The sequence below is a fragment of the Mytilus californianus genome, unplaced genomic scaffold (genome assembly GCF_021869535.1).
Source record: "Mytilus californianus isolate M0D057914Y unplaced genomic scaffold, xbMytCali1.0.p SCAF_3, whole genome shotgun sequence".
Taxonomy (NCBI): Eukaryota; Metazoa; Mollusca; class Bivalvia; order Mytilida; family Mytilidae; genus Mytilus; species Mytilus californianus.
This window is the reverse complement of record NW_026262679.1, coordinates 92,482,835-92,538,890: the sequence shown is the minus strand read 5'-3', so window position 1 is coordinate 92,538,890 and position 56,056 is coordinate 92,482,835. Positions and strand designations below refer to the sequence as shown.

At 31.8% G+C, this 56,056-nt stretch overlaps 1 protein-coding gene across 1 annotated transcript; it reads left to right on the top strand.

Annotated features, from left to right (window-relative positions):
• Positions 1-15,203: 15,203 nt before the first annotated feature.
• Positions 15,204-49,116, top strand: LOC127735450 (limbic system-associated membrane protein-like). The gene is made up of 8 exons (XM_052245617.1): positions 15,204-16,237; positions 36,159-36,289; positions 39,265-39,469; positions 40,868-41,026; positions 42,703-42,831; positions 44,541-44,834; positions 47,115-47,255; positions 48,341-49,116. Exons 1-8 carry the CDS (start codon positions 16,192-16,194, stop codon positions 48,433-48,435), a joined length of 1,200 nt encoding a protein of 399 aa, XP_052101577.1. The 5' UTR covers positions 15,204-16,191; the 3' UTR covers positions 48,436-49,116.
• Positions 49,117-56,056: the final 6,940 nt, after the last annotated feature.

The window sequence follows — 56,056 nt, the reverse complement described above, 5'->3', positions numbered from 1 at the left end:
TGCCCTAAGCACACGGACTGTTCGCGGTAAAATAACAGCCTGGTATAACAGAAGGCCATAATCAAGTGGGTGATAAACATGTCGGTTTCTTTATATTTTAATAATTTTCCTCTGATCGAATTGCTATCCTGGGGATGTTAAGTTTATACCAAGCAGAGTGTTCACTCTCCTTCTCATATTAACATATTTTGGTATTTTTTCACAAGGAACACCAATTTAAAAGATGTATACCCAAAAAATCAAAGTGGGTGATCCTGTATATATATATAATTGCTTTATATCATTCAAACGAACATTTATCTGGCAACAACATATCGATTTTTTGAGAAAAATATGTTGACTAGGTGCTGATTAACGTCTTTTAAAGGTAATCTGGACAAAGTTTTCATAGAATTTACGTACATCTATACATATGTTGACCCATTGTAATGATCTTCATTCAATAATATTCTAGCAAGTTTTACAGTAAAATGAATTATTTTTTTCTCGAGTTTCAGTTCAAGTTCAACGTGTCGAAAGCTAATTACTACTCCTTGACCAAAGCATTGTCGTATATTCATACTATCCGTATAATGATTTCCTGGAAATGACCTGTGTATTTCGACCTAACTGTATAATTTCCATCTCAAACTTGAAACTGGAACTCCAATCCTGATTCAGGACACACCCTCGGAGGTTTAGAACAAAGATATCAAATATCATAAATTACCTTCAAAGGGTTCAAAAGTTGATTGCGACTTTGATGTTGGAAATCTTTAACTTAGCCATTATTGTGTTAACAAGATAACGAGAGATTATTCATAAATGCATCACATGGTGTTGCTAATTTCTATAGTTTGCAAACTGGTGGAAATTTATCTTTTGGCTTGGAGAAAGTCATATTACACCTTCCCTGAATTGTTTTAAATAGAAATATAAGATATGTGTTATATAACAGCATGTTGTAAATTTAAACAAAGTAAAGTACTTATTCCACACTAACGACTCATCCCATTGGCTATTAATACAAGTTACACAATATCATGGTATCGGTTCACTAATTAAAATAAGGCACTATGCATTATTTTTCGAAGAAACACGACGATAGCCACATGTGGAGAAGGATCTGCATACTCTTCTGGAGCACCTTAGAACACTCCTTTTTTAAGAAGTCAAACCTGTATCATGGGAAATAAAAAAAAAACACTTTACAAATGTTAACTTGAACTGTCGGACCCATTTTGTGACAAAGTGATCCTGTCCACCTCGTAGAGGTCGTTTAACAGCAGGTGGTATGGGGAGCGATCAAGGCCCCAAGAAGCTCCTAGATAATTAATTTCAGTCATTGTGCTAGAATAGTATTAAAATTCTCCGAAAATGAATTCTCGCCTTTTTGTGATAACGTGGCGTTAATCTGCCTTCAACTAATCAACAAATGTAGACATTCAACCTTTCAAAAGGAATATATGATCAACGGGGATTTAAATGAAATAATGAATTTGTCAATATAAAGAAGATAACATGAGTAAAAATAAGCCGAAAAACCCTCAAAAACAGAGAAGCGCTTCATTTTCATTAGTTTATTAAGATGACAGTCAGTGTTTAGTTATGAGAAACCCTAAATATTATTCAGATAAATTGCTGAATTAGGAAATGCACAATACCCTCTACACTGGAATTAAACTGTACACTGAAATTCAGTCTCTGGTTTCGAAGAAGTTGAGGATATAAGATGTCTTCCCTTTTGTCGACAAAAAAATCCCTGTTTTGCTAAAGGAAATCAAGTAATAAAAAAAGGTGCTTATTGATTTCAATAAAGTCTGAATAACCTCACAAAAGTTTAGGAAGACTTGCAAACAACAGATGCCTATCCCCTTTTTGATAGATATGGAAAGTCCCAAAAACATTTGTTTACACTTTTTATTGAAATTCTTTGACTGGTTTGGAGGTGAATTGCGGATACACGTATTCTCCTATTTGCAGATATGGCAATTCTTTTTTTATAATCTCAAAATTTTTCGTTACTTCAACGTGAATGGATTATGATATGTTTTCACAATAATTATTTTTGGTATAGAAGTTCAGTTGTTGATAATTTGTCATTACTTTTCATCGCTTACCAACCATCTGTCAATTAACTTGACCAAGTTGCTAGACAAAACTCGTTTCCATCGGCATTTTTGGACGCCATTTAGAATCATATATGTCCGCATTCAGTTTTGATTTCCATCATTTTGGTCTAATTTGTATTGATTATTTCATAATTATTTTAAAAAGTGATTAATACTAGCTATCACTTCTCTAAGTTTGCTTCATTAGGAAAAATATCAATTTTCAACAATTCTGACAATAATATAGCCTATTTAAATATTCATAACTTCACAACTCTAAACGGATTCTACATCGGCAGAAACTAACGTGCAAAACACAAAATTGAATATAACAGCTAATCAAATGTGAATGAAAAAAATCATGTTTTGGTAAACCCATTCAAACGCAAGTGCATATCGATATTTCACATTAATGCCGTTTAATTATATGATGATATACGAACCGAAATCGTCCGATTGATCATTTGATGTGAATTCCTACTTTAAGTGCAGTATGAAACCACATTTGAAAAAATAAATTTTGCCACAAGATTTGATAATGTAGACATTATTTTGAAAAAAAAAGATGAAAACCGATATAACAAGTACATGTGGAATGCAATACTGACTGAATGAAATGTCATCTTCGATGAATCATGTTAGTAGATAAGGAGAAAAACAAGTCAAATGCGGTATTTGTTTGTATAAATCACACATTGTTTTCGTTTTATTTTAGGAAGGTAAAATTCAGGCGACAGTAGTTTACTGATGTTCAAAACTTAGTAACTTAGAATGTCAGCCATTATGCAACCGCAATTCTAATATGACGGATCTAGAGTTAAAATTTGCAATTGTTATGCCCCACCTACGGGCATTATGTTTTTCGGTCTGTGCGTCCGTCCGTTCGTTCGTCCGTCCGTCCGTTTGTCCCGCTTCAGGTTAAAGTTTTTGGTTAAGGTTTTTGGTCAAGGTAGTTTTTGATGAAGTTGAAGTCCAATCAACTTGAAACTGAGTACACTTGTTTCCTATGATATTTTCTTTCTAATATTAATGCCAAATTAGAGTTTTGACCCCAATTTCACGGTCCACTGAACATAGAAAATGATAGTGCGAGTGGGGCATTCGTGTACTATGGACACATTCTTGTTTTAATATACATTTATTCACTTGTTATTACATGCTTTATGGTAACACTACAGTATAAAGATAAAATGTGGTTAAGATTGCTAATGAGACAATTATTCACCGAAAGACTAAAGGGAAGAAGATGTAAGCACATACAAGCTTTCAACAATATACAAAACACACCGTAGAGTAAGCTATAAAAAGGCATCCTTGACAACGAAATGTGAAACAATACAACAAGGAAAATTAACGACCTGGTGAAGCTTTTACCATAAACGATTTTTTTGTTTGTTTATGTCAGACGATAACCAACCAAATACAGGCAGACTCCTGCGACTCATTTCACAAAAAAAAACTTACGAGAAAAAATACTCGCAAGTCATGGGCATTTCAATATAACTTTCGAAAATTGTTGTCATAAAAAAAAAAAATCAATTCAATACACGATCCTATATTTTAAGATCTGTAAATTTTGCTTTCAGGTTTAATGTTCGGTTCTTTTAATTCCTTATTTGCCACTGGACGTAAAACAGACAATAATCAATCAATCAATCTTATGTCCACGTTAGTGTGATCCTCTTTTCACACACATCTCGAATAGATAAAAGGTTAAAGCATTTAAAATGTTTTCACATATTTTGAGATTTAAATTGAAATACTACTATCTTAAAAGGTTTATCAGTAGTCGGTTTACAATTTTTTCTTCTGTGCATATATTCTGATTAAAAGTCTTTCCCAAATCAATAAATTATTTCTTCTTAGATGAATTGCAATTTTTACGCAAAGTTGACAGAATATGATGATAATGTAAGATAATTTGTATTAGTTAAAACATGTTGTAACTATTATAAAAATCAAAAGGGATTGCATACAAGAATTAACATAATTTCTTTCCAGTTATAAGTACTAGTTTATAAACAGAAAATATAACCCGTAATGGTGACAATGATACGACGAATTTACAAAGAAGAGAATTTAATATGCAAACATAATCACCATTCAAAGAATGTATTTAACGATTCCATCGCCAAAGGAGTGTACTGAGGAACAAAGTAGAATTTAATTCAATACACGTTTCATACACAGTAAAGGACCCTTATAACACGATCTACCGTAAGTACCGTCTTAAAAACATTATTCAAAAATATACTCTGACAGTCAAAGCTTTGTCAAGTCCAATTCCTATAAGGGCTATTACTTGAATCTTTTCTATAGCATAATTTGTTCATATATTACGATCGACATAAATGTATATGTGGGAATCTTCTGCACATCTTTTTCTCATGCGTTATAGTATGTACACAATAGAAATGTAATAGTTTGAAAAAGAAGTTTTATGTCAGTATTTCCTTAATGAAGATGTACATTAAATCAACCGTCTTGTCCTTCAATCTAAAAGAAAATCTTATTGTACATTAAAAGTTAACAGAAAATCTGAATGTTTACATTAAGACCCGTCATCATTTAAAATGTCCTTTCAAATTCACTATATTGTATTGTTATTAGATATAAGAAGATGTGGTATGAGTGCCAATGAGACAACTCTCCATCCAAGTCAAAATTAATAAAAGTAAACCATTATAGGTCACAGTACGGTCTTCAACACGGAGCCTTGGCTCACACCGAACAGTAAGCTATAAAGGGCCCCAAAAATTACTAGTGTAAAACCATTCAAACGGGAAAACCAACGGTCTAATCTATAAAAAAAACCCGAGAAACGAGAAACACTTATGAACCACATCAACAAACGACAACTACTGAACATCAGATTCCTGACTTAGGACAGGTGCAAACAAATGCAGCGGGTTTAAACGTTTTAATGGTACCAAACCTTCACCCTTTTTCTGAAACAATAGTGTAACATCACAACATAGAAAGACACACTATAAAATATCAACTGAAATAGCTTAACTCAATCAAAGGACATTATTAGCTTATTAATATCACGCTTCGTTATTTTAGCTTTCACAGTGAATGATGGTTTATTTCTTTTCCCTATATATGTTATTGTATTGTATACATCTCACCGATTACACAGTTTCTGAATACTTCTTACACAGCTACTTTTGCACATGTAGCTTTGTAGTACTCTAACTTTAAAGTACTGAAAATGTAGTTTATTGAACTATTTCGCTACCGTTATTTTACAGTACAAGATTTGCACTACATTTTTTGAGTATCAGTTTTGTTCTTTTATCGCGTGATAGCATTTATGTACAAAACTATTTTGTATTACCGGTTCAGGACAAAGTATTATAATAAAAATTGCACTTTCAGGAATATTTCCTATCAAATTATAGTACTAAAAAGTACATATATTTATTTTACCTTTATAGTACTACACAATTGTTCTACAAACATGGTGCTTCAAATTTGTAGCATACATCTAACCGTGTAGTTATGGAACTAAAACAGAACAATAATGTGTACGTATTATATCAGTGATACATTATTTAGGTACATTTTCAGTCATTTGAAGTTAGGAAAAAGTAATGGTGTAAGGATAAACTTTACCATTTTTTTCAATATTAAAAAAAAAGAGCAGGTCAAATACACTTGTGACATTATGTTTTTGAGTTCTTGATATTTCCACTATATTTTCATGTAGATAGAATATTACAAAAATTTTTGTTCTCTTACAATGCAAGAAATATTGAAAAATGTTATCGCTGAAAATTACGTTTTCACATGCATGTATATCAAGCACACTTTATTTTCAAATAGTTTTGATGTAGATGTTTTTATAAATTTTCTATTGAAAACAACTTCGTTAAATAAAATGTTATTTTAAATTTCAGTTACAAACATGGCATTCCATGATATACTGAAGTATTATGATTAAGACTTAATAAATGATAAAACAAAAATTGCAAATGCAAAAATAAACACTTAAATTTACAATATTATTAATCCTTGTCATCTGACAATAGACCTAAACCCATCATAAATGACTATAAACTCAATTCTACGGGTAATACAAAGTGTTAGTGTACTCATTTGATAAAGAGGGTGATGGGAAGTTGTAGAACCTAAAATCTGATATTACGAACATATGAAGACATGCTCACCATTTCAATATAGCTTGAGTGCAACAAAAATTATTAAAGAGATAGATAACATCACATGAAAAAAATTAAATCGTATTAATCAAAGGCCATAAATCACACAACTTTACTGCAAAATCACATCCAACATATCATATATGTATATGTAACGTTCCGCCCTCAAATAGATACACAGGGTATTGAACGGTCTATGTGTTTTGTCCATTTACAATTTCAAGGGGAAACTGTAAACTCCAGTGAATATACTACAGAAAGATGATAATCAAGCTTCTTTAATCGCAGTAGTTTTGGGCTAACTTTGTAAGAAATTACTGAAACATTGGAAGCTATCACTTCCCAAAATACTTTATATTGGATTTATTCACAAATATCAAAGTTTAACTATGTACTAGTATCTACTTTAAAGCAATCCAATACAATACATTAAAAATCTAAACATCTGGCATCTCAATACCCCCGTAGGACCTAGCACGCATTAAGTTCTATCAACTACATTTAATTCACTATGCTCATGCATTTGATACTTTAACTCTCTCCACTACATTTGAAATACTAGAAAGATGTCATAAATGTAGCTGTATGCTAGAAATTGATATATAATCATCAGAGACTTTTTACTCTTAATAATGTTCAGTGAAAACATTTCATTAGCTACATGTCATAACAAAGAATATAGGATTACTTCTCCCTCCTAATCATGGCTAATATCTCATAATTCAAACTTAAAGATAAAATATAGAAAAAGCCAAAAAATGACAATATAATTGTAGCTTTTATTTACTACTATCACCTCAAAGCATCTGACCGTCCGCTATCAAGTCATGTCCATAGCTTCAAAGAAAAACAAATTGATATTTAACTTCATTCGATAAACACATATACTGAAAAGGGTTAAAAACAGATTTGGACAAAATTGACTTCATATCATAAATAAAACATCATGATGTATACAAATTTGAGTTCGTGATTGTCCTTGTAAACTAAGTCAACAGTAGTTTACCGCTGTTCAAATCTCACAAATCGAATAACAAGACGAATCAAGGAAACACAACACTGATATTCTAGTTTGAAGACAGTTACTTCGGTATTGACATGAAAGTACGGTAATTGTTATGTTTAAAGATGCTGTTTCGAAATCATTAAAATTAAGAAATGGATCCCCCTAATGCATAGCTCTGATTCCTTGTCTGGGTTTAGCTTTTCTTTTGGTCTTTTTTTGTTTTATCAGTTTTTCAACGTTTGTATCGGGTTTTGGACTTCAACTATTTTGGACTTCAAATATTTTGGCTTCGAGCATCACTGAAGAGACATCAATTGAACGCCTTCATGATGTGGTATGTCGTTATGGAAAATATTCGTCACATATGAACACGGATATGTTCCACTTGTCCTACCCACCATTCCATCCTCATTTCTTGGTTAATGACATCATCGAATATGAAATATTCCCCTCAACAAAATACTGGCTGCACAAAGTGGAGTACGAACTGCTTATATTTTTGTTGCACCTCACTTCGCCTTGATTCTTTGTGGGGTTCGTGTTTCTCAATCATTTCTGTGTAGTCATTCGTAGACTACTGTTTGTCTGAACGTCTATTTCCTTTTGTCCCAGGTGCTGTTTGACTTTCAACGACTTACGGTTTTTGATTGGGTTTCTTCTCCCCTACAAACATCCTCATTCAAAATGTGTTTATTTGTTTGCACCTGACCTAAGTCAGGAGGAACCTGTTGTTTAGTGGTTGTTGTTTGTTGGTGTGGTACATAAGTGTTTCTCGATTCTCGTTTTTTATATAGATTAGACCGTTGGTTTTCCTGTTTGAATTGTTTTACACTAGTCATATTATGGCCCTTTATAGCTTGTTGTTCGGTGTGAGCCAAGGCTCCGTGTTGAAGGCCGTACTTTAACCTATAATTGTTTACTTTTTACACATTGTGACTTGGATGCAGAGTTGTCTCATTGGCACTAATACCACATCTTCTTATTTCTATTATGATATTTATACTTATAAAGTGAAAATCAATTTTTATACTTTTCATAGTTTGTTGTTCCATAGTCACAATGATAATTATGTTATGTTGATGGTTGATTTATTTGCGATTTTATTTATAGGATTTATAAATGTGAAACCCACATTAAAAAAAAATTTTAGCTGTTGAACTTTTTTCTTTGCCTTTTAATAATAACTGAATTTAATCTATGGTTTTGACGTTTTACCGTTGTTGCTTGGTTCGTAATATCATAATTCATCCACGGAAACCATAATGGTTTTACGAAGACAAAAATCTTACCTTTGTCAGGAACTGTAATAATTTAAAAGAAAATCTCATAAGAAAACTGATACACTTATAATATCTTTATTGAATTGAGTTGACTGTTCATCTTTACAATTTTTCAATCGTCATCTAGTTTGTCCCAGTCAACCGTAATTTGTATAGTTCTTCACGTCCTTTTTTCACTATTACTTTATTTGAATTGTAATAAGATTTGACCGTTGAAAAAAATATAATACTAATAGTTTGAACACAGTAAAAGATTTTTGAAAAGATTATTTATTCTAAAATTTACTAATATTTTGATAGAATTTGATTTGAACCAGTCTGGGTTTAGACACTGCCATTCCTATCATTCAGCTCTAACGAAATTTGTTGATGAACTGTTAATTAAGGTTCATCAGAAGGAATTGAAAAATATGGCCGTGTTTACACAACAAAATTTACTCTGAGTACAGACACACTTGTGCATCTGGTAAAGTTTTGAGGCATGGCAGGAACTGTTTATTTTGCCTTAAAACTTTACCAGATGCACAGGTTTGTCTGTACTCTGTAAATTTTGTGATTGAAAAATTGTAAAGATGAACAATTTATGTTGTTTCCGTTTGATTTCTACTTCTTCTGGACAGATAACAATTCGATTCACATTATTTTAAAATTTGTTATTTATAGATTATTACATGGCATTTTCCATATTGGCCCTGGTATCAGCCCTAGACTCCCATATCAAGCCAGAGGGCTTTAGCCCGAGGGCTTGATATGGGTCGTGGGCTGATACCACGGACCATATGGAAAATGACATGTAATAATCTATTTATCACATATTTTCAAGCAAGAGAAAAAAGATAGCATATACCAAATTATGTTTGATATTTTCAACAAAAATTCAAAAAAACATTTAACGAAAAAAATTTAAAAAATGTATCACAGTGAGTTAACAAAGTTCGAATCCCAGTGAGTAAACAAAGTTTTGTGAAAAGTTTAACAAATAATTAACAATAAATATATTAATTCCCAGAATTGTAAATATTAAACGACTTTAAAAAGTGTTACATTTCCAATTAATGCTGACGAAGAATACACCATATCGCTACTATGATTTGGTAATATGTTCCGCTTGAACTTTCGATGTCATACAACAATCGCTTTTTCATTGTGACGTCATATATTTTCTAAATTCTTTATGACGTCCAAATTTTACGGGAACTTTTGTGATTTCCACTGTTGATTTTTTACATTTTTTCTACTACAGCAGATTCGTAAATTTCTAAATTTCTTTTCATTGTGTTCTCATTTTTCATTTCTTGTATGAATTTACATACATCGTCATTTGATCTGTGAGAAACCTCTCCTGATCGTCTAACTGCTTCGGATGACAACTTGTTTACAAATAGTTTTTGATTGACAGGTTACCGGAAGTTAAACTCGGGGGCTCGATATGGATTTCAAGGGCTGATATCGATATTGGCCCCGAGGGCTGATAACCAACCTTGACTTCCGGCTATTATTGGCCATGCAAAAACGTACATATCAGTACAAAATATGTGATAATTAAAATTATATACAAATTGTAAGACCAATGAAATAATTATCACAGAAATGTATCAATAGTCTTAAAATCTATTTATTTGTCTTGTACATCATTAAGAAAATATTTCATGAAATGTAACACTAATCTGTATGTTTTTCACCATTTGTTTGCATAGTAAGTTGTATTTATGTATATGTATATGTTTATATTATATTATTATATTTTGAGTCATTTGGACGGCATCAGGTTAGATTAGTATTGTACTAACTGATTTTACCCTCTTTGAATAAAGTATTTATTATAATATATTATTAGTATTATAGTTAACTTGTGCCTTTTCGAAATAAGGTATAAAGTATAACAAAAATACCGAACTCAAAAAGGGGGAAGTCCCTTAAACTCAAAAAAATCAACCGTGAGACTTTATCAACGAACGGAACGAATTGAAAACAACCGTCATATTCCTAATTTGGTGCAGGTACATCACTCTCAATTTAGAAGGATATTACAGCCGAAAGCTTGAATTTATGTTGTTTTCTGGAAAAAAAGTTGTTTTCATAGTTGACTACACCTTTATTGCTACTTTCGGTTTGTCTCGTTTTTGTATTGTCATGTCAACTTCGTTTCCCTCTTTAACATATGTGTTTTGGTACTCTTAGATTCGCCGTTTCAGAATCTGAAGGATTATAAGTAAATTTTATTATTCCTACCTCAAAAATTAAATTTTCGTCACTTCATTTGTTGAATTTTCATTGATTATGACGTTTGTAACCAATCACAACGTTTTGGTATACTCTTTTGATAATATCACACAGAATGGATTAGATTCTGAAATGGTGAATTGTAAATATTGAAAGAAACAATCTATTTAACCTGAGTTATTTTGATGCTTAAAATCAAACCATTGCTTCCGTTAGGGGACGACCATTTGATATTCTGGGGGGGGCCAGGAGGATTTGTTTTGGATCGGTTATTTATTTTTGTAAACTAAGAGGACAGATTATCTATTTTCTGCACTATTGAAGCAAGATTTTTCATTTTCATTAAAGCAAGGGACTGATTATTTATTTTCACAACTATATTTATAATATTCGAAAACATACAATTTTTAAATTATTTGTTTATTATAAATAATTCATGTATAGTCAAGTCATTATGTACCATTTAATCAGAATTAATTATCATCCTCTGCAGAAATGAATCTTCTATATTCCCCAATGCATATACATGTATTGCATACATACACAGTATTAAAGTTAGGTTGTAACTAAGGCTCTTTTAAAAGTATTGGCAAACATGTTTCGCCGAGCAGAGCGAGGCAAAATTTTTTTTGAAGGGTTTTTGATCCGCTGAAGGCCCAAGAAGCTATAGAACAAATGATGCAAAATCATGCCTTCTGGGTGTTCCCCAGACCCTTTCTTAAACTGAAAATGCAAGTTCTGTTTTAATAATTTTATGACAATATTTTGGTCTCAAAGCAAAATCACGTTATAGATTCAGTGTAAGACTTAAGTTTCTAGGGACAACATCAAAAGACAAATATGCATGATAAAGCAAAAATGTAATTCACATAGTTAAGTCTGTGGCTGCTGTGTTTTTTTAAACTCATGATCAAGTTAATAATAAAATTACTAAATTACAAAATGAATGCAACACTAACAGAATACAGAAGGGCAATCAATGAACAAAAGACAAATAAATAAGAAACATTGATCCCAAAAAATCAGGGGCTACGTCTGAGGGAGAACAGAACTTGCTTCTTGCAAACACTCACGGTGAACACAATTTGATATGGAGACAAGCGTTTGGTTTTGAAATTTCCTTCATGAGGCATTTGTCTCAATGTAGTTACGGCCCTGATTTAATAAAAGTGAGGTAAGTGTTCCTGAGACAATTAACCTCAAGTTAAATGAAACCAATTTTCTGACATTTCAAGTATATTTAAATAATATTTATACTTTAATAATTAAAAGATATGGGAAGTGTTTCCCGATTTTTTTTTGGAAAAAAGATGAATTTATGAAGAATCTGGTGCCATCTCATACTTTCGATTAGACCTGCTGAGTTATTTATTTTCAATACATTGCAAGTCAGGTAATTTATTTTCAAACTACCACAGAACAAACCATTTATTTTTGTGATTATCAAGGCTGAGTTATTTATTTTCAAAATCCTCCTGCCCCCCCCCAGAATATCAAATGGTCGTCCCCTTACATACAATGGTGGCTTGACGGAAGTAATGAATGATGATTTACGAACAACATATTTCTGTTTCATTCAAATGTTACTTATCAAACAATAGCATTGACTGCTCAGTACACCTATTAATTTATATATCGAGCAGTTATTATTATATACATGATAGCTTGTGTGACAAAATCATATTTGTTTAAAAGAATTCGATAATCTATACACGTTGTCGATAACCTTTCGTGTATGTGTGATTATATGAGTTTAAGAGGCCATTGAGATAATGTTATATCTAAAGTAATGTTTCGAAGATTATAACAACTGATGTGCTTTAATGATAGTCACATTGAGTTTATCTTGAGTTTATTTTGATGGAAAGGAACAAAGCCTTTATCGCACAATTGGTCATTTTGAAAAGTTCTTCAATGTTTCAAAAAAAAAGTTTAAAACTGATATATGATTAATTTAGCATATTTCCGGTCTCTTATTAATGTAGAAAAGCATCTCCTGCTCCCCAATTGCTACATTTCGTGTCGCTCGTGGCAAGTTGAAATCCAGCGATTATGAGATTTGAACATCGGCAAACTTCTGCTGCCTATATTTCCCCCTAACTAATCAAAATACATAACAGGAAAATTTTCGGGGCAATTTCTTTTTCGTAGTAGGAGTTAATATGCGGATAATTAAAACTACCACAAATATTTCATAGGAACTCGAGTCATAGGACTAAGACCGTACATAAATAAACCCCCCATGAAATCGCGAACATGAAGCGGTCGTGAATTTAAGACGGAAAGAAATTTTCCAGTTTACAGTAGAACAACAAAGACACGTCTTTTGTTAACTATACATCTAAATTTACTATTTAACGTTCAAAGTTTATAAAATGTAATTGCCTCATGGAAGCATATGTTATATTTTTCAGTGCGTAATATATGTGATTAGGGATTAACCGTCACCAGGTTCTCTCGAGATTATATTTTTAAGATACAAATTACGAGTATATAAACCATTTAGGATAATCATACCAAAAGGACTAAATCAGAACAGACTAAGATAAACGATCTGTGTTTCTGAAATTCGCACAGTTAAGCACAAAATTTAATCTATCGTACAAGTGCTTGTTAAAAGATATATTCTGCCATGTGTTCTTTGACTTGTTCGTATTGCCATTTTTTTAGCAAGCAACCAATTAGAATGTTCGTTGATATGAATAAAATGATGGGGTTGTATTTCAATTAGACAACCTATATATACAAAAGACAACTAACTGTGGCATCTTGTTTATTATTTGTCCCTTTATCTGGCATAACAATTGCTTAAAACGCAAACGATAAAAACATTTGTATCTTATACTTATATCTCCCTTATTTATTTGTATTAGGGGAGGGGATTCTTTTGCTTGTTTCGCATTTTTATTCAAGTGTCTGTTGTTTTTCCATTGTCGTCAAATATGTGTCAGTCATAAGAGATCAACTTTGACAATCTCGTATGGTGTAATGTATTATTAGTGTTGTTTGTGTAGATTGGACTTTCAAATTGTTTCCTTGTCGCTTAGGTGCAGTTCATATATTTCTTAAACATTCAATTTATTATACATACTTTCCTCTACGTTAAAAGATTGTAGTTTGATACATAATAAATGTAAAAAGTACAAGGACGCTTTTCTCGTAAGTTGAAATAAATGAATACTATATGCAGTAAAACGTAGGAAGTCTACCTAAAACTTGTCAAATATTCATCTTCGTTCTTCACAACACAAAGGGTAAATCGTTATTTTTTTCTGTTTTGATGCTTACTCTGCAAAATAAAAGCCGACTTCGCTGTTGAACTAAACTTAATTATAATAGTGTCAAAATGTATGCGGAAAAATTGTGCTGTTTAACGTTAAAGCAATTTGTCATTAAATGACAGCAATCTTTACCAAGTAATCTAATTAGAATTGATACACCAGCTTAGAATTATAATAAGCCTATAATAGAATTTTATGAAGATAATCCATTTTGTAACAGCGAGAGCAATTACTTTTCATAACTGTATAATTAGAAGATTTGAAAGCTACTTCGCAGTATATCTAAATTCTAAGTTTAAAAGCGATGATCAGGTTTTCTAAAAATGCTGACACTACCAAAGATAAAAGGAATAGAAACAATGAATGTTATGTGTTTTATAGTTTCATCAGTTATCATTCTGATAATAAGTCATACTCAAGCCACAAGTATGTTAAACGGCTAGTGACAAAGTAATGTGGATAAATCAAACCAAACATTTTATCCAAAACAACTTAATGCAGTGGCAATTATTTCATCTAACACACAGTCGTGTCTATAGACTTGAACACTCAAACAATCCATAATGTATTTTATCATGAACGATCATTATGGGCAGCTTTAACATATCATAATACCCAACACTTTTGGAGGATAATAGCAATCCCTAGTAGTCGACAACTAGTAAAAACAGCCAAAGTAACGCGACAATCTGACAATCAATACTTCTGTTATTTTATGTCAAACAAGAAAATTTGATTATCAATTAGACTCGTACTTCATATTCTAACTGTAACCTACAATTACACGGGATCGACGACAAATTGAGAGTGGCACTCAGCTGTGATTTGATTGGTCGGTTATTGAGAAGAATACACCATATTCATTATCACTTGTATTTATTATAGTCCATGGTAATGTATCAGAATCTGCAATTAGTTACTAGACAGGAAACTGTAAACACTTAATGAAGTATTCTTCGGAAGCTGAAAAAGTTATGATGTGATTTAAACTTAATTCATACCGATGGTTTTATATTTTTCAACAGGGACAGCGTGATATTTGTAAATGTTTAAAGATATGCAAGTAAATGAAAACCTTGAAAAGCATTTTTTTTAAATTTGGAGAGAAAAAAAGCAATGTTTGAAAACAAATGCATTATTGGAATCTAGTTAATTTTATATTATAAAGTTAAATTAATTGAAAGCCTTCAAGATATCAAAGACGCAAATTCACATTCAAGATACATTGTGACATTTGAATATGAGCTACTTTGTACGGAGAACTCTCGGTTAAATGTTGGTGAATTTAATTCGATTATAACTACTACTTTTACTAAAAGTTTTTTTTTCATGAGTCAGGTATTTGTGAGGAAAGGTAACAAACAAACTATGATAATTACAGAAATTGATTTCATCTATTTATGAATGAATTTGTAACCGAGTTCCAGAGTATAAAATCAAGTTAACAATGCAAGAGATAGCTGTACCTGTAGGGATCCAGGATAACATGCGAAGAAAACATAGTCTGTATATTATCTTACTCGATTAAGCTTTTTGTGGAAGAGCTGCACAAAAGAGATTTAATTACCAAGCTGAGACCAGAGTTTGTCGCGTCATCAGTCACACGATTGCTTTTTTAGTCAATCTTTAAATTAAGAATAGTTTATTAAACCTTATAATGTGAGGACGTTGTTAATTGGTTTAATATCTTCGATCGAGTGGATATACGCTCAAGTTATTTTTACATTGTCAAGGATTCAGACTACATTATATCATCTATACGAAGTACGAAATATACGATTAATTAACAAGGTTAAGTAATATTCTACTTTTAAAACTGAAAAGGTGGATCAGAAGAAACAAGTTTTACATTACAGGTTTCAGCTCGGTAAACGTATTTTGTATCTAAACCAGAAAAAAAATCATTATCTTCCAAACTGCAGTGAAGACATCACTCAGAACTATCAGTCTGGGATTTACCTTTATCAAATTTAAAATTAAAAGACAACTTTTTTGGAGTGTTCTCAGACTGCGTTGTTAGCCAAAGTGAGTGTTAGTTGAGTTAAGAAAATCTTTCTAATTCATCAATGTGCCAAGAGTGCTAATCCTAACAGTCTCAAAGGCATAAAAGACAGCGCAATTGACTTTCTAGAGATCCGAGATTTAATAATGTACACAGATTTGATATTAGTATATCTACATGCATTAATTTTAGGTAAGTTTTTATTTAATTTATAATCAATATGAAGCTATATATATCTGTTTACAAACGATTAATATTAATTATTTTATCAAAGTTTGCTGAGTTTATACAAGACTAAGGAATTTACAGATTAATTATTATCAAATTACAGCAAATAATCTAATTTCTCAGAAGTAACAATTGTAAGTCAGAAATATATATATATGTATGTATTCTTTGTACGTTTAACGGAACAATGAAATATTTCAAAGTAGGTTTTATCTTACATAGTCTACCACTGTGTTGACACAAATGAGATTAATTCTTCAACTCGCAGTATAAAGAATTTTGACACAGAAAATAGAATGACACTTCTTGTGCAATAAAAGTCCAGTAAAATCGCTAGAACATAATCTAACTTCACCAGGCGAGAGACAATTTAATATTTTCAGTACATTTGGGAATATTTCATATTAATGGCCAGCAGTTGATTTACAATTGTTTGCTAATTATACGAATACATAGGCGGAATGTATATATAGCCATATACAATGATGGTAAAATAAGGTGTTTGCACCGACTTCTTCCTTGACTTTTAAAATTTAGTAAGTATCATAAGGTAACAATGTAAAAATTTCTGTAATTTTTTAATCCAACATATAATTCTCGCCTTTTCAATTTCAAATCGTGTTTCTATTACGAATGTTTTCACAAAAATTATTTTAAACTATCATTGGCATTTAAACACAAAGCTTGTCGTTAATGTATTGGTCCAAGTTTATTTCAGTATATTTACAGAATGATAAATACCTAACAAAGATGAGGGAAACAAAGATAATATTCTGATAAAGGCAATTAACATGTTTGACCATTAACGAATGTTTCCGTTTAATGTGCGATTTTAAATGAAGTTTTACTATTAAAGAGATATAAACATGAAATGATTGAAGACCCATCTAGAGAATGTATATCTCTCAATATCAGATCGGTTAGCATGAATAAAAACAATAAAAAAAAATACTCCACAAACCTATTTAAGCAACAGAATGAACCTTATCATCTGATCGGAAACAATATTTAGTGGAGTGCAATATTAGAAATGAAATGCTCTTTATTTGGTAAACCACATTGATAACTAAAATTATCCTTAAGTTAAACAGACGGAAACCCATATTTGCCCTCCTGTAAAGTCATAACGTTGTCGTATATTTTCATAGAATCACTTTATCAAATTTTTCAAAATTGATACTCTGAACAGTAATAATCAATCTTTGAAGTTCATTTCCAGCTGTCAAAACTTCAAAATAAGAGGTTGCAGAGGAGGTATTAAAATTCTATTCCACTGTTTTTAATTCTGTTTGATGTCAAGATTCGTCAGTGGTTGTCGTAAGATATCGTCATGATTTTTGTCTTCTAAAAGTTTAATGGTGATGATCAACTTGTCTATGTTCAATTTATTTACAATTTGACTAGATTCTAGATAGTTTACAGCTAATCACACAGTACGGGGGTCTTGAAGGTCACATGCTGACCTCTGATGTTTGATTTGGTAAACCTGTGTTGTTGCATTATTGCCATTCAGCCAAATTGTTCTTTAATGTATAAAAGTGATTTTCTTTGTTTCAATTTTTTAACTCTTAAATTTTGACCTCTCTGGCTTCTACCTAGTCTATCTTTTAACAATTTCTCAAAGGGTGGCATAGGTGTAGCAGGATGATATGCTTACCCTTCCGGAGTAACTAATACCACCCCGGTTTTTGTTGAGCTTCGTGTGGCTCATCCTTTATAGAATGTTTTGTAGACTACTGTCTGTCTTTAGTCGTTTTTCGGGGTTTTTTGCCAAGATTTTGTCGGTCGCTCTTTGATTTGTGATTTTTGAATCTCCCTTTGATACCTTCCACCACTTCTCCTTCGGAACCCCTATATTTCTCCATATGTTTTAATTCACACATGTTAATTGCACTTTTGGTAAAAAAATACATATTGAAATTCACGTTATTGATATAGTATATTGTTTAAACAGGTAAAACAACATTTTCCTTACTTTTCAGGCGAAAAAATTTAGAGGCATCATAGTTTGGCAAAATATTCGAATTTTGCAAATGGGTATATATATATATTCATCCACGTAGACTTTTATTTTTTATCCCTTAGTTTGATGTATCATACATTATTAATCGATAAAGACGTTACTTAAGAAATATAAACGGCGGAAGGACATTTTTCATAACGTCGGATTAGGCCTTTATTTTTGCGGGAATTCGAGATTGGTCCTTTATTTTCGTGGGAATTCGCGATTTACCCTTAATGGGACTCGGGAATGAGTGACTATTTTTTTCGGGATCCGGGAAAGAATGCTCTTTTTTTCGAGCATTCGGAATGACACCCCTCATACCGCCCCTCAAATATGATGTCATTTTGAATATCAGTAGCAAACACCTTTTATTACTTCTTACATTTGTGTCTTTAAACCATAAAAAGTGATGCTTTCAATGATGCAACTTTTACCATAACAGATGACGCTGAACTTATTTGTTCAAAAGACTTATAATCATTTAGCTATCAATTTATTTCTTCTTACACTAAACCGAAAGGACTTTATAAGAGGATTTAGCACTGGTAATGATCTCTCATTTGTTTGTAGTAGTCTTACAGCGTTTTAAAGACTTTGATGTACGACAATTTATTAATTTACTGCAAAACCTCTAACATTGTTGCAATTATTATATTAACAACAAAAGAATTGTTTTGATAAAGTAGACTTGTTAAAAGCTAGTTTTTTTTATAAGACACACTTTTACACACATCATCTCAATAAATAAAACTCTATACTTTACATTTTAATTGCTTTTTAGTAACTCACATGCATTGCATTGGTTGATAAAATTCCCTTTACATTCATTAAGTACAACTGTAGTTCACTTTTTTTGTTCGGTTTTTCTCTATCATTTCACTCTTTCATACTGAACAATGTTGTAGTATATCAAAACAATTATTTTGTTTTTTAATTTAATGATTGCAACAATGCTAGAGGATTTGTAGTAAATTGTTGAATTGTTGATGGCATCACACAGTCTTTAAAACGCTGTAAGACTACTACAAACAAGTGAGTGATTAAGATTTTTCCGAGAATTCACCAAAAACACACTTTAAATGTGGTGCTGTGTTTATTTAATTCTAACTTAGATCTAACATTGACATCGGCTTTTAAATAAAAAAAAAAAATAAAGAAAAATTCTAAAACGTTTAAAGCTTATTCCATAAATCAGAGTTCAAAGACTTTTAGCTGTTGTATTCGAGTTTGATAACATTTTGTGATATTTAGGTGCTACATAACAAAATGCATGTGGTTACCAACGAGTTAGTTAGTTAGGCTTTTTTGTTGTTTTAACAGTTTCTTTCAAATACTTTATCTAAAAGACTAATAATCGCCAGAGAGAAACATAACTGTAATGTGAAAACTATGATTTTTTTATGTGGTTTTATCACAAACTTAAGAAAATACAACATGTTATTCTGGGTTTATGATTTAGGGGTATAAATTATATTTCTGTTTACTTACAAACTAAAAATCATTGATTAACTAATAATGTGAACTAACCTAAAAACACAACATTTATGAGAGATATTTACTATGAGGTATTTTTATTATTAGCTCACCTTACCAAAGGAAATGTGAGCTTTTGCCATCACTTGGCGTCCGTCTTCGTCCGTCGTCGTCGTCCGTCCGGTGTAAACTATTTCAAACATCTTCTTCTCTGAAACTACTGAACCAATTCCAACCAAACTTAAGCTGAATGATCCTTAGGGTATCTTAAATAAAGTTTGTGTTTTATTTTCTGTTTCGTCGAAAAACATGGCCTCCATGGCTAAAAATAGAACATAGGGGTAAAATGCAGTTTTTGGCTTATATCTCAAAAACTAACGCATTTAGAGCAAATCTGACATGGAGTACAAATGTTCATTAGGTCAAGTTCTATCAGCCCTGAAATTTTCAGATGAATCTAACAACCCATTTTTGGATTGCTGCCACCAAATTGGTAATTTTAAGGAAATTTTGCAGTTTTTGGTTATTATCTTGAATGTTATTATAGATAAAGATAAACTGTAAACAGCAAAAATGTTCAGCAAAGTAAGATCTACAAATAAGTTTTTATATGACCAAAATTGTCAATTGACCCCTTAAGAAGTTATTGCCCTCTAAGGACAATTTTACACAATTTGTTTACCATGTTTTCTATCTTTAAAACATCTTCTCCTCTGAAACTACTGAACCAAATTAAACCAAACTTAAGCTGAATGATTCTGAGGTTATCTAAAATAAAGTTTGTGTTTTATTTTCTGTTTCCTCAGAAACCAAGGCTGCCATGATTAAAATAGAACATAGGGTAAAATGCAGTTTTTAATATATCTCAAAAACTAAAGCATTTAGAGCAAATCAGAAAAGAAGTTAAAGTATTCATTAGGTCAAGGTCTACCTGCCCTGAACTTATCAGCAAAATCGGATATCTTATTTTTAGATTATTGCCCTAAATTGATGATTTTAAGGAAATTTTGCAGTTTTCGGTTATAATCTTGAATACTATTATAGATAAAGATAAACTGTAAACAGCAAAAATGTTCAGCAAAGTAAGATCTACAAATAAGTTTTTATATGACCAAAATTGTCAATTAACCCCTTCAGAAGTTATTGCCCTCTAAGGACAATTTTACACAATTTATTTATCATGTTTTCTATCTTTAAAACATCTTCTCCTCTGAAACTACTGAACCAAATTAAACCAAACTTAAGCTGAATGATTCTGAGGTTATCTAAAATAAAGTTTGTGTTTTATTTTCTGTTTCCTCAGAAACCATGGCCGCCATGATTAAAATAGAACATAGGGTAAAATGCAGTTTTTAACTCATATCTCAAAAACTAAAGCATTTAGAGCAAATCAGAAAAGAAGTTAAAGTATTCATTAGGTCAAGGTCTACCTGCCCTGAAATTATCAGCCAAATTGGATACCTTATTTTTAGGTTATTGCCCTGAATTGATGATTTCAAGGAAATTTTGCAGTTTTCGGTTATTATCTTGATTATTATTAAAGATAAAGATAAACTGTAAACAGCAAAAACGTTCAGCAAAGTAAGATATGAAAAAATTGTCAATTGACCCCTTAAGGAGCTATTGTCCTTTAAAGACAATTTTTCACATTTTTTTCATCTAGTTTGCTTACTTTAAAAAATCTTCTCCTTTTAAACTGCTGAATTAATTTCAGCCAAACTTAGGCTGAATGAGTTTCAGAGTATCTAGTATAAATTTTGTATTTTTTTTCCTTGTACGTCAAGAAACATAGCCACTATGGCTATAATTGAACATAGGGGTAAAATGAATTTTTTTGTTTTTGAAGAACATATGACAGATAAAACGAACATTTAAATGGCATTTTTAAGCCACTCAACAACATTTCACAAAACACAATACAAAACTAAAGATTGAACAACTCAAACAGGAAAAATTATACAAGTCTAAAAATTTATGCTACGATACAAGTCAAAGATACACGAATTAGATAAAATAATAACTCGTTGAAACAAACAAACAATATATATGGCCTTCGTCAGTGTCGATCTTTTTTTTCAAAATGAAATCATACAATATGAACATCTTTGTTTTGTCCTGTCAAATGTTCTATTGCCTATATCCATATAAGATCATTTTGAATCCTGAACTTGATAGGCCATACTGAACGCGCGTGTAAGTACTCTTACTTCATTAATTGTTACAATATAGTTAAACATGCAAATATTTAAAATGCAATTTGTTGTGCCGAAAGATTCGTCTTTTAAAACGACATTTTTCATCTTATTCGTATACATCTTTTATCACTACTTTGCACAAATTTTGAGAGTTGTATACAAATGTATGTATAGCCTTTCCATGTTAAATCGTCCATTGAATCAAACATCTTCAGGTTTAACATCCAATTACGTAACAGTTTATCATCTAAACGCTCTGCTCGCGTTACACCATTTCTAAATAAAAAAATTTGGGACGTCACCTTTTTAAGTCATCATATATAGAGTTCTCAATCATTTTTCAACTTAGATGTTACTTCACTTTTGAATAAGGTAATTAAAATGGGATGTTTTGCACCAAAACATTTTTGAACCTATCAACTACTTTGAAAAATATTTCAACCAAGGAACATATTTAAAAAAAGGGGAGGAGATAGCAATAAGGCAACCAAAAAGGATAAGTTGAAGAAAAACAGACAACATCATGATCATAGGAAAAACAATGAAACGTCAAACAAAAGTACACAAAACACTACACAGAAAACTAAATATTGAGCCACGAAATCCACTGAAAATAATTGGTGATCTCAGACGCTCAGCAATTCCTGTTCCACATTTGATATGCATTGTGTGAACTTTGTTAAATACATTGATGAATCATATCAGGTTACGAAATGTATAATAGCGGATTAGCGAATGACTTTGCATCACACCAAGACATCACCACATTCATATACCTATTTGGTTTGAAATAAAAATACGAATTGAAAACTAATATGACAAAATACAACACTGAAAACTTAAGCAAACCGATCCTTTAAAAAGTATAGCGTGGACTCATGTGACTTTTCTTAAATCATCAGATTAGTTTGTTTTTTAGTTATTAGTTCTGTAAGCTATGTTTTTATAATTGAATTCTATATTTCACTGACCACATTGTATGTTATGTCGTTTGCAATCGTTCTCGTTAAAAAAATGTTTGTGAATATGTTTATCTATCTCTCTAATATTAAACAGACTTTATGATAAATAACTTCATTGATTGTTTGATGACGTTGTTTGGTTTCAAGCTTATTTTTAAAGAAGCCTTTTCGCATAATAATACTTCAAAGTAAACTCATCATAATGAAGTGTACAGAGTTTAGAATATTTTTTTTTTACATATAACTAAATTTAAAACCTTTTCCATTGTAATATACATTAACAAACTGCTACTGAAATCCTACGATTTTTTTTAAACATCGTTAATCTAATTGTGGTCTCAGATACACATGTTGATTAAATAGAAGAAACCTTTCATTTATATGCAAAGCCTTTAGAAGGTTTAGAATAAACCTCTCAATTAATTAGGATAAAGTACGATTTTAAAGACTTTCTTTTACATTTCTCGTTTTCTTTGCAATGGAAAAGCTTGCTAGAATAGAGAGAAAATTCGTATAGTATAGATTTAAGAAAAACTTGATCACAAGAACTTATGAACCATAAAAGGAAATGATAACTCAAAGAAAGACCAATGAGAAGAAATTTATGTCGACGAAATCAATAACAAAATACATGTCAAAATAAAAAAAAATGTCAAAAGCTTGGGTTGTACCGTCTCGGGAATCATGAAGTCACCTATACAATTAAAATATAGAATTAAGAACTATTGGTCAGATGGAAAGTTTGACAGAAAAAATAGGTATTATCCTTTTGGAAATTTTGTACATGCAAGTATTATTGCTAAGCTAGCCTGAATATAATATTACTAATTATTGTCACACTTGGCGCCCATCACTATAAAAGTTCCAAAACATCATTTGGAGATGGTATAAAACAATTACTGATATCAACAATTGAGCAAAACTCATCAAAGATACCAGGCTTATAATTAAGTACGTGCGTTTCGTCTAGATGAGACTCATCAGTGGCGCTCGAATCTAAACAATTGGAAGGACAAATCAAATACGAAAATGAAAGCATGGAAAACCGACAATTCCGAACAGTTGTGCCAAATACGGTTATGACAATTTATGCCTGGGGTAAAATAAACTTACTATTTCGAGTAATTTTACCATTATATAAAGTAAATTTATAGAAGAGGAACTTATCAATGATGTTTCATGTCAACACAAAAGTTCTGACTACTGGGCTAATACCGTACGGGACGAAACATTCACCAACAGTGGCGTCGACCCACTAATTATAAAAACTCCATAAAAGATACAAGGCTTATAATCTGGTAAGTCAGACGCGCATTTTGTTTACATAAGACCCATCAGTGGATCTCGAATAAAAAAAAATGGAAGGGCACAACAGACACAGTTATGATCTTTTTTGGAATTGTCTTTGTCTCAAACTGATACACTTGTTTTTGTTTGTATTCATAACTGATACTACTGCTATCAAACATGGATACAACCTTAACTAGAAATTAAAGATTGTTAAAAGAATCAACATCTTAAGAGACCTGTAAAGAGCCAATTTCCGTTTTTCTGAAAGAAACTGTAGAAAATAGGCAACCGTATGAAAAAGGATAACTCGTTAATGGAAAATTATTTGCGAATAAAACAATGAAGTCGATCATAGGTCGAATCCATATATTCCATAGTGATTAAACGCTAAGAGAACAATAAAATGATTTGAAACTCGATGTTTTTTTTCTCTTATGAAAAATGTTGAATATATTACTGCGCGTAGTAACTACTACACAGCATGACAATCAATTATAAATTTAAAAAAAAAAACAAAGTGTATCAGTTTCAGACAAAGACAATTCCAAAAGAACTTTTTATTGAATATCCCATTGACAGTTCGCCTGGTCTTTATTAAATCTTTTGAATAAAAAAAAAATGTAAATAATTTATAAAACATTTTAATAGACAGTACCCTATAGTTGTGTATGCCTGTTATTCAGTTGTTGACTTTGATTGGTGACTGCCATATATGTTTTTTGTTTAATGTTTTTTTTTTGTTGAAACCAGGTCTTTGGTTTTATTCTTTTAAACTATTTCCCATTTTGACATGACCTTTAAATCTTACTAAACGATAAGATATTTGCTCATTGTTGTGGTCTTATGGGACCTTTGGTTGTTTATATCCTCGTTCTTTGGTTTGTTGTTGAAAATTATCGCATTTGCATTCATACCAGATACCGAATATGAGAATCCACCAAAATGCTCGATTTTGTGCTGCTTTTGTATTTGATGGTTGTCTTCTTGGCTAAGGACGAATTTATAATTTTGATATGGTTTATCAAACCATTTTTTCGATTCTGAAAATCAATTTGAAACTAGTCCAAACTGCAACCAATTTGGAGAATCAGTCAACCACATCACATCGAGCACATTGTAATAGCCGACTTGTCTGCATAATATTGTATGTGTTGGTTATAATATTTTCACGTGTAAATTTGACAAATTAGATAAAGAAAAAAGTAAAATAACAAAAATACCAAACTCCAGTGGGAATTCAAAACGAAAAGTCCTTTATTAAATGGCAAAATGAAAAGCTCAAACACATCAAACGAATGGAAAACAACTGTCATATTCCTGACTTGGTACAAGCATTTCCTTATGTAGAAAATGGTGGATTAAATCTGGTTTTATAGCTAGCTAATTCTCTCACTTGTATGACAGTCGTATAGAATTCAATTATATTGACAACAATGTGTGAGAAAAACAAAAAGACATAATAGGTAAAAAGGTCAAAGAAATTATTTCAAAGTCAAAAAATGAAAACAAACAATTTGATGAATTTAATGCTTCCTAACCGCTTTTCTGGATTTGCCAACATCAGACAAAGACAATTGTTTGAAAGCCAAATGTGCACAAGTACCAAAACAGTTCAAGAGCAAAGGATAAAAAAAGTCATATCCATCTAAGGTCAACTTGGCCTGAGGGAGTTGAAACCTAAGTTTCTTAATAAATTACAAATTTATAAAATGACAATTTAGGAAAGGTGCCTTTGAGTTTCTAATTTCAAGACTTTTCTGAGATTATTGTTTTAAGAATGATTACCAAAATCAGTTTGGTTTTTTTTTCTTACTTTATTTTCTTATCATTCATATTTCTAAATTGATTTAGATTAAGATTTTGTGTCATTGTTATAATTATATCTACTAATAGGATTAACAAATCATTTTCAATTTAATTTGGATAAACTATATATTTCTATCGATTGAACGTGAACATTTTTGATAAATACTAAAATAAAATCATAAATAATCACGTTTATCGGACGGGCTTGGCACAATGTTCAGCATTATATGACGCGACGTCACTGTAGACATGAAAAACGTCGCCGAAAATTTTCAAATAAAATCGACTTTTTGGAGTATATATCTTGAGAACGTACAGTCGTTAAGGGCCTTCTTTGCACCAATATACATTTGTCATTTATTTTTAATTATATATAGATATTTAGTACAGGTTGTTCCAGCCCTGGCCGGAAGGAATAAAGAATCAAATCTACTCTAACATTGTTGATTTTTTAGGCACTTTATGTATATATATATATAAAATTCAAGAGTCTATCCTAAATTGAGGCAAATGTAATACAAGCCCAAATAAAAAAAATGTAAACAAGTCTAAATTGAATACAACGTTCAAACTTATGATAGCGTTGGATAAAAACCGCAATTTTTATACGTGTGCATGCAAAACAAATTTCTTGGTAGAGGGGTCTAAATACAGCACAAACATTTTCAAAAAGACCAAAAAAGTGAAAAAAAATATATTTTAACAAAACGCATTTGACTAGCAGGTCGAACAACGGATGTTCTTAAATCTTAATAATTAATTTGATACCAAACAGAAAAAAATAAAAGAAAAGATGGTTTACCGCAAACATGAGGTGCAAAAATGTGTACACCATATCCGGATTTCGACAATTAATGTCTCTTCAGTTGTTAGGAATCGAAACGGTATTTGGAAGGCCATATAATTTACCTCAATTTAGGATTGATATATATAACAGCACAACAATGTTAAATCTGCAAATTTGCGGAAGCAAATTGTGTTCTTCCATCGCCGGTATTATATTCTTTATATCTTAAAGCTGTAAATTTGAACAACTCGTATCTGAAAAACTAAATGGCTACCCGAATTCCTTTGATATTTTCTGGTGTAAATTCGCAAGCACTTTTCATATGTAAAAAAATCTGTGATATAGTTTATGTACGTAACACTTAGACTTGATTTAAGACGATGGATTTACGATATGTTCGATAATATCAGTGACATTTATGATTAGTAGGATAATGTTTGATTCCTTATCATCCAGTGACATGTATAACATGTGTATTAAGGGCAAATTAAAAAAAAAAAAGCACAATGTAAGTTCTAACACTAAATTTTATTAAAGCCAATAAAAATGTGTACAAATTATTTTGCTTCATAACTGGACGTTAGTTATACTGATAGAAACAAAAACGTAGAAGTAAGCGTCGAAAAAGGTTATGCTGAATAAGCTCGGAGTTACATGAATTAAATGAGCATTTTAGTGTTTACTTAGTTTTAAGACTGGATTATCCAATGTAACCACATTTCAGAATGGCGATCTGTTTTAAAGAGCCTTTCATATCCCTTTAAAGCTATACGACCGATGTTAGGTTGAATGACAACACGCAATACCTATACTGACATTAGATAGTACGTCATTGCGATAACTTTGATTGTGTCTTCTTTATTACTTATTTAATTGGAGGAATAAGTGGATTTTAGCAATTGTGACTTAGTTTTATTTGCCTTTAGTCAATAATTAATAATTAAAGTTGTAGTTTAGATTGGTACATTCTTAGAAAAGTAATTTGATATTTTTTATGTACACTTCTATAACGGTATTTTCAGCCTTTTAGATAATATTTTGTCCAAAGTCTGACCATTATAACACGTGATACACAACAGGATTTTTGATATTGCAACGATAAAGATTAGATAAGCAATTGAATAATTAGTGTCCTTTTTTTAGTTCTGTTTGAATTATGAAAGTCTTGTCATGAAAAGGAAATTATATGGTTGCATTGCCATTTTCGTTGATAATTATGAAGCTACAGTTATGCTTGGTAAATTTCTAAACTAGCTTTTGAGGCGAGACTGTATGTCAACGATTCAAAACGTTGCTGGGTCCAAAGGTTGCATTTTTGCTAAGAGGTCAAGCTCATTTAAGTTTGGTAACTAGTATCTGAACAGAAAATTTGACACGTAGCAACCAAGTTTTATCTTTTATTAAAAAGACGATTATGATAAAGAATGAATCCTGTCCCTTTTAACTAAAATTTTAGAGAATTGATTATACCATATGATAAAATATTGGGTAGGAAATATGGGTAGAATCTAAAGGCACACATGGAAGAAAAAATTACCATTTGATAATGTAAATCGTCTTTGTTTTCCTAACATGCGAAGTAAATACAAGTGTTTTTTTAAGTCTCTTCACTTCACTCTTAAACGGCTAGTTCAGAGGGATGTATTATTAATATGCAGACGTTAAATCCATGGCACTTAAATTCAGGTGTGTCTGTAAATTAACTGGGATGTTCTTGTCCCAGGCAGAAAACCCTGGCCGTGTTAGGCGCAACTTTTTGGACGTTTTGGTCCTCGGTGCTCTTCAGCTTTGTACTTGTTTTGGCTTTCAAACTTTTTTCATCTGAGCGTCACTGGTTAGTCTTGTGTGGACGAGACGCACGTCTGGCGTATTAAATTCTAAACCTAGTACCTTTTGTTAGCTATTATTCGTGTGTTTCTTTGTCCTATATGTTCTCCCATTTATTTGTATTGCAGTCATGTCATGTAATGTTGTCATTTTAATGTTATATTTAACATTGCCATAAAAGCGGGAGGTTTGGCATGCCACAAAACCAGGTTCCATCCACCAGTTTTTTCTTAAAATGTCCTCTACCAAGTCAGGAAAATTGCCATTGTTGTATTATAGTTCGTTTCTGTGTGTGTTACATTTTAATGTTGTGTTTTTGTTGTGTCGTTGTTCTCCTCTTATATTTGATGCGTTTCCCTCAGTTTTAGTTTGTAACCCGGATTTGTTATTATATCTATCGATTTATGAGTTTCGAACAGCGATATACTACTGTTGCCTTTATTTAAGATGTTATCAAGCGCTATATGCATGTCAAAGACTTTCGAATGACGTCATTTGTGGGAAGTTATGTCATTAATATGAATTTCACATTCACATTTTCATTGTAGAAACTTGTACTGTGTATCTTGAATTCATAAGAATGCACCTATACAAATTTCTTTTTTTAGTTGACCATGTCTCATGATTTGTGCTATGATTTGACTAATTAATACGTCAGATAAATGTGAAGTTTGGCAAGAACTTAAGGCTAATTTAACGTACCTCATTTATTCAAATTTCCAAAGCAGTCAGCATTACATAAAATATTACTGATACGTTAATTATTTTTGATAAACTGTTCATAAAATTTTGCGTTATTCGAAACTATAAGGTTTTCCTACATCCAGGTATAGATAGCCTCAGACGTATTTGGCTCAGCTTTTAAACTTTGTACTTGATTTGGCCTTTCAACTGTTTTGACTTGTACGCCACTGATTAGTCTTGTTAAAACAAAATGTGTACCTGCCGTAACAAATTATAAGCCTGTTTTTACAACTAACCACTGAGTCAATGCCATCGCTGGTGGACGTTTCGTCCAAAAGGGTATCACCAGTCCAGTAGTCAGCACTTATGAGTTGACATATTACATCTTTTACATATTAATTTTTCTGTAAATTAACTGTTTACAAAACGTTTAATTATTCAAAACACTCAGGTTGTTCTGCCCCATGATAAATAACCCTAACCGTATTTGACGCAACTTTCGGAATCAGTCTATTCAGCTGTTTTGAGCCCCACTCAGTGATGAGCTTTGTGTAGACTAAACGTGCGCCTGTCGTACCAAATTATAAACTTGGTATTCTTTGTGAGTTATTACAACCATCGGGCCAATGCAACCGCTGATGCATGTTTCATGCCCGAGAGTATCACTAGCCCGATAGTCAGCACTTCTGTGTTGACTGACATGAAATATTATTCTTACTTTCATTTTCTGTAAATTTACTGTTTATTAACTGTTAAATTATTCAAAACGCTAAGGTTTTTCTACCTCCCAAGTATAGATATGCCTTAGCCGTGTTTTGCACAACTTTTCTGGATTTTTTTAATGCTATTCAACTCCGTATTTGATTAGGCCTTCCAACTGGTTTGATTCGAAAGTCATGGATGAGTCTTGTGTATACTAAACTAGCGTCTGGTGTACAAAACTAAAAGCTTGGAATCTTTAATGAGTTGGTTTTTTTCATAACCCTTAAAGTTTGGTACATTCTTCTTACCTTGTTTTATAGATTGTATATGTTTCTATAATTAATTAAATTTGTGCAATTATTTTTTGTTTAAATGGCAAGTGCTGCGTTGGAGATAAGAAATGAGTACACAACAAAACTGATTCCTTATAAGGCATTTATATCGAACATTGCATCATTGAATGTGGTATCGATGTTTAACGAACTTAGCAGAATCTCGACTGAGATTGAATACTTTGTTTTAAAATGCATCTATTTAAACCAAAGACTGTGATTAAAATAGAATCATTTAGTCTTCAGCATTGATGTTTAAGAATATTTTACAATTAGACTGAAGTATAAAATCTCATGCATTTATTAATTTGCGTTTAGGACTGATATGGCAAAGATATAAAACGTCAGTCACATACTTTGCTAAAATGAATTTTATTGTAGAAAAAAAGAAATTGCTTCCGATCGTGCATATACAAATAATTATCCGGACCACCCAATGATGTCTTCAACATTAAAAACACATATATAGACCATTTAGAGGCAAATAATTAGTTCATTACCAATTTAAATCTGTTATTTTACGCGTCTGGAGTTTTAAGGAAGTTAATGCGAATAACTTGACCTGACTATGACATTTATAAGGGATAGATAATCTGAAAAATGGTATCTAGATAACTAAAGGAAAATATCATATATGTCCATTTTGGCTTAATAGGTATTCCGCCTTGTTCCTAAAACGTTCAGTTCAAACATTCGTTAAATAAAACGATCTTAAATATCCCATATCTTTTGAAAAAATGGCATACATGATATCGTTAAGTATAAGTTTCCGATACTATGACAATAAAATTATTGAATATTCCATTTCCTTAAAACCCATGAACCAACCCCCCCCCCTTTTTTTAGTGAAACAAAAAGTCGTCCTCGTGATTTTTTAGAGCTTCAAACATTGTACTGATACAGTTATATAGTTGAAGACGGATGGATAATATTTTTTTCGTTTTGTTTTTGTTTTTGTTTTTGTTTTTTTGCGAAATGCTATATGATTGTTTGATACACCATATTTCCTCTTTCTCCTATCATAACAAAACGGAAAGAATACAGTTATTGTATACAATATTGTAAATCTTGAATTTCCTTCATTCTCTCGGAACAAAGAAACAAAAACATGTGCTCAATAATTTGTCATTTTCTTTTAATCCATTGTAAATACTCATGTCATTGATTATGGCGGAAGCCACCAAATTAAAATAAAGCATGATAGTTTCGCTAATGACCGGATAGTAACTGTCCCTGAAATAAGAACTACTACAGATTTATGGTATTAAGTTTATCCTGTCGACACGGAATATTGATACATTTTATTGGTTTAAATGTTTCCTTGTGTCTAGGCTTGGTCAACGTTAATTGGAAGCTAATGAAGTTGCTTATTGTCACCAGTGTCAGTAGGCATGCAATCAGGTTTATTTTAACTTCTGTAAATTAGAATGCGTATTTCTGCAAATCTAATATTAACTAACGAACATGAATCTAAAACAATACATATTTAGATTGTAGCGAATTGCTTCTGGTACAGTACTTGCAAGGAAAATTACAGCGTAATTATACCACAATTTTTTTTATTTAGATTATTTTTTTTTAGCTGTAAGTACTTTCAACAATTAAGAAGAAATGCCAACTTGTATTCAGCTTTTACAAATACAGTTTATCATAAAAAGTGTACAAACGTGTAAAATATGCAGATGTAAAATAAGAATTATACAAAAAATTTAAAGATAATAGGAAAGACTTACATCGTATTAAAACAAAATTATTTGTACTGTAGAAAGACTGAATGTATATTACTGGAACCATGCAAATATGAAAAGACAACAAAGATATACTGAAAAAAAAGCTAATGTACTGTTGTTCAAAACTAAAACAGTTAGAAATTGGTTTTATCAAAATCATAGAACATTTTGATTCATATATCAATTTGCCGTTTTAAAATCTCAGGCTTTTTGGGCAATATTAATATACAAATGTAATTAATATTCAATAGGTATACATAAACGTTTTATTTTCTGATTCGTTGATTAACTGAAAATAAAAAAAAACAAAAACCGTTATGGGATCTGCTCGCCAGATTTACCCTTTTAACAAAATAATGTACGAGAGAAAACTGGCTGCTGCATTGCTGAAATATCTACAAAGACAAAACAGAAACCGTTGACATACAACAAACTGTAAAACTTTTGAAGTTTGGTAAGGACCCGTTTTGGTCTTATTTAAGAATAATTAATGTTTGAAAATTTACTGAAAGATGGGGGTCTAAATCGTCTGGATTTCACCCACATTAAGGCAAAGGAAACATTTACCGCTGAGTTCGACAAACTAAATGTTGAAGTCATACAAGTCATTTTTGCTTTGCATCGCGGTGCGAAGCTATTTGTTTCATACGATAGTCACGCCATCTTGAAATTATTACGTAATGTTCAAATATCGGTTCTCATTGGTTGCCATATGATGTGGGAAAGATTCTATTGGCTAGAATGATAAATAGAATTGGGAATATGTCCCGGACAGGACTAGACATTAAATACGGACAACATTATAATATGGGTATTTTAGATCCGATCCGATTCCCGATCAATGAATAATATAGCCTTTACTGGTTTAGCTTGCTTATATATTGTCGAGTCAAATTCATGTTGATAAATTAGAGAAGGGGCAAAGATGAACAGGTTTCTAAGTGATCATCTGACTGTATATGCATATACACCAACACCTAAAATACATATAACTGCTAATGATCTTGAATAATTTTGCCAGAATGCATGTATTCCTTGTTTTAAAACCAAATAATATATAAAAATAACAAGCTACGCAAACGGCACCTGAAACCCACGAATTTTGCATTAGAATTGTCGTAAGAATGCTCTGGAATAATTAGGAAGCATCTAATAAAGTAAGTAAAAATGGCTGTGTGGAAAAAATGCATGAAAACATCCATATGAAAATAAATATTGCGTAGAAATGAATGTTAAAAGTCCCATATTTCTGGAAAGACTAACCATAATATTTACAAATTCCAAAGTGAGTCTAAATTCACTAATACCAACAAAAGTGTAAAATGTATAAAATTGATCCAAGCAAGTGCTTGTCATGTAGAATATTATCTTTTGTTAATCTGACCGTCAAATTCCCATAACTGTGGAATGACAGAATCATAGATTTTTAAAATCAAACGGCATCTCTGGAATGACGACACCAAAGAGTTTTACAATCAAAAGGAAGCTTCCATCTATCAATCCTGATATTCCGTTAAAATTTTGTGGGGATTGGTCAAAGCTAATTTGAGTTATTGTAGGAAGTGTTCATGGACAAACTACAGTATACCATAATGCGTCCCATCTAAGACGGGCTTATACTACAACACTTATGATTAAATGCACAAAGGAGACAAATAACCCTTTTACCATACTTTAACAACCACATAGACCACATCTTACATAAAAGTATTGTAAGCGAAGCACTCCAAAGCTTTTTAGAAAGCTAAAACTTGGTTATTGCTAACATCATGTTGAAGAATCAGTTTACCCGACATATGCGCTACACGTTTTCAGTTTCCGGTCCTACAAAAATATGAAAAAAATGACCTGATTTCATTGAGTTTCGTGGAAAATCAAAATTAGTGCTATTTGTGACTCCATGAAATGAACGCTTATACGTACATTTTTTTTTCATAAAATAACCGATTTCCTGTCTAGTCATTATTTTATCTATTGGTCATTGTGGTGATGGCCGACAATTCCAAATTTGAAATTGAAGCTTGTAATAGGAACCATATAGGGGCCTTTTCGAAACTTGTACTTTGTTAAATGAACAAAGAAATATTTTGCTGCTTTTGAACGATTAAGTATCTATTGACGTTCTGATTCTGAAACGGCAAATAAATCTATTATACAAGTGATTACATGGATATGGAATGATAGTAACGGGACGTCCAGTCCACCAGATTTAAAACAGTTATTTTTCCGAAAATAGATTTAAAATGGACATTACTGCACGTGTTGCCACAAGATAAGGGATTTCTTTTTAACGAATATAGTTTGTCTGTTTTATATCGCGTTTCTCAGTCAATATTCAAATACAGAAAATAGTAAAAGAAAATAACTAAATCACCCATGTTTGTCTGAATCCGATCTGACTTTTTTCATAGGAAACATTAAACAAAATCTTTTCTCAGTACTTACAGATAACCGGTATTTTGTTCTGCCATACACATATTATCATGTAGATCAGGATTTTCATAACATTCAATATGAAATCTATGCATTATTGAGGTCAATTAAAAAAGAGCTACTGAACAACCAAATTGACCACATTTAGAAGTAAATGTACATAAACTATACGGAATACAATACTTTGCGGATGGTGAAAGAGGGTAATGTCAAAAGTCAGAAATGATTACTAATCTCGGTAAATTTCTTTCGTTCTCTCATGGTAACGGCGACTTTCTATGTAGATAAAAGGAACAATGTTGATACACATCTCCCGCTTATTTGAAGAGTGATTCAATCTACCTTGTATAAGTAAATCAACAGTTGGTGAGGTTACCTTTATTTACTGTAACTAGGAGTTGGTTATGTTTGGAATCATTGTGAAAGGTTATTTGACATCTACAGTGTTTCATTCTCTTGTCCACTGATCTTTTCGGAATAGTTTCTTCGTTGAAAATTACCCATTCCTTTGTTTTAAAAGGACTAGTCATTTTATCATCCGTAAATGAACTCTAGAAATATGTCCAACCTTTAAGCCTACGATTATACCGTTTGTTCAGTATGAGTTATTTAAGGTTCGTAATGTAGAAAATCTAACGTAAATTCTCATATATTGTCAAAGCTGTCATACTTCTGTATAATCTACCAGTTAGAGCTTACTTCATATGAATCCATACAACAATTTGCTTCTTAAAGGTTAATTCGTTCGATTATACATAACAAACATGGGTGTTTTAACAACTTAACATTCAAATGGCATCAATTAAGATAATATCGTTACTTATTTAAACATTCCAGTCTATTAAACAATCAAACTGCACTTATATGGCAAGTCTGATAAAAATGTCTTAGTGTTTTTCTTAATCATTGAATCAATGTTGTCAAAGCTTTTCGAGTCCGATGTATGAGTTTTCCCCTTCTTGTAACTGCTATGCAATACATACCTGCTGTTTAATAGATAGTTGTATACATCGATAATCGATCCTGGAAAAGACGATGAACTAAGTAATCTCGTTTGTTACTTAGTGTGAAAAAGGCTTTCTTAGAAAATACCCGATTACACAAGAACAAATAACAAAAGTAATCTGCCATTAAGATGGAAACATTTGTTTACTTTATTTTTGATACAATACAAGTAAATAACTGTCGAAGAGTTTTTAGCTCCATGGTATCTTAAACTGATAAGCAATATTGAATGAAAACTTGACGAGGTCGGATAGTGTAACTTATGGCATGTTGAAGTTTCATGCAGATTTTATCGTTAATGAAAGATACAAAACGAGTATTTCCTAGCTGTGATATATATAAAATAACGACTACGTTTACATGTAATGTGTATTTGAATTCTTTTTTAACAATTTATATAGATGGTTGCGAATAATTTTGCATAATAGATGCTGTCAAAAACAGTAAAATATTATATCTTTTGTAGTCGTTGTTTTTTTTTATATAGATTTTTGGCATTTATATAAGAAAAAAAAACATAGTCCAATTTCAGTTAAAGTACGTTATTTATAATTTGAAATGTTGAGAAACAGAACTATGGTTAAACAATTTGAAAAGGATTGAAGTAATAATATGGCATAAATATTTCAAATTGTTAAATAATTTTCGTTTCAGTTCCATATACAATTCAGCAAGATGGCGCTAGATTTATGCCTGTGTTTGATACCAGTACAATCAATTTAACAGTGATACAAGGAAGAACAGCCTATCTGAACTGTACAGTCGACTACAGAGGAGATTACAAGGTCAAACATCCATCTTTTTTATAACTATTTATTGCATATCCTTTGAAATAACATTTACGGTACTAATTTTTCTGCACCAGATGAGTATTTTGACGATAAATGTCTCTTCAGTGATACTCGAGGCCAAAATATTTGAAAATCCAAAGCTTATTAAAAAGATGAAGAGCTATAATCCAAAAAGGTCCAAACAAGTATAGCAAAATACTGCTTTGAAAATGATGAGTCCTTAAAAAGTAAATTGTAATTAACGCAGAGTTAAGTGTGAAGAAAAAAATCTTTTGCTTTGTGCCTAGAAGACATGAGTATAGGGAAAACATCGAAGGCATAAGCAACCAACACAACTAAATCGTACTATGTGTAATGGTATTCTTGTGTGTTGTAATTTCCATCCATTGAACAAATAAGTTTGATTACATGCACTAAGAATTTTTCATTTCTTACACGTTGCACGTTTCAAATACATGGCTCCATCTCTGACGAACGAATAATATTTATTCTATGTTTTTAAATTCGGCTTTGTTTAGCTCCTTTGTCAGTGGGTATATAAATTTATCCTGAAGAAAGTAAACTTTGTTGATTAAAACGCAGTATCAGTAATTCCGGTTTGGCTGTTTTTAAAGGGGAAAGAATGGAAAAGATACCTTGAGGCAAGAAAACTTCACAAGTCTATAAGAAAAACAGACAACACAATGATCAAAAGAAAAACAAATAACAGTAGTCTTAAAATGCTACGAAAGTTTAATCATATTCTTCTTTTCTAGTCGGACATCCGTCGTGTTCCTCATGGGAAAACAAAACCACGTGTTCAGTCAAATTTAGTGATGTCATCAACATGGACAGGAGAACTGACACGACAAACCACGGCTCTTAATTGCGCAATAAAAATAAAAGAATAATCGATGATTTTCATTCTTCTTGCTTTGATGCTTTGGGATGAAAATAATACTTTATAAATTTCACGCGTCGGAAGCGCTTTTCAGAATTTACCTTCCCCAGAAACGCTTACGTCCTAAAACTTAAAAGCCAAGGATGTATAAATACCTGAAAACGCGAGGGTCTGTATGACAAAAAGAGACATAAAAAATTAAAAAATTTAACTAAGGTCTACTTTGTCTATGGGAATTTAAATATGAGTTTCTTATCAACGGATCATTCAAGTTAAGTATGTTTTTAATATGGTCAGTAACTTAACACTTGCTATTTAAATGCACACAGGGTACGTATAATGCATGCATGACTATAAAAATGATGGAAAAAAGCCAAATTTTTATCACAGAAATAGGTGATACCTTCATAAACAACTTCTTTCTTTGTGGTAAGTATTTAGTTAATCACATATAAACATTGTTTCCTTATAAAAGATTACCTAAATATTATACATATACATATATATATATATTCTGAAGACTTCATGTACCATGGTTTAAAATGAATGCACTCAGTCTACAGAATCTATTTAAACTCTACAGTTTTGGTCTGAAAAGGAGCAGGAATCTCCTTATTTTTATATAAGATAGCAATGGAGCAATCAAAAACCACAAGTCGAACAAATACGAAACAGACAGCACAATGGAAAAAAAGTACTAACAGTCAACAAAACATTATACAGAAAACAAGAGACTATTTTACACGAACCCCTAAAACGATAAAGAATTCAGATGCGTCGGATTGATATAAACAGTTATAAGCGGGAAAGACAATACACACGTCATATAATGTAAGTGTCCATCTATCTATCCCTTTACTTCATGCTAACAAAGGTACAAGATAAATACACATCTACGTCATACTCATCTGAAATTCCAGACGATTTTTTTGTCTTTTTTGTCACATAGACACGATTATAAAAAAAACAAAGAAAGGAATTGAACAGAGTTGATTGGAGTTCATGCATTATTTATGATGAGGTTGATAGAAATTAATAACACAACGATTGCAACGGCAACACACTTATTTGAGAATTAAACTTCATCACATTCATCTTCTGATGCAAATATCACAAATCTAAAAAATGAATACGCAAGATATATGAAAATTTAAGGAAAGTGACGTGCACAATTCCAATATTATCTTTAACAACAGAGCTTTAACATTATACGAAACTGACTATTACAATATTTTACAACCCTATTTGAAAGACTGGTAAATTAAATATATAACATAAAATTTCACGAAAAAACAGGAAAAGTTATTGTGACACTTTTACAATGTGCTAGATGCAGTCATGTTTCTGGCAATTCTTTTTATTACATTCATTTTCTTACACTTGAACGTCAAACTGCGTCAGCTTTAGGCTATTCACGACTGACTTGGTAATATAAAGAACTAGCACATCATATAAGACATAATCATATTAACTAATATTTCCAATGGAAAAAATCGAAGTCTTTTGAATTATTTGTTTTTATTACCTTTTTGAAAGACACGACACTTGAGTGTAGTAACACTTAACGTATAATCAATTGTAATGGAAATTGACGTTTTATTTCATCAATGCCTAAATTTACGGGAATTGTAATGGGTGATTTTAATTAACGTCGATTAAATGTGTAAGTGACATCTGCAATCAACCAAAATTACATAGAAACGAAGGGTAATATGGAGGTGTCATACTATTTTTACTTGGAAGGCATGTTGGTCTTCAAAAACAGACTTAAGAAAAAGATTAAATCAATGTCTAAATTCCCTTTACGGAATAAAGTAAGTTGAATATAAATTTTAAATTAGTTAGATTGTTTTTTTTATTAGGGACCATGTGAAAAGATTTAACTGTGTGAAATTATACATTATTTATTACAGACAAAGAAATTCAATTCAGAAGATTAGCTTTATCTTCAGGCATAAAGAAATCTGGTTTTGACTCTAATGGTTTCTTCCCAAATGACATTTAATGCTGTTTTCCGAGATAGCTACATCCTGATTTCTGAATCTGACGAGTGTTAAGAATTTTATTTGTTTTTTTTTTCTCTTTACAGGTAGCATGGCTAAATCCAGAAAATAAGGTTCTTACTAACTTAGAAAAGCGAATTATTGATGACACTCGAATAGCCTTACCTCGAAATAGTTTAAATGATTGGACTCTTTATATTAGAGAAATTCAGCATTACGACGAAGGAGTGTATTCTTGCTCAATTAATACAGATCCTGTTCAAACTAAGAAGGTTTATTTAAAGGTACTCGGTTAGTATCAATACCTATACATTTATTTCAATCTTTTCATCCGAATGATGTGCCGTGACCAGGACGATAAACATAACCACTTTGTCTGAGACTGTACTCCCTAAAACGAATAAAAAATAGTGCTTTGTTTTCTCTTTATGTGGATTTTGTTCAAAAGATCTTTCTTGGCAAGTTTCATTTCTCATTCAAACATAACATAAACATAAACATATATAATCATAAAGAACAAAAGGAAATAATGTCACTGGCAGGAGAACATATACATTTCTGTTTATTGACACTATTTTTCTTTCATCATAAAATTTAAGGGACGTGTTGATCTGATTTAGAACTTGACAGTGAAATTGATTTAAAATATATGTATGCGTTTAAGACAGGAGAGATAATTTCCATTTTCTAGTTGTAAACTTTCCATTTCTATGCAGTTACAACATTCAAACAGTATCTATGGACACATATGGACCTTTTTAAAACAAATATCCCAGTAGATACGATATTTCTGAGCTTCCGTTTCTAATTGTGGTATTCTTGCAAGGAAGCTATCGATCAGAAGGTTCTTCGTGATTAGATTAGAGACCATTCTTCGAAAGTTTTACTGCCGTTATCAGAATTTTGTTGATTGCTATGGAAAATTTGTGTCACATATGACTATGGATATGTTGTATATATATATATGATATTATTGAAGAGACTTGTATTAAGATTTTATCTAGAAATAAGAACATCCATGACGAGTGCCACTGGTGGAACAGGAACTACTTAACCGTCCGGAGCAGAAGGAAGAGGGGGGATGGGGTCTGTTGCTATATCATGAATTTTTTTCTGTTCAATTTTTTTTTACTTGCTTGGTGCTGTCTGTTTTGCTACTTATTTTTGTGTTTTTATTGTCCCTTGGTATTTTCACTCCATTTAATGATTGTTGTTATCCTTATCGTGACATTATTGCAATTCCATCTTCAAAATCGTTACTTTATTGAAAATTTAATATATTCCACATGTAATTAGTTTCTGATTCGCGAACACTCTTGAAAGGCTACCAGTAGAACATCTATACACCAATTCAGGTGCGTCAGCCATTGAATGAAATTAAACGTTTTCCTATTGTTTTAGCATCTCAAAAGATAACTTGTGATGCCACAGAACATGAATAATTGTTTTGCAGAATGTTAGTTTAGTCTAATCGGCTAACAATTTAGGTCAATCGTTGTTAAGTCCATAGACTCGAGCTTGTAGTATATTCATATTAAAAAAAAAGGAAAGAACTGACACCACAGCCTTTGATATACCCCAATGTATTTTTTTTTTAATTTTAGAGACTGCATTAAATTTTGACTTGACTTCTGTGTGGTCAATGATTTTCTAACACCTATTAATAACTTAATCTTTTATGCATTATAGTACCAGCTAGGATCATTGATCACGGTACAAGTCATGATATAGAAGAGGAGGAAGGTAAGACCGTACAACTTATCTGTAATGCCACTGGTATTCCTACACCAACTGTGCAGTGGTTCAGACATATACCAAAGACTTTATATGAAAAAGCCACAAAAGAAGGTAAAGGTAAAACTTCAATTATGAGTCGATAATTGAGGCACTAAGCATATTTCATTTAAAAATATATGTTTGACTATTTACATTTTTGCATGTTTTCATCATGGAAAAATATGGTAGATGTTTATGGACGTCCAGTTGATTCATTTTTTTCTTTTGATTTTAGGTAGAATTTATAGCATAAAGAAGGAAACAGTATTGAAGTCATTGTCAAATATTTGAAAACTCCGTAGTAAAACAATTAAACATGTGTGCCTCCTGAACTCTACCAAGGCGAAGTTTAAAAAAAAAATACGTACACATGTAAAAAGTAATATATCAAAAATACCGAACTCCAAGGAAAATTCAAAACGGAAAGTCCCTTATCAAATGGCAAAATAAAAAGCTCAAACACATCAAACGAATGGAAAACAACTGTCATATTCTTGACTTAGTACAGGCATTTCCTTATGTAGAAAATGGTGGTAAAGCACTTGGACAAGTCAAACACCTGACTGCACTTATATGTATTGGGAAAGATGGATCTAAAATTGTTGATTTGTATTGCATACAACTTTGATAATAAACTGTTCACATCTGTGAACATTTCATTTCTTTACCGAACATATACCTCCGTAGTTTTGTGGAAGTACGTCTGGTTCGGGTACGGTAGGTTACATAGCATTAACGGTAACCATTTTAATGAACCATATGCGCATTTCGACAATAAATATCTCTTCAGTGATACTCGCGGCCAAAATATATGTAAGGTTCGACCACTAAAGACTTTCAAACTAGGACCGTCAGCTTCTTCAAAATACGAAAGGTATTTAGAAGTATGAGAAAATACTGGTTGAATATTGTCAGTTTTGATGCATGCAAATTTTCTTAATAATGAAAATAACACTTTACAAGTTTGAGCTTTCTAAAAATCTGTGGACTGCTTCGCTCTATCCTAATTTAAGGTAATATGTGTGCATGTGTTTGTTGATTTAATTAGTATTGGAAATGTGGTATTTTAGATATTGATTGATATAAAATGGATGTCTTAGACTTGGAATATCAATTTTTGTATATATATTAAGATGAACTTTTCTGAAATTTTAAACTGGCTGTTCAGTGTTGTGCGTTATACACCCATGCTTTTATAATTTTTTTCACTTTACTTGTTGAAAATTAAAACATTTACAAATAGACACGACTCTGGAGGTGTGCCTCTCGGGAGGTGTGCCTAGATTGGCAGAAGTAATAAAATACAGATAATGCATTTTTGTAAACATTGTATAGGAACATTGTTTAGCAAAATAAATCGTGCATATTGCAGATTAACAAAGCAAATAAACACGTATTAATAATTGATATTTCAGTATTGGATTTCAGTATGCAATATATGCATAATAAAACGAACATGAATTAATGACAGTTGATCGGAATCGAAATACACATACTTAATTTTCCGGTATTAGATGTCTTATCCTGAGACGAGAAAAGTCCGTAATTCTTTATCTCATTTAAGCCAATAGCTGTTGCTGTATCTCAGCCGCATCATAAAGCATATCGACTGAAACTAATAGCTCCGCCGCGTGATGCGAAGCAATAAATATGCTGCGTATGAAGTGCTTTTCTAGATTTACCTTCATCTGGGGGAACGCTCAAACCCAAATATTTGAAGAATTTTAAATTCTTAAATCTCATTTCAGCGGTTGTAGAGCCAGGTGAAATCCTTTTGATACATAATATCTCCAGATATTGTGGTGGTACTTATGAATGTATCGCATTCAACAGAGTTGACAAAGCTGACTCACATCAAATAGAGGTGGAAGTCATTTGTAAGTTTGTTTTTGAACCACTGCTGATAAATAAATGAGATATATATATAGAGTGAGAGAGAAACATAAACACAGTTTATAAAAAATCATCCAAGATACCAGGCTTATAATTTTGTTCGCCGACGGTCATAAAACCCGATATAAACATAAATATGAAAAACTATATAGATAGCGACCACGTGCAATTGAATATTTTCTAACGGTCTGTTTGATTTCATATATGTTAAAAAGTATGTTTATCATCGTTTTTACGTGTATAAGAATGATTTTTTTGTGGATCGAATCAGTCAACCAAATGGTTCATCCTTGTTTCACTTTCTATGTTGACATTCTTTTCCTTTTGATAGCTGAATTCATGCGTAACCCATCTCCAGCTAAGGTCAAATTGAAGGTCACATGAATACGCATTCAATGAGGTCGAATTATTCACTTGCAAGTGAATAATTCAACAGCGATGTTTCTTAGCTTATTTTGACAAAATTGAACCAAATTGGCTGCTAAAAGCGAATTATTATTTTACGATTTCACTTTCATTAATGATTGAACAAAAACAAATCATTTTTTTTAATATATCGTTGCTAATGCCCCTTTAAGGTTATGTTCTGTTCGTATGATATGAAAAATAATTGTCCAATGAATTAAATTTTTATTTCGGGACATAAATTTCTATATCATTCCAAGTCTAAAAAAGACAAGAATATATTTTCCAAGAATTGCTAAGAGCTGTATCAATATCAAATCCATGGACAAAAACATCAGATTTAACTAAAATTAATCACTGGCGAATTTTTTTTCTATTCCATTTTAACCAAAAAAGCTTTCTCCTGTCTTGTCCTTTGGAACAAAATGAGTATATTAAATAACTGACTCATTTTATAACAAAATGAAACATTTCTATGACGGCAAGATTTGTTATTTTTCTATTATTTGAACATCGGTAAACATGGTAAACAATTGTCGCCTTCTTTTATTATACTGACTGCAATAGGGAACTTTATCCCGTTTGTTATTACTGGCAATGTTAGACATCGATAAAACTGTTGAATATCCGTCTGACAAAGTATTTATCGATGTTTAATGGTCACTAAGGTGTTGAAAACTTCATCCATTCAAAATTTAAATAAAACCAGGTGTAACATTTTCTGTGTAATCGATGGATTGATATTTATGTATCTGTTTTCGCCGTCTTTTATTCCTGCTTCTTGAAAATCATAAGATTTAAAAACAATTAAATGGAATTATTATGGAACAAGAATTATTGCACTTCAAAAAAAGACATAAATTGTAAATAACTGATGGAAGTATGAAGTTTAAACTAAAATTTATGGAGGAGATTAAGATTATTGGAGACCGTAAAATGCATGATAATATATTTTTACTGCAACAAAGGAACCCTCAAAATCACAAATATCATTTCCTACCATTACAAACAAATAAAAAATGACAGTAAAGCAACAACATAGTAATACTTGAAGATTTCGTACATTTCACACATTTCTCTTGATATTTCATAACTTATTGAAGAATTTCTAGTGTCAAAATACTGATTTCAAACACTCTGTTCTGAGAAAAAAAAATTCATTTTTGACATCTCTATTAATATTATTATTGAACCTTTTAAATAGCTTAATTTAGACTTCACATGTTACAAATTTCGAACACATTTTCTAACTTAAAATCTTATCATAGTTTACCAATGTTGATTTCAGTTCGTCCAGAAATTGAATTACCAAACCGACGATTTTCACAGTATCTCTACAAAGAAACAATACTACAGTGTATCGTACGAGCAAATCCGATCCAGTTCTTAGAATGGCAAAGAAATGGAATTCGAATAGAAAGCAGCACGAAGTATCGAGTAGACTTGTATGATGATCATTATGAAATAAACACAAAAATTTTGGATCTAAATATTCATAGTATACAAAAAGAAGATTACGGAAATTATACATGTGTTGCTTCAAATAATCTTGGAAAAGACAGAGAGACTATGATTTTATATGGTAAGTACAGTAGCTTAAGTCCAATACAACACAATGTATGAATATTATTTTAACTCTCTTCCAATAGTTGATGTATTTACACTTTTCATTTAATTCTTATATACAGTAATATACAAACGGGTCGTAATGCGACCTATAATTGATTATGTATAAAAATAAGATGATATGGTATGATTGCCAATGAAAAACTCTCCACAAGAGACCAAATAGAAGTGAACAATTATAGGTCAACGTGCGGCCTTCAACAATATGCAAAACCCATACCCGAATAGTAAGCTATAAAAGGCCCCGAAATGACAAATATAAAACAATTCAAACGAGAAAACAAACGGCCTGATTTATGTAAAAAACAATGAACGAAAAATAAACATGATATACAGCTTGTCTTTAGGTCTGTATAAATAGTTGTCTCATTGGCATTCATACAAAATCATATTATTTTCATATTCATTAAACATTCCGGTATTAACTCGGTCGGTGAAACAAATTCAGTGAAAATTTGTTTTGACCTCATAAAGGATTTGAATGCCTATAGTTAATACGTAAGCTATTGTAACGTTTATTGCTTGTCCATATGAAACAAACACTTACCTCATAGCCAGCAGTGGGATACAGGATTTTTGAAAAGAGTGAGCGTAATTCCCAAGAAACGGATGATATACTGCCGAGCGAACGATTTCATGCTAAAAAATGATATATATTGTCCAATCAAAGTGAGACGTACGCCTTCTCTTAAATCCACTAAAGTCAAGTTTATCTGCTATGTGTAAATACAACCTTATAAGAAAGAGTTGGTACTTCTTTGTTTCATGAAAAAGAATGGCCAACGTAGATACAAGTATCTTGTCTTAGAGAGGGATAAATCGGACTTTGTAAAAAGTCACTTTGATTCAAACAAAAAATTCTCTGAAACTAACATTGTCAAGATGCTTGCTTTCTTGATTTGACAATATATTAAATACGTCTAGAAGATGTGGTTTTCAACAAACAATCGGCTTTCCCATGGGAACCAAATGTGCTCCTCTACTTGCCGACTTGTTCCTTTATTCATATGAGGCTGACTTCATACAAGAGCTTTTTAAGAAGAAAGAACAGAATTAGCATTATCCTTTAACTTCACTTTCCGCTATATAGATGATGTTCTGTCACTAAATAATTCAAAGTTTGGTGACTATGTTGAAAGCATCTATCCCATCACACTTGAGATTAAGGATACAACAGATACAGTCAAGTCTGCCTCATATCTTGACTTACATCTGGGAATTGACAATGTGGTTCGGTTGAATACAACGCTTTACGACAAAATAGATGATTTCAGCTTTCTAATTGCGAACATTCCATTTCTTTGAAGAAACATTCATGCAGCGCCTGCATATGGAGTACATGTATATATCTCCCAGTTGATACAATATTCAGGGCTTGTATTTCCTATCATGATTTTCTTGATGGAGGGTTGCTGCTCACAAGGAAGCTATTAAACCAAGAGTTCCGGGTGGTGTATTTGAAATCATACCTTTGAAAATTTTACGAACGCTATCACGAGTTGGTTGACCGTTATGGAATATCTGTTTCACAGTTGACGACGGATATGTTCCATTTGTCGTTACCACAATCCCGTCCTGTTTTTCCCGAATGTGACCTACCTAATAAGACATCACCGGGTTTGTACTTACATGAGCAACACGACGGGTGATACATGTGGAGCAGGATCTGCTTACCCTTCCGGGGCTCCTGAGATCACCCTCGGTTTTTGGTGGGGTCCGTGTTGCTCAGTCTTTAGTTTTTTATGTTGTGTTTTGTGTACTTTTTTGTCTTTTTTTTGCCGTGGCGTTGTCAGTTTATTTTCGACTTATGAGTTTGAATGTCCCTTTGGTATCTTTTGCCTCCCTTGTATAAAACGTAATCGAGATTTCATCTCGTCATGTTAGGAGAAATTAGGACTTTTAGTCACCGTACACGTGATTTGCACGTGTGCCTTTGTTGAATTATATGCGACAGTAATTTTGTTCCCTATGATACAAGGTAACACCTCGTAAGATGAATTTGTAATTCATTATGAAGGATTCAGTTAAGAGTGTAAATGCTTGGTTATAGCGTTTAGCGTACTGACAAAAGGTCGATATTTCTTTGGATATTTATTAAATGTGGGTTGAAACTCTGTCAAGGGAACACATATATGTCAGCTCAAACATAATAATGTATAGATTCAAAAAATTTTAAAATTGAAATAACTTATATAAACATGTAATGCTAAATATTTATCATGATATTATATTGCAGAAGCTGTAGAATTAACAAAGCCACCATCTACAACAACCAAGTTAATTCCGACGACCAAACAAACTAAAGATTATCCATCATACGAAGTCTTCGAAAATAAGAAACGACCTGAGAAACAGAAAAATGGACAGTCCACCCGAGGTAAATAGTGTTCACAAATAAACTCATTATAGATACTAGGATTAAAATTGTGTACGCCAGACGCGCGTTTCGTCTACAAAAGACTCATCAGTGACGCTCGAATAAAAAAAAGGCCTATGAAAATATACGAAAAACATAAAATGAAAGCAAACTTATGTGTGGATTTTCCTTATCATAAGATTAATCGTCACTTACTTTTGGTGTCACAGAGGAACATGAAATGTAATGTGTTCAAGTTGTCTCCATACACCATTCCTCGTTCTTAACTTACTGCAAGACCTCTCACAGGTGACTCCGATTTATTCCACATGTGAAGCAGACACTTGGTACCATTTTAGAAACCAAAGTTTATCCCTAATGCTTTTGGTACTTGGATTATGGGATGGGTGTTGCTCACCCGTGTTGTGATTTTGGGTTTATTGTTAATTATCTGCCGTGCGCTGACAGGATAATTATCCGTTTTAACCCTTGAATATTTTAATCTTCTTATAGTTATCTTTGACGAAACACTTGTTCGAAATCAGTGATCGTTATTCATTGAAACTCTGAGTAATCTGCCCTTGACTTTATATGTGACCCTAGCATAAAACTCACACCAGCCTAATATAGTACGCCAGACATGCAATTCGTCCATATAAGGTCACATAAGAAAACTTACAAGTTGAAATCAATAAACAAAGTTGATGATCATTGAAACCCCAAAAGTAGAAAAAGTTGTGACAAATCTGGCTAAGGCCATCTATGTATGGGGATAGAAAACTTGATAAAAACTGAATGTTTATAATATAATCGTGCAAGTGTGAGTTGATGAGCGAAATATAAGCATTCGACAGAATGAATTTTTAAAAAGTTAACAAACGTCCTTTGAGTTTGCTTTTAGGATATAATATAAAAACAAGATGTGGTATGATTGCCAATGAGACAATTTCCACAAGAGACCAAATGACAAAGAAATTAACAACTATATGTCACCGTACGGCCTTCAACAATGAGCAGAAGCCATACCACATAGTATAAGACAGTTCTTATTACGTTAGCTATTATGTATATATATTTTGCAATTATATTTTTCTATACATCAACAGGTAATTACAGACCAAGAAGTTCCGGACTGAAAGTATTCTATGCTGCCGAACACGTTTTATTATGTTTCATTCTTCTAAGATGGTGTGCGTTATAATAGTGTTAAAAAGATGAAAAAATGTTATTTAACTTAATTTACATATGTTTAAACATGTTATTTTACATGCGTGAAAGTATGATATTTTACATGCGTGTTAATATGTTATTTTACATGCGTGTAAAGATTTCATTATAAGAGTATAATTGCATCTTTTATTATTTTTTCTACGTGATATAGAGAGTGATCTCTTAGATGTTAACGTAAATAGTTGTCTTGCAATGATGGTCAGAATGAACGTTATCAGTTGCGCAGACAGAATAAGTATTTCAAACTTCCATTCAGTAGTGTTTGTCAAAGTTGGAAACATATTTAAACCAGTGATTGTGTCATATTGACATAATGGACATGTTGGATTTATGTCATGGTCTAAATGTCTCTACAGAATTAAGAAACGGGGACTTCCGCTGTAAGAATAATGACAGCGACCGTAGATTCGGTAAAATGAAAAGGAGAATACTGACATTACAATTCTACAACTGTCAAGGCATTCCATTTTTTAGCAACGTATATTACGCATGTCATTATTGGAAAGGAGATAGCTGACATTAATGAATTTACACAATGCACACGAATTATTTTATCAAAAATAAGACATTTAGTTACAAAATTGATAAGGATACTGTTAACTATTGTTATTTGTTTAATCAAATTTAAGCAATTCCATCAAAAAGTATTCAAATAAAGAATAAAATTTCAATTGTGTTGTAGTAATTGTCGCCAGCACTTTCAAACCCTTCAAAATTCAAAGTTGAACCCAAATAGACTTTAAAATTTAAATTCTAAGCTGAATCGTTCAATTCAGGAGAGCTATGAAAATGCGTATTACTACGCATGTCGGCTTGTACAATGTAATTCGCTATTCAGTATAATATAAAGTAATGGAGTAAAAATGAAAAGTAACATTGAGAGTTCAGTGCTTTCCCTTATCAGTGTTGATTCATCGCTATTTCTTATACACACATCTATATGTTTCATAATATTAGATTCTTTCTTAATCTTTTGAAATAAGATATTTTTTTTAGATCTCTATTATTTTTTTTATTCTGTCCTATGTTATTCTAGAAACACAGAAATTTATATTATACGTTTTACTACCACTGGGTTGGTAAAGCTATGGGTGGTATTACAGTAGGACTTTAAAGACATTTTTTGTCTATAAAATTCAAGCTCATTAACTATTTAAATGTTCTAAAACTACGGTTTCGTCTCCCACAGTCAAAGTTTGAAATACTAAGTATTTTCTGTCCCAGGAATGGATTATCTTAGCTGTATTTGCCATAACCTTTCGGATTTTTTGGTCCTCAATACACTTCAACTTTATTTGACTTTTTAAAGGGGCATTAGCTGTCAAATTCATGTGAGCCAGATCAGTCAAAGAAATGGTTATTCCTGGTGGCTTCTTTGTTTCACTTTTCAATGTTGACATCATGTTCGTTTTAATGAATGAACCACATGATGAACACATGTGCACCATCTACACTAACGGTCAAATTAAAAGGTAGCATGAATACGGATTCAAATGAGTTGAATTTGCAAGTCAATAATTCATCGAGCTAATCAAGCGCGGTGACAATATTGGTAACAACAGAACATATATTTCTTAACACCATTCATGAACCGAATTTCGTTATCCAGGATCCTACATCGACACCCTAAAGCACATACAACTGTAATATGATACGATGAAGGTTTGTCAAGAAATTCTCCGATTAGGAATAATACCATGTGACTAATTCATATTCCAATTGCTTTCTATGTTAAATTCTGCTAGTTTGTTTTAAGTTCAAATAAAGTGACATTAATTTCATGTCAGAACTTTACCTTATCCTGCCTTCTGCTGAAAAATTCAACATAACTTTAATTGCACATAAGAGTGCACTGGTTCCCGAAAGTTTGGTAGTACAAAAACAGATACTTCTGATCTGAGCAACAGGGCAAACATGCCCTCCTTCTGTAATTTCATATATTTTTTTTACAATAAAAACAATTTTAAAAAATGGTTCTACTGTGAACCCAGACCCTTAAGCTTTCATTGGATACTAAAATTACCAAATATTATACTTATTGACAAAGTTACAACTATGCGTAGGAATTATTTTGTTAAAATTTAGCCCGAATTAGTGGTTCTATAACATTACTGGTCAGTGCATGGATAACAGGTGTGACTAGCAGCTGTTGATGTTTCATAGCGATCACCTATACTTTTATCTAGTGCCTTTTATGTTTATCAACAACTTCTTCCTGGGTTTTATGAACATGTCATTAACGACAAAAACAGTTAAAACAGTTTGTGGGTTAGACAGGGTCGATCGTTTTGCTCGATCTTTAAATTGTCTGTGTATTGTTTCTCTTTTTTTCGTTCTTATGGTATCTGTATTTATTTCACTTGTGGGTTTTCCCTATCCACTCGGCTTCTCTCTACTGTTGAATATAATTCATATTCATAAGAAATATCTAATTTCATGGTTTCATGATTTCATTGTCGTACGTAAAGCCTTATTTTTTTGCCAGCGTCACTGAATCCAAAATGTTAATAATGTATAGATCCTTTTCATGCGTCACGATTATTTAATCAAATACCCACGCAGGCATAAATGTTATGTAGGTTTGGTGATTGTGTTTATCTGGACATAATTGTTAATAAATTGTTTTGGAATTATAAGTCATAAAGATTATTAAGAAGCTTACTCAGTTTGTAGTGGGTGAATACAAATTTTGTAATTATTCAATAGCATTAAATTGCACGAAGCGAAGCTTACTATGAAATGCTGTGTCGATAATATATTTTTTCCAAAGATAGTTACTATATAACAGATTCTGTGATGAAGGAAGATGAACGTAATCAAGAGAAAAATGGATCAAAGACTCTAACGCCCGGGTTGCAACGAATATTTGAAATTCTTTAACAATGGAGAATTGTCTATAACGAACATTTTCGATTCCTAACATCACTGAAGAGACATTAATTGTTGAAATCAGTATATGGTGTACTAATTTTTGCACCTTTTGTTTGCGGTATACCATCTTTTTCGCAAGTTTATTGTTTTCTGTTTGGTATTAAATTAATAGTTAAGATCCATTTTGTTACATCTGGTGATCTGTTTATTTGTCAATCGCCAATTGCAGTCAGCAGGGTTTAAGAACATCCGTTGTTCGACCTGCTAGTCAAATGCGTTTTGTTAAAATATACTTTTTCACTTTTTTGGTCCTTTGGAAAATGTTGTTTGTGCTGTATTTAGACCCCTCTACCAAGAAATTTGTTTTGCATGCACACGTATAAAAATTGCGGTTTTTATCCAACGCAATCATAGGTTTGAACGTTGTTTTCAATTTAGACTTGTATATAATATATAAAATTTGTAGATCTAACATTGTTGGGCTAAATTTGAGACGAAGTTAATATAAACTATGGTGTTAGCCCTGTATAACCACAAGTTATCCGATGGAGAACGTCTGTCGTAAAGTTGTCACATAATTAGACGTATATAATAATATTCAAATTTGATGTGACGGCATGGTTAGTAAAATTATCATCCTTTACGACAGACGAAAAACAGCTGATCTGCAGGGTATTCCATCTACTTGCCATTATACATCTTGCACTGTGTTACAACCCTAGATAAAGCCGACGAGAAAAGGCATTACTCGACTAGCGAAAGCTATATTTTTATATAGCCTAGTTGGTCAAGTGGTCAAGGGCACTGGACACAGTGCAGGCAATGTTGCCAAGATGTCTCAAATGCAGGGGTTAAATCCCGCTGAGGGAAGAACAAAAATCACAACTTCCATAGGTTTACAAACTTTGTGTGATGGTTAAAAACAAAAACTGGTACCGTATTTTAAAAATCTTGCCGAAAAATTACTATTTTCCCAAGTCAGAAAAAATTAGTAAAATTCCTCAAACAATATCATAACAGCAGATGCACGACTTCAATATTTGTACAATCTTTATGTGAATATTCAGGGATCAGGAATGAAAATGAAGGAGGACTTGATCTCACAAAATAGGTATCTATCCCCCTCCCCCACCCCCGCCCAATATTACCATTCTATAATCAAGTTTTGGATCCTGTGCAGAGAGAGATCATCGAGAGCTGCTTCTTCTACAAAGTGATACCATTGGAAGAAAACTTGTACCTGTCTTGCTACAGTAGCCTGTGAAAGGTCATTCGGATTAAAAATGTCAAACATTCCGATTTTTTTCCGATTTTCACTGAACTTGACTCTGAAACAGGAAGTAGCCATTTCATGGTCTCATCTTCTGAAAACAATTTAAAGTACATGTATTTCTGCATTTTTTAACCATTTTTGGACTTGTCACTTCCTTGACTTACGTCTGTCTTTGAAAAAAGATTCAGTACAAAAAGAAAGTAAGTAAGTAAGTAAGGAAGTAAGTAAGTAAGTAAGTAAGTAATTACTTTATTTTAAAGAGGGAAGTACATTTAGCAACAGCAGATAATCTTCCCTCAGATCCTCAAACAACAACTCTAAAACAAAAAAAATATAGACTACATTGTACAAATCTACACAAAAACATTTTGTGAAATAAAATGTTTTAATGATTTCAGTACTATTGCTTATACATTAAACGTTTCTTAAAACGTATTCTGTATGTGCCTGTCCCAAGCCAGGAGCCTGTAATTCAATGGTTGTCGTTTGTTGTTGTAAATCATATTTGTTTTTCGTTCATTATTTTGTACATAAATCAGGCCGTTAGTTTTCACGTTTGAATTGTTTTACATTTGTCATTTCGGGGCCTTTTATAGCTGACTATGCGGTATGGGTTTTACTCATTGTTGAAGGCCGTACGGTGACCTATAGTTGTTGATTTCTGTGTAATTTGGTTACTTGTGGAGAGTTGTCTCATTGCAATCATACCACATCTTCTTATTTTTATATATCTGAAAAAATAACACTAGTTTCTATTCAAATATTTCTACAACATTTCTGTTGAAGCCGATTTTTTAAAGAATATTGTAAATGTTATAAGTTTTTGAGTATTTTTTGCATTGGAATGCAATTTAAACTAAACTGAATTAATTTGTTTTTGTGAGATAATAGATTGATACACCTTTGATAGAATTAGCTTTGGGATGCCTTTACTTGTTGATATTTAGAAAATCCAAAACTTGCACGAACCCATCATATTTACTGTTAGAAACTATTTATGATCAGATATAATATCAAGAAATAAGATGAATTATTCGTTTAGAATCTGAAAGAACACGCATCACGCTAATGGATTAAAAAAATGGGCATTTGCTGTGCCTCGTTTTATTAATAGGGACATTATTTTGATCAAACATTGTTTTAAAAAAATGATCAAACATTGTTTTAAAAAAATGATCAAAACTTTGTTTTACAAAAATATTAAAATCGTAGGTTCCAGAAATTCACAAAATCGTATAGAAACTTATTGATACGTCCTGAATTTTTTTAAAGTTTTTTTTTCATAATATATCATGATTATTTTTGCACAAATAATCTCTTCTGACTAAATTACAAATAAGTCTGTTAAAATTTAGACCGCAATCTGTCAAATATTAAACCTTACCATGCGAATCCCTTCATTCGACGTAATTATAGGTAACGGTCATTATTAGGTTTTCGCCTACAATGGTGTTCCATATTTCATTAGTTTCAAATGAGATTTAGACAGTTATCATTTTCCAGCATATACTTCTGAAACTAGTGTTACCTATTTATCTAAGGCATTTAGCGTAAATTAATGAGCGGAAAGGAAATTCATACCGAAAGATATGGGGTTGCATTGAACATCATAAGGGAGTTGTATGAATAATAATGCAACTCCATGTTTATGTGATATCACTACTTCATGAGATAAATTCACAAAATGTTTTTTTTCGTAAAATAAAGAAAATTTAATTGTTCCGAGGCTCCGTTCAAACTTTTTGAAGAACATTTTCCATTCTAAAGTCACCTTATTATGGAAGTCCCTAACACCTAGTGTGGCGGGGTTAAACATGTCAGTTTCCGGGCTCGGTAAACAACATCTCCGTAATATAAGGATGTGCTATCCCGTTAAAAATAAGTTTTCTACAGGTACAACCAAACTTCAAAACCAAGTCTTTATATCTATGGAAGAATTTAGTAAAGGTTTTAAGTAAATTGTGGTAACGAAATCCCTGACTTAATAATTTACCAGTAATACATAGATTACGTTCATTGAAATCCAAAACGTCACAACAGGCACGGGCATAGCGAACGAGTTGTGATATATAAACACCGTAAGATGGTGCCAAAGGAACATCACCGTCCAAAAAAGGAAAATTAACAATGGGGAACGAAAAATCGTCCCTTTTGTCGTAAATTTTAGTGTAGAGTTTCCCATGTAAAACTGAAATATCTAAATCTAGGAAAGGACAGTTATTACCGTTTATATTTGATTTGTTTAAAGTAACTTCCTTTTGGTAAATTTCGGCAGTACATTTAGAAAATTCTTGATTGTTTAACGAAAAAATGTCATCAAGATATCGATAAGTGTTGTTGAATTGATCAATTAAATGCTATTTAGACGGTTCTTTGCTAATTTTGTCATAAACTGTGATTCATAACATTACAAGGACAAGTCTGCTATGAGAGGGGCGCAATTGGTGCCCAAAGGAATATCTACAACCTGTCGATAAACTTTATTGCCGAAACGTACATAAATATTATCAAGGAGAAAATTAACAGCTTCAATCATCTCATCACACCTCCAGTAAGTATATCTAGCATATTTACCTTTCTCATTAGAGAAGAAGGCTTTAAATAAGTTGCAGCAAATATATTTGCATTCAGATTTACCAAACGACTATTCAATTAAATTGGAAAACTTTTGTTTGATAAGATTGTGTGGAAGTGTAGTATAAAGAGTTGAAAATTCAAACTGTCAACAGAATCAAAAGAATAATCAAAAGAACGTAATTTATCTAAAACATCCAAAGAATTTTTTACACTCCAAAAATAGTTAATTGCACTATTTTCATATGTTTTATTACAAAAGTTAACGATAAGTTCTCTGATAGTAGTTAAGGAACTAGTTAAAAGCACGGAAAGATTAGTTGTAGAACACTTACTTGAGGCCAAGATGAAACGATATTTTACTGGTGTTTTTTTGTGTGTAGTTTAGGTAACCAATACATAGTAGGGACCTTCAAATGTTCAGAAGAGGCCTTAAGCTGTGATGTGGTTATGATATGATTCTTTACTATATGACTCTCTGTGGAGCGCACGGACTTGAATGTAGAAGAATTTAAAATTTCATTCTTAAGAACGTCTGTGTAGTATTTACGGCATACCACCACCACATTGTTGGCTGCTTTGTCGGCCGGTACACACACAAACCGTTTTGCGCGTTCTCGAAGTTTGCTTCTTATTCTACAAATAGGCGTATTATGTACTCTTTTATTCATTTCTAAATTATTTTCAAAATGTGATATTCGAATATCGACAACATTCATACACTTATTTAAATAAGAATCAAGAGATTTTTTATCAGATTTTTCCCGTTTACACCAATTTTTACAATACGATGAAAGAGCGTCTTTTGTGACCTGACGACACTATTTCCAACCTATTTTAGATGGAGGACGATATTTCGGTCTTTTTTTTCAAA

Bases quoted from the DNA above. Each gene is read 5' to 3' on its own strand.
- LOC127735450 (XM_052245617.1), top strand. From the start codon at position 16,192: ATGTACACAGATTTGATATTAGTATATCTACATGCATTAATTTTAG. The intron at 36,290-39,264 runs GTCAAACATCCA...TTCTCTTTACAG, and splicing joins ACTACAGAGGAGATTACAAG to GTAGCATGGCTAAATCCAGA. The intron at 42,832-44,540 runs GTAAGTTTGTTT...TGTTGATTTCAG, and splicing joins AATAGAGGTGGAAGTCATTT to TTCGTCCAGAAATTGAATTA.